This window comes from Dasypus novemcinctus, chromosome 22, assembly GCF_030445035.2.
Source record: "Dasypus novemcinctus isolate mDasNov1 chromosome 22, mDasNov1.1.hap2, whole genome shotgun sequence".
NCBI lineage: Eukaryota > Metazoa > Chordata > Mammalia > Cingulata > Dasypodidae > Dasypus > Dasypus novemcinctus.
In genome coordinates, this window is record NC_080694.1 from 44,257,124 (window position 1) to 44,318,071 (window position 60,948).

The 60,948-nt window shown below is 40.5% G+C and overlaps 1 pseudogene; it reads left to right on the forward strand.

Annotated features, from left to right (window-relative positions):
• The first annotated feature begins 10,767 nt into the window (after positions 1-10,767).
• LOC101413450 (1-phosphatidylinositol 4,5-bisphosphate phosphodiesterase gamma-1-like) lies at positions 10,768-59,112 on the forward strand (annotated as a pseudogene).
• The last annotated feature ends 1,836 nt before the right edge of the window (positions 59,113-60,948 follow it).

The window sequence follows — 60,948 nt, forward strand, 5'->3', positions numbered from 1 at the left end:
TTGTTTCTTTGTCTGCTTCTGTTGTCGTCAGCGGCACGGGAAGTGTGTGTGGTGTCATTCCTGGGCAGGCTGCTCTTTCCTTCACGCTGGGCGGCTCTCCCTACAGGACGCACTCCTTGCGCGTGGGGCTCCCCTACGCGGGGGACACCCCTGCGTGGCACGGCACTCCTCGCGCGCATCAGCACTGCGCATGGGCCAGTTCCACACGGGTCAAGGAGGCCCGGGGCTGAACCGTGGACCTCCCATGTGGTAGATGGACGCCCTAACCACTGGGCCAAGTCCGTTTCCCTATATCTTGTAAGTTTTGATATGGCATGTTTTCATTCATTCATCATAGAGTATTTTCCAATTCCCCTCATGATTTCTTATTTGATGCACTGGTTGTTTAGAAATGAGGGTTTAATTTCCATATTCTTGTGAATTTCCTAAACTTATTTTTGTTTTTGATTTCTAATTTCATTCCATTATGGTTGAAAAACATACTTTGCATAATTTCAGTACTTTTACATTTACTTTTACATTTACATTTATTTTATGGCCTAGCATATGATTGTATTTCTTTTTTCAGTTCAGTAAGTTTTTGCTTCATATATTTTGGAGCTCTGTTATTATAGGAATATATGATTTGTGTTATATATTCATGATAGATGGACACTTCCATCATTATGAAATGTCCCTCTTAATTTTTCTCCCTCTTATTTTTTTTTAAGTCTATTTTCTGACAGTAGTATGGCCTCTCCAGTTCCTTATGATTGCTATTTACATGATATACATTTTTTTTATCCTTTTGCTTTCAACTTATTTGCATCTTTGAATTTAAAGTGTACCTCCATATAAGGGTCCAGGGTTTTATACCCAGGGCCTCCTATAGAACATGTAGTTAAATATTTGTATCTTGGTGGATTTTTTTTTAATACAGGCTAATAATCTCTTCCTTTGTTGGATTATTTAATTCATTCACATTTGTTTTTATTGATGTGGATGGATTAATACCTCCCATTCTATTTTTTGTTTTCTATATTTCTCATGTTTTCCTTATTCTGTTCCTACTTTACTGCTTTCCTTTGCATTAAATGAATACTTACTTTTGCAACATTTTAACTCTTTTCATAGATTTTCACCATATTTTATGTGATACTTTCTTAGACGCTGCTCTAAGGCTTGCAATATACATATAAACTAGTCAGAATCTACTCATATTTCTACTCCCTTATTCTACTGAGACATAGAATTGCTACTCCTATAAAGCTCTTTTCCCTCTTCCCATTTTTATTTTGCTATCGTTATTATACATATTATATTTATATATGTCCCAAGCCCAACAATAGTTTGTTATAGTTATTATTTTATATAATTTTATGTCACTCAAAGAAGCTGAGAGAAGAAACAAGAGCAAGTTTACATTTATAGAGTTTGTTATAATAACCTTCTTATTTATCATTTCTGGGTTTCTGTAGGTTTGAGTTATCATTTTGTATCATTTCCTTACTCCAGTACATCTTTGTTCCCACCTGACTCCTTTGTGCTGTTATTTCTGAGTATATTACATTTCTCTATGTTAAAGAACCAACAATGCAGTTTTGTAAATATTGTTTTATACAATTGTTTTTTAAATCAATTAAGAGAATAAAGAGGAAGAAATATGCAATTAGACTATCTCTTACATTTACCTCCATAATTACCTTTACCTGTTTTCTTTGTTCCTTTAGAGTGTTTGTGGATTCAAATGACTGTGTGGTGTCACTTTCTTTCTGCCTGAAGGAACTCCTTTGGCATTTCTAGTAAGGCAGAAACACTAGCAACATATCCTTTCAGCTTTTGTTAATATGGGAATGTCTATATTTTGCCTTGACCACTTTTAAACATAGCTTTGCTGGATATGAGATTCTTTTTGACAGTTTTTTCTTTCAGAACTTTGAATGTCAGCCCACTTCTTCCTAGCCTAATTGTTCCTGATGAGAAGTCAGTCACTAATCTTATTGGAGTTCCCATGTATGTGACAAGTCCTTTTTCTCTTGCTGCTATCAAGATTTTCTCTTTCTCTTTGATTTTTAACATTTTTACTATGATATGTCTGGGTGTGGCTCATTTTGCATTTATCCTACTTGGGGTTTTTGAGATTTTTAGATATTTAAATTAATGATTTTCATCAAATTTGGAAGTTTTCAGGAATTTCTTTGAATATTTTTCTGTTCCTTTCTCTTTCGTTAATGGTATAATACATTTCTCTGAGACTTTGGCAATTTTTCTTTTTTTTCCCTCTAGGTTTGCCAAATTGCATAATTGCTAATAACTAAGTTCACTAATTCTTTCTTCTGCCAGCTCAAATCTACTTTTGGACTCCTATAATGAATTTTTTCAACTCTAGAATTTCCATTTCTTCTCTTATGTAACTCCTGTCTCTATTTTTATTCTCTATTCTATGAAATATTGTCATCATACCTTCTTTAACATCTTTAATCATGGTTTGCTTTGGGTCTTTAAACATACTTATAATACCTGCTTTTGAAGTCTTTGTCTGCTAAGTTCAATATCTTAGCCCTTTCAAAAACAGTTTGTTTGCTTTTTTCTCAGTATATGGAATACACTAGCCTGTTTCTTTGCATGTCTCACAAATTTTTGTTAAAAACAGTTGAAAAGTCATGACTTGCCTAGACTATTTCAGTATTTCCCCTGCAGGGATCAGCCTCTGATGCTGCTCCTTGGAGGTGATAGCCTTGGGTATACCCTCAGTCACCCTGGGATGACAGCGGTTTTAGCAGTACTGTCTTTGACTGTCTTTTTTCTCTGATCTCTCTGTTGACCTTCTCTCTTGCCTGACTTTGTTGGTATCACAACAGTGGTTGCCTCCACTAATTTCTAGTTGATTTCTCTCTTGCTTTCCACAATATCCTGGGACATAAATTGCCCCCACACTCTTATTCAGGTCCCTTTGCAAGGGTAATCTTTGAGGCCAATCTTTGGGACTTGTCTGAACCCAAGAAGGCTCTTTGCTGCCCCTTTCCCTGCTTTTCTCTGTCAAATTTCTAGCTGGTCTGAGGTTTACACAAAATAATATGAGCTGTGGGAGTGGTTGTGACTCAAGCAATTGAGCACCCACCTCCCACATGGGAGGTCCTGGCTTCCATTCCAGGTGCCTTCTAAACAACAAACAAACAGACACTAAGCAAAAACAATGAGCAAACACACGAGGGAGTCATTTTGGGGAGGGGGAAATAATATAAATTGGATGGTATCCTTCTTTTGAGCCATGAAACCAATACAGAAAGCCTAAAAGAATTAAAAGTCTATGATTATAATAGGGGATATGGAAAAAGGGTACCAAAGTTACACTGGGGACCGTGGTTGGTGGTAATAGTCTGATTATATTATCTCATAATCTCAAACAAATATCCCACCACAGTGTGGTGGGTTGGTGAGGGGGTGTTGTATGGGAATTCTACACATATGCATGATTGTTTTGTAAGTTCACAACCTCTGTAATAAGAACATACTTAAAAAATAGTAGGGTGGGTTGGGGGAAAAATACATCAAATGTAAGATATGGACTATAGTTAGTAGCAATATTTTGAAGATGCTCTTGCAAAGTTCGTAACAAATATTTCACAACAATACAAGGTGTTGGTGGAGGGGTGATGTATGGGACCCCTCTATGATATTATGCATGTTTATTTTGTAAGTTCAAAACTTTTACTATACACTTATCCTTGATGTATGTTCATGTATGAATGATATACTTCAATAAAAATATATGTATACATATTTTTTAAAAAGCAAACAGAGCCTAAGAGATCTGTGGGACACCATCAAGCTTACCAATATATGCATTAGGGGATGCAGAAGGCAGTGCTGAGAGCAGAAATTACAGTGTTAAATGCTTACATTAAAAAAGAAGAAACATCTCAGATCAGACACCTCACTTTACAACTAGGATGATGAAGAAAAGCTAAACCCAAAGTGAGCAGAAGAACAGAAATGAAAAGATTAGAGCAGAGATAAATGAAATAGAAAATTTAAAACAATAGAGAGAATCAACAAAGTAAAAAGCTGGTTCTTTGAAAATTTGCACGAAATGGACAAACCTTTACCTAGACTGACAAAGGGAAAAAGTAAGACGATGCAAAAAACTAAAATCAGAAGTGTAAGGGGGGCGGGAGGGAAGGGGAGAAAAAATTATAGCATTTTCATGTTGTGAAAGATTTTGTGCATATTTGGTATTTCATATTGCTATAATTTTTAAGAGAATTTGATCTAATAGAATGATAATCTTGTAACTGTAATTTAAAATATATAATTAAGTGAATGAGTTAGACTTCTGATTTTCAAGATAAAATTTTACTAAGTTTAGTTTAGTATTGGAAATTCTATGATGTAACAATTCAGTGCTCAGAAAGGACTAATTTTTTGGCTTGGGGACTATAGAAATACATGTTCTTTAAAACAGAATTAAACATGTCCAATTTATAAGTGCAATCTAAAATGTCTGAAGATTTCAATGTTTTAGTTAAATTTGTAAACAAAACCAAACTGAATTCAAATGGCTCTTAAAAGTAAAATCTGATAAAGTTTGCTAAATTTACAGACAGAAAAAGATTCATAAACTGAATTAAAGGCTAGAAATTGCATAACAAACTCCCTTCAAGTTTACCAAAAAATTCATCTCAGTGGAGAGAAGGTTGACTCCCAAAATATTTTTCAAAGACTCTTTTGGCTCACAGAGCTAAGGTGAAGGAATGAGGTAGGGTGGCTAGCTTTCCAACAGACTTTTCAAATTTCATAGAAGATATAAACCCAATCCTCAATCAGAGGATTTTTTAAGTACCTAGGTCTATATTTAATAAGCAAGATATTCCAGTATATACATATGAAAAGCTTAACAGTAAAACTAACCTAAAAATCACTGCTACTTAATACTATTAAAAGTTCAGGGAAAGAAATAATATTTACTGGGGGTTGTCTGAGATATCAACTGTCCATCCATTCCAGTAAGTAACCTAAAACTTCTCTAGGATTAAGCCAGACTATTTAAAGGCTAAATCCTGTACTCCATTTTTCTCTCCCTTCCCATTTAGCCTCATAGAACTTCTTTTAACAGCCTCTTTTATAGATATAATTGCGTCAACAGGCATGCATGTGCACTGGGAGAAACGAATCTATAAAACTTGGTGTTGGACATTTTTCATATAGCCAAAGACCCCATACACTGCATCACACAGTTCTTTCAGGACATCATACCAGGAAAAGTCACGTCTTTTCCTTAAGAGGCTTATGAATCAGGTAAGTCATCACATCTCTTCTTCTGTGTTGGCTGCTGGAAAGCCCAGAGACACCCAGAGCCTTCTGATCCACGTGTGGGTCTTCCTGGCCCACATTTCATAAACTGTTCTCTCTTTGACTTCATTTTACTCTCCCAAGGCTTGTTTAAATTTCAACAGATCACGTCTACTCATTTTATCTTGGTGTGTTTAAATGTATTAATAAGCATAAGCAAATAAGTATTGCATAAATCTCTTAAAACCATTCTTAGACTAAGTAATAGAATGCTTCCTGTAAAGAATTAACTGTAATTAATCTGAAAAAGGAAACTTAAAAGCCAAAGAGAAGCAATGGAGACAAGGAGTAAAGACAGAGCCTGAAATGACACGTTAAAGTGGAAGAATAACTATAAAAATGTGCTGATTTTGGGTTTTAGTCACTTTTAAAAAATGATTCATTGAAATAAATAAGGAGGCTGTATTATTTTGAATCGTCGCCTGGAAACAGTTCAGAAGGTGGGAGTGAGATAGATAGAGCCCGGGCAATCAGGAATTCTATAAACCTCTCCCCTTTTCATTGTTCTGTGCACATTTCACATTTCAAAATAGCTACGGGAACACCCATTTATATTTTCTGGGGTTTTAACTACAGGAAAACTTTAGTTATGGTAAGTCACATCTTGTTATATTTAAATTAATCCCACATTTGCTCAGGGAAGTCAAAACCAAGTTACAATGATGAGGGCCAGCCCATGGCCATCCCCTGCCGTCCTCACTCTTTTTGTGCAGGAAAATTCTTAAGGTAGTTCTTGTTCTTTAAATTCTCCAAGATGTCTCAACTAATGCACAATTATTGCCATGGGGCAAAAAATTGTTTTTGGCGAGCATTACTTCTAGTGACCAGTCAAGTTTTCTCAGTCACTGGAGAGACTTTTCCTCAGAAAAACCCCTTCCTTCCCTCATTCAGTGCACGGTGCTTCCAGATGGAGTTGATCCCTCTCCCAGTTCTAACCAGGGGATCTTCTTGATCTTTAAGTTAATTAGCAAACCGCATATGCCTGACCATAATGATAGGTTCGTATTACACAGCGTCAAGGAGACAATTTGGAGAGACTTCTGGGAAAGAAAGAAAGCCAAACATGGCAGCAGATGTAGCTCAAGCAGTTGAGCACCTGCTTCCCACATATGAGATCCCGGGTTCAATTCCTGGCCCTGGTACTTGAAAAAACAAACAAACAAACAAAAAAAACAAGCTTTCTCTCTCTTCCACTAGACGTGATGGTGTAAAGATTTAACAGCTGTGGCTGCTCTAATTGTCTCGAGAATGCCAGTATCTAATGGAAATACCACATCCAGCATGATTTAGGACTAACCCAAAGGAAGGAGAGCCTTGGGGCTAGCAGAGTGAATCAGGTGGGACACGAAACAACTCTTGCCCATAAACCTTTCAGTTAATTGAGTTAATATACTTATTTTTGCTTTTGTCAATTGCATCACTTATGCTACCTAAAACTATCCAGAGTTCTACTTAATTTTGCCTTCCTGCCTGCCATCGGCAAATTTTTCTGAAATTGTTTTCTGTTTCTCTGTATCTCTTCTAACCAATTTATATGCACCGTACTTATTTGCATTATTTCCTTCATTCTTGTATCCCCTTTCCTTTCAAAAATTTATGCTGTAACTAGGTGAATTTTTTCCTTCTCTTGCTCTAATTCTTTGACAGTGAGCTTCAGACAGTTACCTGAAGCCTGCTAGGGACAGGCGAGGAATTCTGTAGAAACCTGCTTGTTGAAAATAAAAGAGGGCATGCTGACGTCCTTTTCACATGTTCTGTATTGCTCTTCCCAACTCTACAGAAAGTCCTCCAAAGGGGAGAATACACAATCCAGTTTTTAGGGCATCTATGCCTCCATATCAGAATCCCCGGGGATGCATGTTACAAAGCAGCATGCTGGGTGTTTTCCTAGCCTTTAAATCGTAATCGCTAGCCTGGTCATCTCTGTTTTAACAAACTCCCCGTGGGATTTATACGCACAGGAAATCTTGTAAACTCCTACCCTAGGTTTACATTGTCAGTGGGGAAATTACCCAGGTAATGGTTTTCTATCCTTGTGAAAAATTCCATTCCCCCAATTTAAAGATTATGTATCTGCTTTCAAATGTAAGAAGATGAATAATTACAGTCATGGGGGGATGCCACCTAATTGGAGTTGGAGGAGGTATACAGAAAACTGAAAGCGTTTTTAAAATGCCAAAAGCATTCATTTCGAAGGTCTTTCTTTGTCTTCATCAATTGTTCATAATCTCGGCTTCATGTTAGTTTTATGAAATGCTGATGTCTAGAACACACTCTAAAAGGGTGAATTCAGAATCTCATTGCAGGGCAGTGTTGGATAGGAGCTAGTTAGACAAAGACTATAGAGAAGATTATTTTCAAGATTTTGGAGGCAAAGCTAATTATTAAGAAACCATTAGAGCTGAAAATAACACAAAAGAAGTAAAAAAAAAACTGTATTGAACTGGAGATCCTATTATATTTCTCTTACTATAATCCCTATTAGCATCTCCAAAATACCTCTTGCCTCCTACACTCTTAAGGCATATTTCGTAGTACACTAATTAATATATCCTAATTTCTTGAAGGCATAATCACACCAGAAACAAGTTTTATATTTTTGATGAATACTCTCATCCAATGACATTCGTGTCACTGAAATGTATCTTTAATTCACTATACCCATGTTAGCTGGCAGAGGCAAAGAGTCACCCTCTCTCAAATCCTTCGCAGAAGTCTGAGGGTGTTAGATGGATAGAATTTCTGCCAAGGACCTAATGACCTTAATGAGTTCATCAATGTAGGCAAAGAAACCGCACAGAATTCGCAAGTTTTTCCTGTCTCCTGGTGTCAGAATGTCACAGCATTGCAGCTGAGCCGTGGCTCGATTAATTGATTCAGAATGATTCCTGTTGAGTAATTGTCTTCTCTCAGGGAATGCCAAAGCTATCTGCAAGTACCTGTCACTTTATATCAAGAATGAATTATGCTTTATAATGGGTTCAGGTGCACATGTAAATTGGCTGTCAGAAAATCCTTGTGTGTGCTAATTCAGTGAAATCATGTCATTCAGATGATGGAAACAAAGGAGCAGGGGAGTGACGAGAGAGACACTGCTGATGAGGAAAACAATGTCAAATAACTGCCACGGATTTATCGTTCCTCCAGAGGGGTAATTAGCAGCCCCCCGGAAATATTCTGGGACTTGGGAATGATGTTATGATGGAAAGACAAGCTAGAAAACCCTCGTGTACTATTGGTGTGAACTGATTACAGCCAATTGTCAGGACATGTACCGAGAGGTAATCTTTTGTGGGACCTTTGACCCAGCAATTTCCACTTCTAAGAATTTCCTCCGAGGAGGTAGTAGTACAAGCCTAAAAAGCCAATGCACACAGGTGTTCACTATGATAATGTTCAGACTAGTAAAAACTGAGAAACAACATGAATATTTAGAGCAGAGGACTATGGATAGAACATGGAGGTATAACGATATTATGGAAACAGTAAAAATGATGATGTGGATTTATATGTAGGTGTCGACATGGAAAGATGTCCAATGTATGTAATTGATTGCAAAAAAACAATTTTGTAGAGTGGTATATAAAGTTATGCTACATATCTATAAAATTATAGGCATGTAACTGTATGTATAAAAAACATAGAAATGTCTGAAAGTATTCATTGGAATTTTATTAATAGTTTTCTCTGAATGGGGAGGTCTGGGGGAGATTTTCAATTTCTTCATTGTACTTTTCCATGTTTCTTGAATTTTTACAATGAATATCCAGTATTTGAAAAAAATAATACAGCTATTGTAAAAGAGAAATCGTAGGAAATTTTATGTGAGTACAGATAAGGCTGAGGAATTTGAAAAGGTGTCTTATGATTACACCTTCATTTCAGAGATGATGCTAATGGTGATGATGGAGGAAGCGCACAATAATCATGTACGAGAGCAAAAACACTAATTTACAATTTATTGGGAGTAGCAATAGGCACCGTGAGTTGCAGGAACAATAGACAACCCTCCCTGAGGAGCGGACTGGAAACTGAAATTCAACAAAACAAGCACAGATGCATTTGTAAGCGGATCACTTTGGGGAGATTAAGGCCACTTTTGTGAAGGAAATAGTCCATGGCAACCGAGAAACGTGATGTTAGAGGAACAAACAGGGTTGATCACCATTCAGGAGAGTTTATCTTGGCCGGGAAAAGAGCTTTCCAGAGGAAATGAATGTGAGAGGTGAGTTTAAAAGTGTGAGGTAGACAGCTTGTTGGAGGGGAGGCCAAATCGAATATTTCACAGAGCCCGAAGGAAGAATATTTTTGCCTCAGGATTTCCAAAGAATAAATGTGAAATGTATCTCTATTACATGGTGACTGCCAAAGTCAGCAGCTTAGCTCTGTCAGGCAGTCATACTTTCTTTAAAATGCTTTGGCAGGTACATTATGTAGAAACTACTGTTAAGAGAGATCACCCCCGGAAAAATCACATAAGCAAACCCTTTGGGAAGCCGGCGTTGTCTCTTTCAGATCACAGAGATAGTTCTGAATGCAGAGCCGGAGCAGTAGGGTACACCCATCTTACAGGTAGGCCAGATTTTAGCTACTTAACGTGATATTATTTTGAGGTTGAAAAGAAGGCTATTCTCTTCCCCAAACTATTCCCCATCGGTCCTCTGCTTGAGTTAAATTCCTTTAAATAATCATCTCTTTAGAGCTCTGTTGTTGCATCTCTAAACAAGGGTCAACAAAATCGCTATCTATCAGCCAGGAATGACTTAGCACAGATCCTTTTATCAGAGAATAAAATACCAAAGGACTGGAATACAATATCGATATTTTGGTGGAATTGTCTGGTACTGGCCAGTGCTTTGGGTGATGTGTGGCCAGGCCTGTAGGGCATACCATCATGGGAAGTAGGTGCAGGCAAGACCACTTTTACCTGCTTTTACCAATAAAATGCTGCAGAAGGGGGAGACGATGCAGCTCCGTGGTTGGCACCTGCCTCCTATGTGCAAGGTCCTGGGTTCAAACCCTGGTATCTTTTTTTTTCTATCTGGTGGTGTCATTGTCTTTTCAGTACGTCACCTCGCCACTCAGGGGCCTGCACCTCTGCATGATGCAAAGGAGTGTGTGCCTCATCGTGCAGGTCTGATAAATCTTTTTTCTTTTTTTAACCAGGAGGTCCCTGGGATCAAACCCAGGTCCTCCATATGGTGAACGGGAGCTCAATTGCTTGAGCCACAGCCACTTCCTCCTGGTATCGTCTTTGAAAAAGAAAATGCAGCCAAAGTGATGTCATGCTACTTCTGAGCTTGGAAGAAACTGAGAAGCTTCCCCTTTTGTACTCCCTGGGGAAGCCAGCTGCCATCCTGAAAAGGATACTAAATGATGAGACACCGTGTGGAGAGAAAGAGGCCACACGGATTAGCACCAAAGTCCAGACACGAGATGGAAGCCTTCTGGGGCCTTCCAGCCATGAGCTGCCGGTTGAATACAATGGAGCAGGTGGCCCCAGGTCCCAGGAAACTGGAGAACACCCAGCTGGGTGTGCGGATTTCTGACCTATGGAATGGTGAGAAACAGGAAGGGTTTGTTGCACAAAGCCAACGGGGCAGTTCCTTAGGCAGCATAGATACCCGATACATGCAGCCGCTCTGACCTGCTTTGCAGGTGGGCAAAGCAAGCCTCAATGCCCAGAGAAAGCCTGTAGCAGAGAAATGCAGGTTCCAGCAGATGGAGGTCGTGCTAGTGTGTACAGCCTGGCAAGGCAGGGGGCTGCAGCAGGGTGGTGATGTCTCTCGTGTCTGGATACCCTTCCTTCGTCCCAAGCCTCCCTGCCCACACCTGTGGACAAATGCACCTCCGACCCTTTCCTCTTAGTCCAGGGGCCTTAGTCGATCTCCACTGCTCTGTCGTCCAAACTTAATTCTTCTGCCTGGCCAGCTCGGGTCTCAGTGTTCCTGGGCAAAGTCCTGCTTCCCTAGAGCGTAAAATCTGTTTTCTCCTCATGTCTGATCCCGAGAAGCTTCTAAATTGCCCACTTCTTTCCTAAAACATTTGACATTTCTATGCCAACACATAGAAGGAAGAGTGAGTACTTATATGAAGTACCGTATTGAGAAATGTGGACTGTGAGCGCATGGGTGTGCGAGTGTGTAAGCATGTGGGAGTGTTGAGAGTATGTGTGACTGCACACATGAGTGTGTAAGTTCAAGTGTGTGTGAGCAAGGATGTCTGGGTGAGAGAAAGCGGGTGTGTGTGAGTGTGACTGTGTGTGTGAGAGTGTTTGTGTGTGTTGTCAGAACAGAGGATTCCAAAGAAAAGAAGCCATTCCCTTTTCTCACGAGGTTCAAAGTCCACAAAGAGAGAGCCAGCAGCCAACCGAGACACAGCAACCACCCGGCAACATCACCAAGGTGAAATCGTCCTGTAAATGTGCTGTCGTGATGTGTAAAAAGTCGCATTTCTCCATCTAAGACGGAACATCTGCGAGCTTCTTGTTTTCCTCTCGGTGGTGATGAGGTCATCTGGAGAACCAGGTCGCCCTGGTGAGCAAACACGCGTCAGTGAAAGCTGGCTGGAGAGAGCAAGGACGGTGATTCTGTGACCCAAGAACAGTTTTCTCTTGAGCAGAGCTCATTCGACCACATTACGTTCACAATGGTTTTAAATTTACAAAGTGCACTCACTGGCGTGATCCTAAGCACAGCATTCGAACCAGAGATTTCCCTAAGGGAAATGGGAGCCTGAGATGTGTGGCGAGTGTCAGGGAAAAGGCCTGGAGGGGGTTTACATGCAAAGGATTTCAGCCAGGAGACTTCTGCCGGATTCATCTCCTTCCATAGCATGAGAACCTGTGAGGGTATGAGGCCCGAGGTTCGATCCCTGGTACCTCTAAAAACAAAACAAACGAACGAAAAATCCAACTCTCCTTGGGGAGCAGATGTAGCTAAGGGTTGAGTGCCTGCTTCCCATGTGCAATATCCTGGGTTTGATTCCCAATACCTCTGATAGATAGATAGATAGATAGATAGATAGATAGATAGATAGATAGATAGATAGATAGATAGATAGATAGATAGATATAGACAGATAGATGATTCTGTGACTTTTTGGGCACTGGTATAGTTCAATGGTTGAGACCAGCTTCCCATTTTTGAGGTCCTGGGTTCAATCCCTGGTCCCAGTTCCTAAAAACAAACAAACAAATAAACAAAAAACCTATGTGGCTGGGGAGCAGATGTAGCTCAAGTGAATGGGCGACTGCTTCTCATGTATGAGGTCCTGGGTTTGATCCCTGGTACCTCCTAAAAACAAAAACAAATGAGAAAACTAATTCTCATTGGAGAGTGAATTTAGCTCAGTGGTTGAGCACTTGCTTCCCATGTATGAGGTCCTGGGTTCAATTCCTGGTATCTTAAAAAAAACACTAAGAGGCTGGGTTGGAAATTAACTATTACTGGATCATCGTCTTGATTAGATGATCAAGCTCTGTCACAGTCAATTTAGTATTCTTTATCAGGTCATTGGGCAAAATTATAAGATTTATGTAAATTTTAAAAAAAAAAAACAGTTCTGATAAAATGTGGAAACAACCCTAGCAGCCATCAACAGTTAAACAGATGAACAAAATGTAATATAAACACACTATGGCAGGAGTTCTTAACCTTTTTTGTTCCATGAACCCCTTTGCCAGTCAGGTTGTTACCGGATTTTATTTAGATTCTTGGCTATCCTGTAGAAATGAATTTCAAGAACATGCCAGGTGAGTTAGGTCAGTAATTTATCCAGGTAGGGAGGGAAGAGAATTGGGAGACAATAACAGATCAGGGGTCCCAGGTAGAGAGGAAGGGGGTGAAAAGTGATAAAGAGGGCTGATTGACAAGCTGCAGTTCCCCATTATAGGTTATAAATCCCCAGGTTTACTTGTGTGGCCACATGGCAGAGGAAAAATGGCGAGAATGGCACGCAGAGGGCAGGAACGGGTCCAGAGGCAAGAGAGCAGGGCGAGAGCACTCAGGCCTTGCAGTCTGCTTTACAAACTATTAATTATTCCACCCCTTTGCTAATGGCAGGGGAGGGGTTCCAGCTGCTTGCTCTTTTGACTGATCTCCCCACCTATCAATCCCCCAATGAGGGCCCAATGATAAAGTCCTTGGGGAATATCCAGGGCTTCTCCTTGCTCCTAGAAGAAGTCTTTGTTCCGGAGAGCAGCATCCTGTGGGTGGGGTCTTCCAGCAGCCACCTTGGGGTTACTGATGTCCACGTGGACTCTCTGCCAGGTTCCAGATCTGTCTATTAATTCCTTGTCTTACTAACCTGCTTCACGCCCCCCTCAGAGAGTTTACACCTTTAATCTTAAAGGGTTGCTGAAGGAAGATGATCTTTCTTCTGTAGCTACTTTCTGCTGGTTAGGGGTCATAGGCCCTACTGACAAGGTGTAAAACCCTGCTATTCTATCTCTATTGGAGGAAGACACATCTGGCATCCTGTGTGAAGCTGGATGAGTCCCCACATGGCTAAGAAGATGTTGATTCTGGAAGAAATAAACTTAGTTAGACTTTTGAGACTATATGGTTTTACTAAGAGGACACAGGAACACAGAAGTAGAAAAGGCTAGGTGACTGCAAAGGCTGCATTTTCCCAAAGTTGATGGGAAAAAGTATTTTTCCTTCAGTAGAATGGGAAGAAGCATTTCCCTTTTTAGTTAAGCTATAGGAGATGAAAACAGACAAGGATTTTTAAAGGGATGTCTGGTTTTCCCTCCCTCTAGAAATAGGCAATTGGGCTGGAGTTAGAGGGAATGGCTGACTTTGACACAGACACTACTTAGCTTTTTCTCTTGAAGTGGTATTTCAGGCCGTCCAATGACTGACATTCGTATATCCCATCAGGTGCTTCTGGTGATCTGGCACTTCCTTGGGTATCTGGCTTCTTTCAGGATTAGTGCACCAATGTGGACATTCCTTTAACTTTAATAAGTGCTAGGAGGGAGACTTGGGCTAAGCACCTTCTTTAATTACTTAGAAAGTGAAGTTTACCAGAACTTTTAACATGTTTAATATTCTCCTGCATGTGATTTAGAATAGAAAATATAGGTACAGTACTTAATACTAATTAATGTACTACTCAATGCATAAGTTTCTCTTTGAACTGCAATTAATAGATTTAAGTGTTAGGTTTGCAATACCTTACATGTTATCTCTCCATGGGAGCAAGCTATAATGCCAATTGTGTTTAAGATCTACTCACAGTACTCTGTTGATCATGGCTCCACTCGGTATGTCCTTTACACAGTGAGCAAGCTGCAACACTGTTGACCCTAGAGAGAAGCTAGGAAAGTAGTTTCCAGTATTGCACAGGCCTGGTGCATAGCACTCTTTGGCACTATGAAACAGTGCCAGTCTGGAGGTGATATCCATTGTACATTTGGCTGTACCAAGCCATTGGTGGCTGCTGCAGGGGTTTGAAACTGCAACATAGTTTCCATTGACTTCAGGAGTACAACCAGAGATGTAGTAGATACTTTTATTGTTTAGGGGTCAGTGACCAACCTAGCCAATAACACACATGGAGAGGCAACCTGCAATGTATTGAAGACTTGGTTTGAATGCACAAGAGAGTTTGACAATGCTGAAGTCTATTTCTTGAAAAACTGTGCAAAGTTTCTCTGCTTTTCTAGCAATTAAATAAATTCTACTTGTGAATTATACATTAAATTCACTAGCAAGAAAGTATTGACTTTTAAAGACTCATTTTCAGGTTAACTTTCACCATCATCAATTTGTAACAGGTGAACCCCAAATCTGATTTTCTAGGCACAAGCAAGCTGACAAAGTTAAACACAGATTTTAAAGTTGAACACAAAGTTACGCACAGATTAATACAGAAGAATTTTATACCTTTAGCATTTCTAGAAACTCTTTGACCTTAATTGATAGCACATGAGATGTTTTTACTTTGAACACTATTCACACTTTTTATAGGCATGACTGAGTTTAAACTGAGAAGTTTGAGGTTTATTTCCTCATTTCTTTGAGGAGACATGACATGAAGTTTTTGAGCCTCAGATCTATCTCTTCTCTTTTTTTACACTGGTCTAACTGGAATCCAGAGTTTTATACAGAGGCTGCTCTTGGCTGTACCATGGCCATGTAGACCAGCAGTAGGCAGAATTTCCTCATTCCTGAGAAGATACTCCTGCAGGGAGTTTACTGGTGGGCTAGAGACTGCGCCCATTATTCTAGGAAGAATGAAGAAGCACCCTTTAGTCGATTGTTCTGGTGTCCCAGAGTCACAGTCTGACTAGAGTTCACCACTCCCTATAATTTGGAGCTGAGGCTCTGTCTCAGCACCCTGAGAAGTTTTATTGAGAGCCCGCCTGGCCCGCAGGCATCCCTGTGGGTGGACTAGGTCCTGGGCGATGTCTGATGCTTCCTCCGATCAATGTGCCCAAGCCAGATTGGTGGAAGGCTGAACAGTGGCCCCAAATCGAAGTGCCTGCGATGTCTGTCTCTCAGGGGATATTTGGCTGCTCTCTGAATGGATGGGCCCAAGGAATGGGAGCCATTCCATTTCCTGCTCTGGCACTCGGCACCCCTGACCATTACAGGGTCTGAGACCAACTGACCCAAACAGACATTCCTGAGTTAAATCTCAGGAAACATTTGGCTGCTCTCTGATTCCCGCCAGCCCAGGGAATCATGGAACCCCTACCACCGGGTGTTCCTGGGGCCGCCTGGACTTGGGAGACAGGCTAACTAGATTTCAACCCGAAGCTGCCAAGCCGAATTGTGCTTCTTTCTCCTATCCTTCCAGAAGTTTTAGATGCAGTCTTAGTTCTATGACTTTATTGTCTGATAGTTTCCCAGTTAAACCAGTCATCAAAAGGCCATTAAGTGATTAGAAGTTAATTGCTCTAGCTAACAGGCTTTGGGATCCTGAGGCAACAGCTTCCTTGCTAGACAAAGGCACTTTCCCAGTTTTACAGTTTTTTAAATATTCCAAAGCATCCTAACACAAACCTCAAAAAGAAATTCAGCAGCAATAAGAAGGGAAGGTAAAACATGGGTAAAGGTTAGAAATTGCAATGGTATCCTGGCCTGTGACCACCCTGGGGACAGGAACTCCCACAGCATCTATCCTGGCTCTGCCTGCCGCCTTCCTACTTCATTCCCCCGGGTAGCTGGATGTGGTCAGATAGGAAAGCTGCTTGCAAAGGCATGGACCCCAGAAGCCCTTGGCTCTCAGGCTCTTCATCACTGCTGTGCAACCCCTAGGGGACAGGTGGTAAAGGGCTATGGTTGCCAGCCCTGAGGGCAGAGCCTCCAGCTGCTAAAAGGTCTTGAAAGAGTGGTGCAGTGAGCTCCTGTCCTGTGCCCCAGCCCTCCCGACTGGGGTTAGATCTAACAAGGTGGGGCATGTGGTGCAGACACAGAGATTTTCTGAGCCCTAGCCCCTTCCCTCCTGGGATTACAAACTTTGGGGACTCATAGGCAAACCTGTTTAAAATAGAGAACCAAAGGAAAGCATTAAACAGGCTGTAGGCCAATAGTTTCATTCACCAATAAACTCCTGCCTGGCTCACCAAATATGTTACCAGATTTTATTTAGGTTCTTGGCTATGCTGTAGAAATGAATTTCAAGAGCACACCGGGTGAGTTAGGCCAGTAATTTATTCAGGTAGGGAGGGAAAAGAATTGGGAGAAAATAACAGACCAGGGGACCCAGGTAGAGAGGAAGGGGGTGAAAAGTGATAAAGAGGGCTGATTGACAAGCTGCAGTTCCCCGTTATAGGTTATAAATCCCCAGGTTTACTTGTGTAGCCATGTGGCAGAGGAAAAATGGTGAGAACGGCGCACAGGGGGCAGGAACGGGTTCAGAGGCAAGAGAGCAGGACGAGAGCGCACTCAGGCCTCGCGGTTTGCTTTACAAACTATTAATTATTCCACCCCTTTGCTAATGGCAGGGGAGGGGCTCCAGCTGTTTGCTGTTTTGACTGATCACCCCACCCATCAACCCCCTAGTGAGGGCCCAATGATAAAGTCCCTAGGGAAAGGGCTTTTCCTGGCTCCCAGAAGAAGTCTTTGTTCTGGAGAGCAGAATCCTGGGGTGGGGTCCTCCAGCAGCCCTCTTGGGGGTTACTGATGTCCACGTGGACTCTCTGCCAGGTTCCAGATCCATCTATTAATTCCCTATCTTACTAGCCTGTTTTAAGGTGAAAACCACAGACCCCTTCTCAGAATATAGCCGCAGATATTTATGACACTCACATCAGCAGTCTTTAAGTTTTAGGAATATTCAAGTTAATGTTTTATAAATTTCTCATCATTTCAATTCCTGATAGCCTAACACAGTTCAACATCTGATCAAATAGTAATTTTTGGCAAACATTTAGAAATCCAAATTTTCCCACAGCATCAAAAGAACTCTCTCTGCCACCCCTACCAACCTTTCTGCAGGCAGTTATCCACTGCACTCAAAAGAAGCTACATCAAAATCAAAGTCATACCAAGTCCATACTAGACTGTGTATTACTTAATACATATATCACACCCTCACCAACACGTCCCCACAAGAATAATGTTTTTTTGAATTTTCAATTCAAGCTCATGGACCCCTGGTTAAGAACCCCTGCACTATGGGATATTGTTCGGTCATAAAAAGAAGTGATGTTCTGATAGATGCTACAACCTGGATGAGCCTTGAAGACTAGTTATGCTGAAGAAGCCAGACCAAAAGGACAGATATTATAGGATTCTACTTAGATGAAATACCAAGAATCGGTTAATTCATAGAGACAGAACGGAGATAAGAGGTTGCCAGGAGCTGGGGGAGGGGAGAATGGGGAGTTTTTGCTAAATGGATATAGAGTTTCTATATCCAAAATATTTTGGTATTGGATAGTGACGATGACAGTATAACATTGGAAATGTAATTAATGCCACGGCATTGTGCACCAGGAATAGTTAAAATGGTGAGTTTTGTTATATACACATTACCCCAATTTTAGAAAATGGCTCTGAAAAGCAGGTCTTTTTTTTTTTTTAAGATAGTTATAAGGGAGAAAGAAGCTGTGTGAATTTCACATGTCTTTTAAGAAATGAATTCTAACTCTTCTGTATTAATCAGACTTTGGAGTCTTCCTGATGCCCCTTAAATGCTGAGGGTACCAAAGCCCTCAAGCAGCCACTGGCTTTTTCCCCTCACCAGATGTTTGCCTGGAAAGGAGGCTGGGGCTCGAGCAGAGCAGATATTGCAGCCTGCTCTGTCTAACACTGAGAGCTGTGACTAAGCTTTCCAAGGCATTATGGAAGATTCCTCAGAGCTAGGCGAAGAAACCTGGCTCAGGGCCATCTCGGGACGGCAGCGCACTTCCTTTGTAGAGCTGCATGATTTTGAGCCGGTCATGGGACTCTAAGCCTCCATTTCTCTCACCTGAGTAAAGGGGACAGCCATCGTGCCACCCTCTCAGAGGCGGTGCCCTGTGATCTTCTTAACACGGTGCCTGAGCCGTCGCCGCCCGCATTTAACAGCCACCGCTTTTGTCATCACCATAGTCTGCACAAGTAGGGAACCATCAGTGCCATCATGTGCTTTAAGAGGTCCTGGGAAGTTTCCCCACAGGGAGCGATTTCCCCAATCAGTCGGCTGTGGTTGCCCAAAGTCCCTCACTAGAGAACTTCTTTGGGTTCTTAAGAACTGTCCTTGGGAAGCGGATGTGGCTCAATGGATGGAGTGTCCACCTACCATATGGAGGGTCCAGGGTTCGATACCCAGGGCCTCCTGACCTGTATGGTAAGCTGGTCCATGAACAGTGCTGCCACGCAAGGAGTGCCATTCCATGCAGGGGTGCCCCCCCATGGGGAACCCCACACGCAAGGAGTGTGCCCCCCAAGGAGATCCACCCTGTGTGAAAAGGTGCAGCCTGCCCAGGAGAGTCACTGCACACACAGACAGCTGATGCAGCAAGATGACGCAACAAACAGAAACACAGATTCCCAGTGCTATCTGACAAGAATGCAAGCAGACACAGAAGAACACACAGCAAATGGACACAGAGAGCAGACTATGGGGGGGGTTGGGAAGGGGAGAGAAATAAATAAATCTTAAAAAAAAAAAAAGAATTGTCCTTGATGGAAATTACAACACGGCATTGAAGCGGATTGGTTTAGGGAATGAGAAGACGAATCTGGGACCTGGCAGAAAATCACGTCTGTGAGACACGTGGCTGTGAGACACGTGGCCGTGGAATGCACCTGGAACCCCACCCCTCAGGGAAAGACCCCCACAACAAAGGCTGCTGGAGGAAGGGGCCTTGTCATGGGTAACCAGTCAAAACTGCAAACAGCTGGGGCTCCTCTACCAAATATTAACTAGGGAAGGAGTAGTTAGTTAATGGTTTAAAAAACAACTGCACAAGTTCTTTCTGCCTACACCAGCCCGCAAGTACACCTGGGACTAATACTCTGTAATTCTCTCCTACGTCTATGCTCTTCTCTCATTTCCTTAATAAACTACTGGCTTAACTGAACTGGCATGTTCTGAAATCCTTTTATGTAACAGAGCCAAGAACCTAGAGGAATCCAGCTACGGCATCTCCAGAAGGATCCTGTCCTGCCCCGTACCCCAGAGGTGATGGATTGGCCTCCGAACCACGCGCCACTCTGGTCTGCGGTCCTGGGCTCTCCGTGGCACACACACGTGACTCTTAGGGTGTGTCGTGTGCATGGGCATTGTGGTGGGGCACAGCCTTCCTGGATAAACAGATGCATAGCACCGTGTCATTCAGGGATGTCTAACCTGTGCATCCAAAAACGGGGCTTCGGGAGCTCCGAAAGTCCCTCGGAATTAGATGCAAAATTGCCTTGTGCAGCGGTACCTGTTTGGAGCCAGAAGATGCATAGCGTTTGCTGGACTCTCCAAAGGCTCTGTGCTTAAAGGGACAGCAACCTGGAGCCACCCTCCACACCCTCTTTCCAGCATAGTGGGTTCGCCCCGGGTGGTTTCCGCCCTGGGACCTGGGACAGCCCTAAGGAGAAGCAAAACATGGATCAGTAGTAGAAAACGCCGAGTCCTGGGTGCCCTGAAATCTCAGTGAGTGAGAAGAGCCAAATCAAACCCTGCTGACTCAACAACTGGCTTCTGGAAGCTGCCCTGGGGCGCATGCAGACAGAGGGAAAACAATAACTTGGAGGTGGTGGCGGGGGTGAGAGGGAGGCGCCAGGGGACCCTGTCCTGGGCAGCAGGGGGCTGCTCAGTAGGCCCAGCTATCTTTACGTCACAGGGGTTCTTGACCAGGGGTCCATGGGCCCCCAAGGGGTCTGTGGAAAGATTTCAGGGGGTCCATGAGCTTGAATTGAAAATGGAAAAAAACAGTATTCTTGTGGGAATGTGTTGGTGCGGTATCATATAGTTATCAAATAATACACAGTATAGCGTGGACTTAATAAGGGGTCCATGGTTTTCACCTGACGGGCAAAGGGGTCCGTGGAAGAAAAAAGGTTAGGAACCCCTGCTTTATGATCTTACAGCAATTCCTTCATCTACAAATGAGATCAGAGATTCCTCCCATCTGTAGGAACTAGAGGTTCCTTAAAGTTTCTTCCAATTCGAAAATGAAATGATTTCTCAAGTTTTCCTCACTCAGTAGTACTTGCCCAAGAGGAAAACCTGGTGGGGCCAGTTTTTGGGGGGCTTGAAGTTTATGTGTTTTGCAGGCAGTGTGGCCAGATGATAAAATACGGGATGCCGCATTGAATTTGAATTTCAGAGGAACGACGCATAATTTTTTAGCGTTAAGTATGTCTCAAAAATCTCATGGGTAGAGGTGGAGGCGTCTTCGGGACATGGAGCTGCCCTGGATGGTGCTTCAGAGGTAATCACCAGACATTGTAAATCCTCACAGGGCCTACATGATGGAATAGAGGAGAGTATGGGCCATGATGTGAACCAATGTATATGAGGTGCAGAGGTGCCCAAAGATGTACTTACCAAATCCAATGGATGTGTCATGATGATGGGAACGAGTGTTGTTGGGGGGGGGGGAGAGGGGGGGTGGGGGGGTGGGGTTGAATGGGACCTCACATATATATTTTTAATGTAATATTATTACAAAGTCAATAAAAAAAAAATTAAATTAAAAAAAAAAAAATAAAAGTGATGGAAAGGGGAGCGGATGTAAAAAAAAAAAAAAAAAAAAAAAAAAAATCTCATGGGAGATACTTATACCAAATTTGACTTTAAGTAGTACTCGGATTTAACTGAGAGTCCTGGATTTTGATTCACTGAATCTGGCAACCCTATTTGAAGAGCACTCCACGTAAAAGAACAAAAAATTAAGTAAAAATGTGAGGATTTGTTAGGATAAGAAAAGAAATCAGAGCAAATTACCAGAACCCTGAAGATTTATATCCCTCTCTTCAGAGTCGTATTTGTGCAATGAACCCCTACACCTCCTGCTACTCAGTGATGTGGGCATTAAATTCGTGAGGTCCTGGCATCATGGCAAATCCAGATCTGCTAGGATGTTCACATTTTTTCTGAGGCTCTCTCTCTTGCTTTCCCTTGCTTCACTTGGTTTTCAAGGCATTTTTCAAATTATACAATTGGGCATTTTTGTAACTCAGTCTCTTCATCCTTTGATTTTTTTAAAACTCTCTTTTCTCCGTTCTGGGGGTTGGTTTTTTAGCACTTCAATTTCACATCAAAACAGACCTCAAATAATGTTTATAGAACAGTATAAGCTTTCCAGATTAATACTATTTTAGAAACATATTGTTCTCTTAACAATATGGGTAACTGGTACCTTTCTAGCTTCCATATATCATTACGCCTGAAAGGAGAAACAAGGAAAACATATTTTTCTTTCAAATAAGGAAAGCTTTTATAGAAATGTTTGATTTTGACTGTAGCCTATAATATATAAAAATGTGCATATATACACACATATCTGTATATATGTAATATACTTTTGAATGCTGTGCAGAATTATCTTAAAAGCACAACCATTTTGCCAAATTGGATGACTAGCAGTAAATCAATCAATATAGGAAAAAAGTGTTCTGTCATAAACATGCATACAAAATTTCTGTGTGACAATTCTGTGATGAAAATGAGAGCCACTGAATGTACATGTTGAATGGATTGTACAAAGCATGGGACTGATAACACAGGGAGTCCAGTGGTGGAAAATGGACTGGGATTAACAGAACAATTATGAGAATGTTCTCTTATGAACAATAGCAAATATATAATACTTTTACAGGATGTTAATAATTGGGTGGGGGAGGCAGATTTGGCTCAGCTGATGGAGCATCTGCCTACCATATAGGAGGTTCAGGGTTCAAACCCATGGCCTCTTGACCCGTGTGGTGAGCTGGCCCATGCGTAGTGCTGATGCACACAAGGAGTGCCATGCCATGTAGGGGTGTCCCCTGCATAGGGGAGCCCCACACACAAGGAGTGTGCCCCAAGAAGAGCTGCCCAACGCGAAAAAAGTGCAGCCTGCCTAGGAGTGAGGCTGCATACACAGAGAGCTGACGCAGCAAGATGACACAACAAAAAGAGACACAGATTCCCAGTGCCGCTGACAAGCAGACACAGAAGAACACACAGCGAATGGACACAAAGAACAGACAAAGGGGGATGGGGGGCAGAAAAATAAATTAAAAACAATAATAATAATCGGGTGGGTTAGGGGAAAATACCAAATGTTAGATATGGGCTATAGTTAATAGTATTATTTTGATAATGCTATTTCATAGTTTGTAGTAAATGTTTCATAACACAGCAAGGTGTGGGTGGTGGTGAGATAGATGGGAGCCCTGTATGATGATATGCATGTTTGTTTTGTCAGTTCACAACTTTTACTATACATACTTATTGTTTATGTGTGTTCATGTATGAATGATGTACTTCAATACAAAATTTGTAAATGAAACAATTTCCATGCACTGAAATCTATGTATATTTAAAATATTGTATATGATCATGCATGGAACATATTTCATTGTTCTTCATTTTGAACTTAAATCATTAGATTCAGTTTTTTAAACTGAAAGAAGATATTTTTGAGGGTTAATATGAGCAATGAGGGGGACACAGTAGGAGAATGTAGGACAAGTAAAGTGGAGCATGGATTAAGCATCAAGAAATGAAATCTTCCAAGGGTTGCTAAATTTGGATTGAAGTGCGCTAGCCAAATGTGTCCATCTATTTAACCATTTTTGAAAAATGGTTTAAAATGAGCTGTGCATTGTATTAATGGATGCACAGTGGCCATTGAATCAAGTAATTCGCCATTCTGGAGATACCAATCCCATAATGTCATAATTTGTGTAGCCATTTACTTTCTTTTTCCAAAATATTTGAGATACGACATTGACACGTGTGTGTGTAAATGTGTAATGATGGCGGTGGTACCGCCAGTCTATGTGTGTGAGTCTGTGGTGATAGTGGTTGTAGTATTGTGTGTGTGTGTGTGTGTGTGTGTAAGCAGGTGGTGTATGGATACATGTCATGTCTGTGGTGATGTGTGGTAGTGCCGGGTGTGTGTGTGTGTGTGAAGTGATAGTGGTTGTAGTATTGTGTGTGTGTGTGTGAGAAGTGACAGTGGTAGGGTAGGTGGTGAATACCACATAATTGCTGTAACTACCTTCAGAAGATGTGTCTTGCTTTTTATTGTATAAATCAACAATTACAGTTATGAATTACTAGTACTTTCTTTTACTGAAATATTTAACAAGGAGTAGAATTATATTAGTTTAATCTTCAATTCTCCTTTTCTTTTTGAAAATGCAATTAATTAAATGCCCAGTAGTTATTTATACTATTTTAAGGTTCTTACTTCTTTTTACTTTAAATTGGCTCATTTCTGTACAGAAATTATGCAGGTATCTTCTTTGTGTGTACATGTAATACCTGTGATTTTTTTCTTGGAATTGAATATGCAACTGCAAATGGAATTGTTATCCACAGGTATAGCTTTAGCTAGGGGAAGAAGAAAATAAATTTTGCATTACCAATGATTCTTTTCCTTATTGTCTGATACAAAGATTATAAGATTACTTAGAATACCCTCCTTTTCTTTTAGGAATATTCTCTCTTCTCTTGCTATGTTGCTGATAGATTTGTTCTTTCTTTGAAGGTAACTGTCCCAAGTTTGACTGGTTATTATTCAGTAGCCATTTGTTGTGGTTTAAGGTCATTGTATTTTCAAAACTCTTCTTCATTACAGTTATTCAGCCTTCCGTATAGCATATTCCCACTTTTTTCTCCAACTTTGCACAATGTATCCTAGCTTAAATTAGTTGTAGTGAATGATGCTTCACAGAAAGGCTTAGCCACATATTTAGCTGAAGACAGGAATGGCAGAATAAATTTTCCCCATCATTTGGAAGTATACAAAAGTCTAATTTGAAAGTAACTATTTGCACCCACAGAGATTTGTTATTTCAGTAATTGGTTTATTTAAAAATGCATTATATAGCAGGTGAACACTAAAATGAACACTACATTTAGCAATAACAGAAAGTGTCTATCCATCTTGAAAACGTGCAAGCTGCATCTTTTGTTTGTTTTCAGAGGCAGAGAAATTCAGAAATTTATAAATGGATCAAACTGTTTGAAGGGGTAGGAAAAAATAGTTAAAGAATCTGACAAATTTCACAGTCCTCAAATCGGAAAAAATGTTAAAGTTTGGTCATTCTAAGTTTAAGAGGACCTTCATCCATTTTTGATGTATTACTAAAACAATTTCTCTAGAGATAATCTGACAACTGAGTCATACTAAAGACACTCATATGCTAAGTCCCAGGCATATTACTGCTGGAGTGACTCCCTAGAGAAATTCAAGACAGTATGCACAAAGAGATATGTACCAGAATGTTCATGACAGCATTGAAAAAAAACATAAAAAATTGGAATGGCAACTGAACATAGATGTATAAAAACATTAAGGTAAATTCATGTAATGGAATATTATACAGAAAATATCCACAAACCAAATGGGTAAATATAACTCAATATCAGAACTATAATATTGAGGAGAAAAGCAAGTTACAGATAGTTATGCTCAATGTGATGCCAATTATATAAAGTTTAAAACAAGAAAAAAGCATTATTGCATACATATGCACATAAAGACTTGTAGTTAATGTGTAAAAAATGGGTGGGAAACCAAATTAAGGATAGTGGTTGTTCCTGAGGAGGAAGAGGGGAAAACAGGATCAGGTACATAGGCTGTGTTACCTGCATCTGTGAGATAGATAGATAGATAGATAGATAGATAGATAGATAGATAGATAGATAGATAGATAGATTTTTTTTTTTTAAATAAAAGAATAGCTGAGCAAGGCAGCTGACCAAAGAAAAATTGAAAAACAAAGTGGCGGTCTTATTACAAATGAATAAAAAATGAATAAATTAAAAATAATTGTTAAAGCGGATGCCATTGATAATAACAAGAAACTTAATTCTCATACACGTGATACAGTTGAGTTGAAGAAGATGACAGGACCCGTTTGTTGTCAAAAGAGAAGGAAAACTGCCAGGGACAGTGTTGACCCAGAGTGACGGAGAGATCCTGCAGCCATTTGGGTTAGAGAACGAATTTCCCAGCTGAGGTGGCTCTTTGTGTGTAAGGGAAATTCCGAAGTTAATATTCTTATTTGAGAGTGTTTAAAATTTTTGAGTTTTTTTAAGGTATTGAAGTTAGAGTTGTGATATTTGGTACTTTTGTTTAAAAATAATTGTCTAAGTATAAAATAACTGGAAATAGTTTTCTAAATTGTTAAAAATCAAAGGAATTTCTTTTCAACTTAAGCTTTAAAATTACAGTGGGCATATGTGGTCATCAACTATAAAGATATGAAGAAATGATCAAAATTTCCAAGGATGGGAAGCCAGTTTGGCTCAATGGATAGAGCATCCACCTACCACATGGGAGGTCCAAGGCTCAAATCTAGGGCCTCCTTGACCCATGTGAAATGCTGATCCGCTCAAGGAGTGCTGTGCCACGCAGGCGTGTCCCCACATAGGGGAGCCCCACACGCAAGGAGTGTGCACCTCAAGGAAAGCCGCCCCGCATGAAAAAAGTGCAGCCTGCCCAGGAGTGGTGCCACACACACGGAGAGCTGACACAGCAAGATGTCGCAACAAAAAGAACACAGATTCCCAGTGCTGCTAGCAAGAATACAAGCAGACACAGAAGAACACACAGCGAATGGACACAGAGAGCAGACAACTTGGGGGGGAGGGGAGAGAAATAAATAAATCTTTAAAAAAAAATTTCCAAGGATAAGGAAAATACCTTCGCATTCAAGATGTTAGAATATACATATTTTGAAGAGTTTGTCTCCACAACAAAGTGAACTTGTTTTTAAATGTCCAGAGAGTTGCAATTAGAAGGTGAGCGACACCACTGGAGAAGGGCAGGCCTCATCCAGGGTCAGGATGTTTGACCAGCCACATTCACAATTAGGTTGAGGTCGCCAGCAGCATTGACCCGGGGGCAACTGCGATTAGTCCAAGGGCTCAGGTTCCCTGGAATTCCAAGAGGAGTCACCGCGCTGACGTGGCCTGATTATCACAAGTCACCTTAAATCAGAGGACAAGCAGTAGACTGGCCTCACACAGAGAAACTTTAAAAAAAAAAATTTAACATGCAAACATTTGCAAAAGAAGACTCTCCATCTGCATGGAGCATCAACAGCATGCTTCTTTTTTTTATAACTCAGTAGAGTAGTATTCAGAGCCACTATTCATTAAGTTTTGTCCACAAAGGACAATGCTCCATTACACTTACACCTAAAATCTTGTCCACATGAGAACCAGAAAACAAGATGAGCTGTTCTCAAAGGTAGTCTGCCAAGGACCCCATGGCCTTTTCAGTGGGTCCACAAGGTCAAAACTATTTTGCTAATAATACCAAGAAGTTATCTGACTTTTCACTTTCATTGTCTCGTGAGTATACAGTGACGTTTCCCAAAGGCATGTGGTATGGCAACAGACTGAACAGACAAAATGCAGAAGCAGATATGAGAATCTAGCTGTCTTCTATTAAGCCAGACATTAAAGAGATTTGTAAAAATTCAATACAATGCTACTCTTCTCATTCATTATTCTTGTCTTGGAAAATACAAGTATTTTAGCTAAAGGACACTATGTTAATGTAATGGTTTATTGTTGTCCTTTTAAGCAAATTAATAAATAAATAAATTTTAAAAATTTCTCCGTATTAATTTCCAAGACAGAAAATATTGATAGATATAGTATACCTGAAAAAATGATTTTGGGGATCTTCAATCATTTTTTTTCCCCCGAGATGGATCCTTTGTCTGTTTGCTCATTGTTTTCAATTGTTGCCTGTGTATTGTTTTTTGCTCATTGTCTGCCTGTTGTTGTTGTTTTGCTCATTGTTCTGATCGTTTTTTCTCTAGGAGGCACTGGGAACCAAACCTGGGACCTCCCATGTGGGAGGCAGAAGCTCAACCACTTGAGCCACATCTGCTCCCTTCAATCATCTTTAAGATCATAGGCTTCCCAAGATCAAAACTTCTGAGGACTCACCAAACTACACAAATGTGTAAGTGCTTTATGGTCAGCTAGGAAATATTTTCACCTAAAAAAGTTTTTCTTCAAGACATTGTCTCACAAAGATGGCTTCCATGCCTGGGAAGGGAGTTTTCCAAATAGAAGCCTCTTGACTGCCTCTCAGTTGGTTGTACCTGAGTTAGTTTCCACCAACCCCAACTTCAGCATCTTCTCTAATGCCCTTTCTGCAAACTGGGAGGGCCTTCATGCCCAACAATATATTCTTCTTGGAAAAGTCTTGTTCCCCAGTCACCTCGAAGTGTAGCAATTTAAGCAACTGCATCCAAACATCTCTCTTCTGCCTGCTGATCTAAAATTCATCATATTTGCGTTCTCCTTGGAGTCAGAGCAGCCATTCCAAATACGTGTCTGATTTCTAATTGCACAAAAATTACCAGGGACCATTTATTAACATAAAAGTTCCCAGGCCTCACCCAAGACCCAAGGAACATGAGCGTGCAAGGCTGAGTAGAGGATGTCCACTGCGAATTCCAATGCACACTGTCTCCAGAAGGCCACTGTTGGCGTGCAGGTCACTTGGAAGAGAAAGGAGGCCTGGAGGTGCATCTCCTTCCACACAAGAGCACAGATTAGCCAATCTATGCCTGAGTGCAGGGAAGTGAGTTGCTGGAGCACCACCAAACACCTACAGGTGAAGTCAGTCCTGGGTGGGGACCCCGTGGAGCCCAAGCATATGGGGATCAGGGCAAGGCCAGGGGGCCAGGTGACATAGCCTTTGATTAGGAATAGTGACTGGTGGAAGGGAAGAGAAAGGAATGGGTGATAAAGTAGAAGAAATACTGTGCCAAAAGGAGCTTGCAGAAGTGCTGAACTATCAACATTTCCCAGGTACAATTTTGCTTACAGCCAGCCCTCCTTGTGCAGTCAAGAGCCAATGCAGACTTTTTACTACCTAAAAGTCTGGCTTTGATCAAGACTCTCAGAAAACAGAGAGATTATTCTAAATATCAGAAAGAGTAATCCCATAGATCAGACCTAGAAAGAGCACATAAATAAGCCATGAAGGCGAGCATGGAAAAAAATCGGGTAAAAGATCCAAAGTTGGGAGCGGATGTGGCTCAGTGGTTGAGCGCTGGCTTCCCACATATGAAGGTCCAGCTTCAAACCCCAGCCCCAGAACCTAAAATTTAAAAATTGAAAATTAAAAGTAAAACCGGAAGTCAACTACATTGTCACCTACAGGGTATATTTGGGAGAAGAAACCTTGTGTTTTCCTATTCTCCTGGCCTGATGGTACAGGGAGCTGGGAGCCAGAGAAGGAAGGCTGGTAACTCCACCATTACCCATTGTTAGGGACTTTATTTAAAAAAAAAAAAAAAAAAACTCTATCGGAAATAATACCAATAGTATTTATAGGCCTTATTAATCTTTTCTGGGATGTTGACGCCAGACTTAGAAGTCATTAGAGATTTAATGCAAAATAGTTGAAGGCACAGCTTGTAGCAAAATCCTAACCCTCTCCCAATCTTTTGAATTATCCTCAATTTTAAGTTCTTTCAAAGAGTGGGTTGACCTAGTTTCTCTTTCCTTGGTTCCCTCTCTTCCTGAGCACCCTATAAACGTGTAGATCATTCACAAATTGATGGTTTTTAAACTAAAACTATTGCATTTCAGCAAAGGACTAATGAACTTGGGAAAGATGGCAAATGGACCAAAATCTGCCTAATTGAGGTGATTTGTAATTGCCAGACATTTTCAACCTTCTCTTCTTTGTATTGCACAAGCAAGATCGAATGGCTCTAGCAAGTCTCACTCAGGTTTTGCAACACATTTACAAGTTGAATTCGGTGTGACAAACATCGCTTTTTGTACCCTGGGCATCTAGGATAATGAGCAGAGGTAGGAGGGACTCAATTTAGTCCCAGCTGTAGTGCCTTTAAAAAGCCTTGCTCTCCGCCTTAACCATCCTCATTTTCAAGATAAGATAGGAAAGGAAAGGAAAAGGAAAGCATATTTACCATATATGGGCCTTTCAAAAGATGGTTTGCATATCTAATAAGATGAGCAATTTTCTTCTCACTGACTTGCCTCCAGGAAGGAACACCACTGCTCATTTTTGGAAGCATATAAGATGCTTTCAAACTCACCGCATCTATTTGAGAATGACCTTTCCGATGTTTCTAGCAGTAGATGCTCTGAAAGCATTCTGAGATGTCTTTAATGTATTTTTCTCCAAATCAATTATTAATGTGCCTTACATATTTGTCAAACATCACTAGTTTCATAAAAGTATGCAACATCAGTGATACCGTTAGACCCATCAATAAATAGGTCACTTTAGGCTGACTTATTTCTTATCCTTCTCAGATATATCAAAGGATCTTTCATGTGGTAGGTACTCATTGAATAGCAGAAGAAGGAATGTTTACCAGTGCTCAATATATCTACTATTGGACTTGACCTGGAAATGAAGTCTTTCAAGCTCTTCAGTGAGCTCTCTCCAGGTTTCACTTCAGGTACTCAAGGAATCAGGTATCCCAAAGCATGGTGAAATGGAATGCACCCCACAACTACTTAGTCCAATGGCATTGTGGTACAGAGTTCCAGGGGAGAACCTGAGAAATAGATGTCTGTTCTTCTTCAGATTGCTAGACTTAATTACATCTTTTCCCAGACTTTTAAAATTAACTCAAAATAATTATTTATTTTCAATTATGGTGAAATATACATACCATAAAAATCATTTTAACCATTTTAAGTGGACCATTCTTTGACATTAAATTCATTGACAATACTATGTAACTTTCATCACTATTTCCAGATGATTTTCCTCATCCCAAACCAAAATACATATTCATTTAGCAATAATTCCCCATTTTCCTCTCCTTTCACCTCTGGTAGACACCATTCTGCTTTCTGTCTCTCTGAGTTTTCTGATTCTCAGTATTTCATACAGGAGAAATCATATAGTATTTGTCCTTTTGTGTCTGGCTTATTTCATTCAACATGATGTCATCAAGGTTCGCCCATGCTGAAGCACGTACCAGGACTCCACTTCTTGCTAGATTCTAAAATTCTGCTCTCTGAAATTTCATTTATTTTTATTATTTATATTTTATTATTTTTCCAGCCAGGCATTCATTTGTTCTTTCACTCAATAAACATCTATTTAGTATGAGCTCAATTAATGGGAACGCTCTTAATTTCTTAACAACTGAAATATGTGATTGATTTGTGTGGGACTCTGGACCTTATGTTGTATCTACATATGTGCTTACTTACTTATTTACTTACTTACTTATTTACTTATTTGCAGGTTTGGTTAGTTAGTTGTGAATCGTAATTTGTTTGAGGGCAGTAGCTATGTTTTACTTTACCCATAGTCTAGTACAGATCTTGTATACAGGAGGTGCTTAATAAATGTTGAAATAACGTTAAACAAATCACACCAGCTTCCATGGTAGAATTGAGACAAATTATAATTAAAATATATATCCCATCAGTGTAGAATTCAAAGTGATGGGGAAATTCTTATAGGAGAAATTGGGAAGGACCTTAACATAGAGTTAGTACAAATTAAATTGTAAATTATGGTCCAAGCTTCCTGACAGCCAGGGTAAAAGGAACAGTTGCCAAGATATTTTGGAAATAACAATTATTGATTCAGAGATGTCGGGGTCTGAATTTTAACAAATGTCAGCTATTACATAATATTTTATTATTATTTATTATATTACAGATCTTTTCCTATTACAATTATACATTTTTCTTAAGATAATTAATATTGATTCCAAAGAAAAATTACTTCCTTGTTTTTATATACACTGGGTACATGGTAGAAAGTGGAAAACAGTAAATAACATTATGAAAGAAAGTTAATTTTTTTCAAAGTGAAAATTTCTTATATTTTTTTCATTTAGAAACGATAAGATGACTTATTTCACTGCGTTTGAGATTATAAAATCTACACATAAAATATGTCCCCAAACAAACAAAAAGCCTACCGAATGGCTTTTGGTTTGTTTACTCAAATACCTAAGAAGAAGAGCAAAATGCCTTGGAGTAGGCAGGTTGACTGAACCCTAGAGCAGACATGCACATTAGGTGTGTGAAACCCGCCACAAGCGGTGCTATAGAATGATTCCTGGGTAAGTAGAGCCGTTAGTGGACACTCAAAAGGGAACATATCTAAACATTTCAATGAAATTGGAGCTCTGATGGCTAACCAAGAACTGAAAGCAGAGTTGCTTTTATTTCTTTGACCCTCTTGAACACTTCCTTGGAGTAGAAAACCTGGGCTCCAAGATGGTCAAGTGATCCCAGGGAAGTGACTAACCCTCCCTAAGACTCAGTTACTTCTCCTGCAAAATGAGGATCATAATAATACCTACCTCAGGAGATGGTCATAGAACCGATGCAAATAAATGACACCACGGATGTGGACAAATTCTGTGCAAACAATAAAGACACAATTTTGGCCCTGAAGATTCCAGCACTGACGTCAGTTAATTTTTGAACTGGGAAGTGGGTTGATTTCTTATAACCACACAGGAGTGATTAGCCAAATTCATGTAAGTGCAACTAATTTTACCTGCTGCTGAAATCCACTTAATATTTTTTTGCTTTGTATATGTGTGCCACATTTTTAAAGTCCATTGTATTCAGTGGCTCAAATAATCTGGATTGTAGAATCTATTACAGAAATTGATCTTATATTTTAAAAGCTCTCTTATGAGTGGCAGTTTGTCAGTTCCTCAGAAAGTTAGGTAATGAATTACCATGTGACCCAGCAATCCTGAAATAGGTAAATACCCCAAAGAATTCAAAGTAGGGACTTGAATAGATACTGGCACACCAATGTTCAAAGGAGGCAATATTCACAATTACTCTACTTACTAAGAAAGCAACCCAAATATCCATCAAATGATGAATGGATAATAAAATGTGGTCTATACACACAATGTAATGTTATTCAGAGTAAAAAGGAATGAAGTTCTGATGCATATGACATGGATGAAATTTGAATACATCCTGTTGAATGAAATAAACCAGACTCAAAAGGATAAATATTGTTATGATCTCACTGATATGCAATAATTAGAATAAGCAAACTCATAGAGTTAGAATTTAAAAGAGGCCAGATGTGGGTAGGGAACGGGGAGTTAACGCTTGAATTATACAGAGTTTCTATATGCATTGATTGTAAAGTTTGGTAATGGATGGTAGTGATGGTAGCACAAAATTGTGAAGGTAATTAACAGCACTGAATTATATATATGAATGTGGTTAAAAGGGGAAATTTTTAGGTTGTATATATTCTATTAAAATAAAGTTTTTTTCTGAAAAAAAGCTCTCATGAGAAAAATGAATTCACAGTATCTACTTATAGATTTAATACACATTTATGTTATCATTAGGCAGGATAATTCTATGTGTGATGAAGTTCTACTTTTCTCCCTGAATATTCTTTTCTTGGCTTTATTATCCTTTGCCTGTTTAAGTATATTTCCATAGTTTAATGGTTCGAATGATGATATCACACTTCTGAGGGTTTATGAGGAAAACAGGTTATATAATTATAATTTTATGTTAACTGTTTAACCACCCTCAAAACTAAACAATCCCAAAACCCAGAGGCTCAATAATTTTTTAACAGCATGTCTAGAAGCTATCAATCAGCAACAATCACATTTCAGATAAACCTCAAGACTAAAATGCCACCAAGGTAATTGGAAAAAAATAATCAGCCTCAGTGGACATGCAAAAGCAAACATTTTAAGTGAAGGCAAAGATCACAGAGCGGCCCATCCATTTCTTCAGGCTACATAGCAAAGACATGCCAGTAAGAGTGGGTGAAATATTGCATGCAGGACCCAGGTTTCCATTCCAGGTTGGCCATGCTGGCACTCATAGTAGGCAAAGGAGCAGTCGCCTGCAGGACAGAGGTATACATTGTGATAGGATGCAGGGGATGGAGAGGGTGCCCATTGACAAGAAGCCAGCGCAATGAAGAATTGCCTTAGCTTGATGAGTTCTACCTGGACACCACATGACAGGGGGAACAGCACAGCAGATGTGGCTACAAACCTTGTCTGTGGCTCTTTCCCTCCAGTGCACCCCTTGATCTCTTCTTTTGAAAACCCTTCTACAGGGCAGTGGGAAGATGGCCCCGCCCTCTACCAAGCCCTCATTTTACTCCTCGGTTCTCTTCCAATGAGGGAGTAATAGCTTGGATTGGAAAGACATGTTTTTTGTGGCATCTGTTTTTCTTTAATCTACCTTTTGTGTTCAACGTATATGAAAAAGCCTACACATAATATCTCTTGTAGTGTATATGTGTGACTTCTTAAGTTGGCTCTACTCACATGTATAAAGAAGGCAGAGATTAATAATTGTGCTTAAATATCTTACAGCCTGGTGCCAGGGTGTGTGTTCAGATTTAACTTGCACAAAGTTTTTCTTTGGCAATAGCAAAAGAAAAAAATGTTTATGGTGTTTCACAAAATCTCAATCCCACCACTTACAAGGATCACAAATTCATGAATGGCCATAGAGTTTACTAAGAAATTATTTAATCAGTAGAACTTATCCCTGACTCTTCAATAATATTGATGATAAGAGTACATATTTTTGGTACCAGAAATTAAGAAAGATCTGGTCTCAAGGGACTAAAGTATTATCAAAGTTTTAGTGTGACCAAGATATTCATGCTTATAAATATTGTTTCATCTCATATGTTTTCAGCTTCCTTGAAGTTAAGGAGGACCATGTAACAGTTTCTGGTTAATGCATGTGAGAAAAAATGTAGTGTGTCAGTTTCAGGAAGAAGCATACAAGGGTCGTAAGCAATACCCCAGTCTCTCTAAATCTTCAAAGTTGAAGAGAAGTGTAAGACATGTGGAGCCTTGAGATTGAAACAGCCTACACTGCAAATTACCATGCTGAGCAGAGCCTTTCAGACCCATAGTGGGAATGATATGTGGGAGAAATCACCCTTTGTTGTGTTAAAACTCTGAGATTTGGGAGATGCTTATTACTGCAGCATAACCTAGTTTGCCCTGACTAATATAGATAGTAAGAACGGATTTTAGTCTTGAAAACTAAATAAAAATCTATAGGTACACCGTTATACATTTTTGTCCTTTTAATAAAACTCTTAGTAGACTATAGTAAGGATTGGCAAACTTTTTCTGTAAAGGTCCAGACAGTAACTGTTTTAAGCTTCGTGGGCCACATAACCTCCACCAAAACTACTCAGCTTTGCTTTTGTAGTGCAAAAGCAGCTACAGACAATTTGTAAATGAATGAACATGGCCGTGTTACAATCGTACTTTATTTATAAAAACAGGTGACCAACAGGTTTTGGTCCACAGGCTATAGTTTGCTGATCCCTCTGACATATTATGTGCTGTTAAAGGTAGTAATGTTGAATACTTGGTTTCTTAAAGAACACATTTTTTTTTTTTAGGTACGGGGATTGAACCCAGGACCTCATACATGTGAAATGCACGCTCAGCCACTAAATAAAACATTTCACTGGTTAATTGATGATGACTTTTTAATAAGCTCATAGACTTAGAGAGGTCAATTTGTCAATTTCCTTTACAAGACTGAAATTTTAGGCATTGACGAGACCAATTAAATGGAAAACTATGCTCATAATTAAAATAATAAGTAGACCTTTGTAATGCACATTTACACTTCAGTATTATTGTTCAGCTTTCTACCTTTTCAGAATTACTGATTAAAGCTTAAGATGAGAAAATTAGATTTGATTTGCATGCTTTAAGTTATTTCTTAAAACTGTGTTTAAATCTCAGGCTTGATGAAATGATTATTTCTTAGAGTCTGAATCCAGACGCCTATAAGAATTACTGGAGAAAAAAACAAAATTTCTTGGTTGGGTATTGGAACTCTAAAATGTAAAAAAGGTATTGAAACCCTAAAATGTGAAACCGTACACAGGTAAGCAGTCAGATCAGTTCAGAGGAAGAAGGGAGCACCAAGACCTAATAAGGGTGGCCTTGGAAGAGAAGGTACCTGAGCTGGGCTCAAAGGGCGTCCAGGGTTGCAGAGAATAGTAGGAGAGCATCTGACAGGAGCAGTGGTAGGGGATGTTGCATGTTTGGGGGTGGGGGAAGACCAGCCTGATTTGAGGAAGAGGAAGAATGTAGGGGCATAACAGGAGTTATAATTGCAGAGAGTAGTTGGAGCTGATATGAAGCACCCTTGACTATAAGCCTAAAAAGAGCACATTACATTCAGGAACCATAGGTTTCAGAGCAAATAACACAATCAAAGCTGTGTGGAGTGGTATATGAGATAAATAAAGCAGTGGATTGATAGGAAATTATCACAATAGTCTAAACATCGAAGATAAGAGGTGGTGGACGGTGTGGAAGGTTGGTGGGGTAGTTAGACAGTCAGGAATGGTTCAAATCGATTTGGAATGGTCTTGATGATTGGAATTATGAGGCAAAAGAAACAACGAAGGAGAAAACAACAACAATGCAATGTAAAGAATGAAGGAAAAGAAGAAAAGAAGTAGGAGGCTGGCAAAAATACAATGAAGGAAGGAGGAAAGGAAGAAAGGAAGTAGGGAAGGAAGTAGGGAAGGAAGGAAGGGAAGGAGGGAGAAAAGGGAAGGAGGGAGGGAGTTCAAAATGCTAGCTAATTACAGTTACAATGAAGAAGAATTCATTAGTTCTACTTGAATTCGTCAGGATAGGATATATCTGTGGTTACAAATAACCAAATTTCAGTAGCTTAGCACAACAAAAACATATTTCTTACTCATGCTGCATTTCCAGTGCTTACTGAAGGGAAGCTCTGTCCCATGGTATCGTTCAGGTGATTCAGCTAATGGATCTACCATCTTATGATACTGCCATCTCAATAGGGGAGCCTCCACAGGGGAAGAAAGAGTGTGAAGAATCAAAACTCTAAACTGTCTCCAGCCCATTTGCCAGAACTAGCCACACAGCCCCAACCCAATTGCAAGGGAGATTGGAAAAGGTACGGAAGCCCATGGAATATCTGTTGTGTATTATTATCTCTACTGCACTACTGTTTTTCCTTCAGTTTCAAAAACAAATTATCCATTAGTTTCTGTCCTCATTTTGTCCCGTTGTAAGTTGAATCTATGGTTTTCCACATGTTTCCACCAAATGGAAATGTTCATATATTCTCAACCATAACCATGACAGAGTTTTACCTCCGTAATCATCTGGACTACAGAAATGTAGACAAAAACAGAATGCCTAAATTAGCCAGTGGTGTTTCCTTGCTGCCCACACTGGTTATGTGAGTTTTAGCTATAATATGCATTTGCCATTTCTGCTTTCCCAACACCGCTGATTGTGTAATCATTCATAAGGGCAGGTGAGACTGAAAATACCAACAGGTAACCAGAAAGACATGTATATGTAGCAAGACATTAAAGGTAACTTTTCCTGTCTTGAGTTTAAACAAGACTCCAAAGGCAGAGAATGAGGCTATCGTTGCCCAGAAAAGGTGCTGGGTCACATGTGCAGCTAAATCAAGAGACTATGAAACTGGCTTTCCCAGAGTTAGTACACCAACCACATCCAGGCTACAAGAGATGGCCAAGAATTCAGCCCCTGGTTGGCAAAGGCCAAGAGTGAGGATTTCCTTGTTGTTGTGCTCTGTGTTTCCTTCCTCCTAATGTGGAAAAGGAGGAGGCTGCTTCCCTTTATTTCAAGCCAGGGGAGGGGAGAGGGCCTTAAGGAGAACCACATGAAGAGCTTGAGGTGGGTCTCCTGGAATAGCATTAGACTCAAGCCCTGAAGAGTCTAAAGCAAAAAGACAAGATGGTTGAAGAGGGAAGGTCTAGGTTGTCAGATCAAAGGGGACTGCAGAAGAGGGGTGTACTCAGTATGTGTGCGTGTGTCCCATAGGTAGATGTGCAGTCGACAAAGGGATTTTTCTTTTTAAAGATTTTTTAAAATTTATTTATCCCCCCCCCCTTGCCCCTTGCAGTCGCTTTCTGCTCTCTGTGTCCATTTGCTGTGCGTTCTTCTGTGTCTGTTTGTCTTCTCTTCTTGTCTTCTCTTTAGGAGGCACTGGGAACCGATCCCAGGACCTTCCAATGTGGAAGAGAGGCACTCAATCGCTTGAGCCATCTCAGCTCCTGGTTTTGTTGTGTCTCTTCCTGTCTCTCCTCTGTGTCTTTTTTATTGCATCATCTTGTTTCATCAGCTCCCCAGGAACTGAACCAGGGACCCTCCATATGGTAGACGGGAGCCCAATTGCTTGAATCACATCCGCTTCCCAGGACTTTAAAAAGACTCTTCCTAAGGGAATGTTTCTTCAGGGACATGGTGACATTAGCATGTAAGAGGCTGGAAGTGAGCCATCAGATGCAGAAGCTGAGGGAAGGAACCAATTAGGGAAGTGGACTTGGCTCAACTGATGGAGCGTCCGTCTACCATATGGAAGGTCCAGGGTTCAAACCCAGGGCCTCTTGGCCCATGTGGTGAGCTGGCCCACGCACAGCGCTGATGCGTGCAAGGAGTGCCGTGCCATACAGGGGTGTCTCCTGCGTAGGGGAGCCCCACACGCAAGGAGTGCACCCCGCATTGAGCCACCCTGCATGAAGAAAGTGCAGCCCACCCAGGAGTGGCACTGCACACACGGAGAGCTGACGCAGCAAGATGACACAACAAAAATAGACACAGATTCCCAGTGCCACCGAGAATGCAAGCAGATGCAGAGCACACAGCAAATGTCCACAGAGAGCAGACAAGGAGGCAGGGAGGGGAAAGGGGAGAGAAATAAATAAAGTAAATCTTAAAAAAAAAAAAAGAAGCCAATCAGGGTGGGGAGTGGATGTAGCTCAAGTGGTTGAGCGCCTACATCCCATGTACAAGATCCTGGGTTCTGGACAGGTGAGTACTCCTTAGAGATGGGTGCCGGGGGTGGGGGGAGAGGGAGAGAATCTCCAATAAACCCCAGAAAACAACTTCTAAAAGAAACAGCCAGCATTTGGAATCTACCTGCCCAGAAGTCACTAACACAGGTTGAAACAGTGCCATGCAAGCACTACTCTCATGTCCCTTCCTCTCCCTGCACCAGCCCTGAAGGGGCCCCAAATAGCCGCCAGGTGGGGAGACAGGAGGAGAAGAGAAAAGAAGAAGAAGCTGACATCTTTCCTCTGTACTACAGCTCTGACTACATTACACCTGAACTGGGAGAGAAAGATACTTCAGACTGGTGGAAACTTGGCATTTTAACTTACACTGAAGGGAATTGCGATCACCTTAAAGAGACAGAAGGCTTGTCATTACCCCAGAGGGACGGTACAAGACCTAGGACTTGCCAATACTTTGCTTGGGAGCAGGACAACAGTCTATAGGCTCAGTATTTGGAAAAAGTCAAATTTCTTTCTCCTTGATCTCTACTAAGTTCATCATGCTTCCATAAACCTGTAGAAACAATCATATCTGTGACGTTAATAAATATTTCAAGGATTAATACATAAATCTCATACTGTAAATATTTCTAATAGTCTAATGAAGCCTTGGAAATTGTTTTCCCTGGTGTTTGATTTGATGGGTGATCATGTGTTTAGGAATTTAAAGAGCGTGTAATCAGTAATCCATTAATTCAAAAATATTTGAGTACCTACCAGTGAGTATCTACAAACTGCAGTAGGATGTACTGGAAGGGCCTCTCTACCTTTTCAAGGCTCTTACATGTTAGTGAAAGAAGTTGACAAATAAATCATCTTAAGGCAGTGTAATAAGTACTGTAAGAGGAAGGTCTTGGGTAATTCAGGAGCAGAGAATAAGGGCACTTTGCCTACTTTAAAGGATCTAGAAATCTTGCCTCAAAGGTGATATTTAATCTGATGTTTGATCTGTTTATTTAACCATTAACCAGGTTGGGTTGAAAAAGAGTGGTGGTTATTCTTGGAGGCAAGCCTAACTTGCTCAGCTGAAAAGTCATCAGCTTGGTTAAATGACTAACCAATATTATTGGAAGGTGGTGGGGAATGAGTTTGTAGATTGCTCAGAGCCCAGATCGGCAATAGGCTTTGTGGGTCACTTGAGGTTATCTTTTAAGCCATGGAGACTGGTTGAAAGATTTTGTTTTTATTTTTATGTTTATATATGTGCTTTGAAAAATACAGACACAATTTTTTTTACCTTTTTAAAAAATTTTTTCTTTTTTTAAAGATACTTAGATTATACAAATGTCACATAAAAAATGCAGGGGATTCCCGGATGCCCTGCTCCCCACACCTCCCACATTTTCCCATGTTAACAACATTCTTCATTAGTGAGGTACAGTCACTGCAATTGATGAACACATTCTGGAGCATTGCCACTAAGCGTGAATTAAAGTTTACATTGTTGTTTACACTCTCTCAAACCCAATTTTGTAGGTTACAGCGAGATTTCTAATGGTCTGCATTGGTCGTTGCACTGTACAGACACAAATTTTTAAGTTATCTATACTTTCACTATCCAGAGACAGCTACTAAATATATTTTGGTGTATTTTCTTCCATCATTTACATAATAATAAATTTTTTTATCCTATGACAATTGTGTATCCTATTTTTTTTAACTTAGTATTATACCATGAGTATCTTCCAAGTCATTACATAAGTTTTGAAAGCATGACTTTTAATCAGTGACTAGTACTATAACAAATAAACCCATCTTTTTTTAAAAGCTATTCCTTTCCTACTGACTCGTGGGCAGTTCTAAATGCTTTGCAATAAACATCCATGTTTATAAACCTTTGAGTGCATTTTTTATGGCTTTAAGATAGTTCCCAATCAACTGAATTGCTAGGTCAAAGAGCAAACTATTTTGAAGACTTTCATACACATTTCTAAATTTATTTTCCACAAAAATTGTGCTAATTTACACCCTCTTGCCTCAGTAGCAGTATAAAACATTCTCTTTCTTTATATGTTCATCAGTATGAAGAATTATTTGCTTTATAAAGAAACTATGATGTGGAACATTGACCATGAGGTGCAGCGGTGCTCGGAGGTGTATTCACCAAGTGCAATGGATGTCTCGTGATGATGGAGGAGGTTATTGTTATGGGGGAAGGAACGGGGTGAGAGGGGTGGGGGGTATATGGGGACCTCATTAAAAAAATAAAGACAAAAATAAAAAATAAAAATAAAAAAGGAAACGTGGCTGGTTTTTAAAAATAAAAGGTAGTTTGGTAGTTTTCAATAAAAATTTGTTAAATCTTTGTTAGATTGTTTTATAAAATAAGGTTTAAATAATATTCTACTCAAGAAAACTTGGAAAATGTAGGAAAGCACAAAGGAAAAAATAACTTTTTAATCTTACTTCCTGCAGCTAAAGACTTGTAGCATCTCAGTATATATTCTTCCAGGTCTTTAAACTCTCTAAATACATTTAATGAAATGGAGACCTTATTTATTTATAAGTGTATAAACTGCCTTTTTAATAAAATACTGTAGTGCAAGATCATTAGTTGGTCTTCAAAGCACAGCTCGTTACAGGGTATTTGTTTATATGAATGGACCATCATAAGTAACCATTCTTATATTCCTGGATAGTTAGGCTGCTTCTGATTTTTCATCTTCACATGAACATTCCTTGTGCATCCTTTGACTTAATTCCTTAAGATAGATTGGTAAAAATAAAGTCGAGTAAGAAGTTTTTGACATTTTTATGACTTTTAATTTACATTGCAAAATTGCTTTCCAAAAGCAAAAGTGCCTTTGAGTAGTGAATCAAGAGTTTGCTTCAGAGTGTTGATGGATTATCAATATTTTCATTTTTCCTAATAGATGGATGAAAAATCTGTACGCTAATTTGCCTTTCTTTGACTATTATAATGGTTAATAGTATTTTATATATTTATTGGCCATGTTTATCTCATCTGTTTTTGAGGATTTGGTGTTATTCTGGTTGATTTTCAAAGACTTTTTGTATACCATTAAGAATATTAACTATTACCTCTACTGTCCCTTCAATCCTTTTGTACGCTGTATTTCCTATTTCTAAGTTAGTAGATTTCATTCATGTCTTCATTGGCTACAACACATCTTTGAATATGTTCCTCAGGAAGGGAACAAGATGTGTCCAAAGCCCTTGCATATCTTAAAAATTCCTTCTATTATCAGCACATGTGCATGACATCTTCTCTGGATTTAGAATGCTTAGACTCCAACCTTCTCTTTCACTCACCTATAGCTATTGCCTTCAGTGTACTGAAGAAAAAGGCTGAAGCTAGCCTTTGTATGTTATCTGCTTCCACACTTACAGAATTTGTCTTCTTTATCTGTGAAATTTTAAAATGTTACCATTATACATTTTGGTGTGGGTCTTTTTCAGTCATTCTGTTTGGAACACAAAACGGCCCAAATGGGTGGAAAGTTGGTGGAAATCCTACCTGATAGCTGTTCTTTCTATGGAGCACAGTGTTAAGAAAGCCATCTAACAGAGAAAGGAGGAAGGTGGTGATGATTCTAAATTCTGTGATTTAGTTCTGTTCCTTGAAAGTCCACATCCCCACTCTCTATGCCCATCAACTCATTCTGAGCCTGAGGGTCCAAGCCATGTTGATTACACAACTTCTACCCTCCCTGCTTTGTTGCAGATGTGAAATAGGTCCAGCTCCTCCATCCAAACTCCTGACCTTTGCAAATAGAAATTATTTATTGCTCTTCTTTCACATATTTATTCTTCTTTTCCTGGACTTGAGCACAAAAATTATCTTATGTGTACCTTTACTGAACAGACTTTTGATGATATTCATTCTCTGATTTAAATAGAAAAGATCAACAAATATGATTCACACTGCCAAAATACACCATTGACTGTACTTAAAACTTTTACCTTCTCCAGACCACTGGTGGTAATAATCAAAATAAACTCTTACTTTAGACCAACCATCAGTCTTTGTCCTTAAGGAAAAAAGTAAACATAGGAAAGTCTATATATATATGCACATGTATACACAGAAGCTTTAGATGTGTTGTAGACAAGGAAACCAGAAACATAAAAATTTTATTGGAAGATGTGCCTTTTCTAATGTAAATGCTTTCCAAGAGATTCCATTAGGGATATAGGGGATCATATACTTAGTTCTTTGCTGGTAAAATTCCACAGTTGAACATTTCTACATGATTGCTTACTTACAATTTGACTCAATGAAAAGTATTTAATAAGACCTACTATGTGCCAGGTATGTTAAACTTGTCAATAGTGGTATCCACATAGATTTTTAAGTCATTACACAAAACTAAACTACCTATACAATGCATAATATGAACCACATCTTCATGAATTTAATGCTGTGTTCTGTCGGTTAAAATAACATCACTACCTTGCATAAATGGCAAAATGCTTTATGATTATTACTAGATGCTATGGGACTGCAATTAATAAAACTCTTACTCATCCAAACCACGTTTTATACTTTATCTCTTCTCATTTTGTTAGTGTTGGGTTTTTTTTGTATATTCATTTCTCTCATATTACATACAGTTAAGCCATGGGTAGATGTGTGCACATACCTACACATAGCCATACTTCCTTAAAAAAAATCAAAGTCCTACAAAATTCTATAGCAATCAGAATTCTGGACTCTCTTGTTCAACCACAATGCTTTATGTCCCAGGGATGTGAAACACATACAGGATTCCCACATGTTGCCCCGCCACCAACACCTTACATTGTTGTGACACATATGAAAGAACATTTTCATAATATTACTGCAATGTTCATAGTTTATATTTCCACCCACTTAATTTTACCCCATCATGTGTTCAGTTAGTCACTCAACCAGTCAACAAATATTTTCCACATATCATGAACCAGTGCACCGGGCTTAGAGAAACCAATAAGACTTCGTCTTTTCTCTCAGGAACATCGCAATTTAGTACAATCCAGGACAGGACAGCTATTTTCCAGTGTCTTGGAAACCAATGGGTTCAAGGGAATGGCTGATCTGATACCTGAAAAATTACCTCTGGCAATTACAGCAATAACTTCATGCCATGAAGAGAGAAAAGCATGATCAGAGAGGAGTAAATAATGGGTTTTAAATCCCTGGAATCAGAATCTCAAAAGGGGGAAGGAATGAGTGGAAAAAGAAGTTGGCTTGCCCTGTACTTGGGAGAAAGGTGAAAAGGTAGGGGAAAAAATGGCTATACTGGAAGATTCCTCAAGGTAAGGCAGTTGGAATCCTGAGGCTGGAACTAGAAAACAAACAATATGGGGAACGGGTGCTCAGCAACCCAGCCCTTCCTGTTCACAGGCCTTTGATAAACCCAGCTGGACCAGCTTCTAGGTTATTCTTCCAGAGAAATCAACGGTAGAGCTGGATACAGAAGTAAGCGCCATTTCTTCGATACCCCAGTCTGACACTCATTTAGTTTTTGAAGTCTTCTGATATAAGCAGGAGTGGTTTGGTTCCAGGGATAACAAATGATGAAACAACCCAGCTGTTGCTGTTTGTCAGGGCTGCTGTTACAAATACCGTTCAATGTGTTGCCTTAACAGGAATTTGTCTCACAGTTATGGAAGCTGGAAGTCCAAAATCAAGGTCTGCACAGGCCATGCTTTTCCCGGGAGTCTTTGGAGCTCCTTGACTTGTACCCCTGCCTCTGCCAGTAGCTTCTTGTCCTCCTGCCCGGTGTGTCTATCTGGGTTTCCTCTCCATTAAACGACTTCAGCCATTGGATTAGGCCCACCCTGATTCAATTTGGCGCCATCTAAGTAGGATCTTTGAAGATTCTATTCACAAATGAGGCCACACCTTAACTGATAATAGCTTCTCCACATGGGTTCACACCCACGGGAATGTGGACCAAGACTTGAACCCATCTTTGGCCGGGGGGGGGGGGGGGGGGGGGCCGGCATGTCTCGGTCCCCAACCTCAGCCTCAAAATATTCCATCCGGTCTTTTGCTAGCCTACAGTTATTTTACCAGGGAGCAAATCTTTCATTACAAAATTGGAATCAAGAGCTTTAAAGCAGGAACAAGATGGGCAGGCTACTTGTAACTTTTTGGCCTCAGAGCCTTCCTTGTTTTTATGGGATGTAAGGACAGGCTTCTTGATGCCAGTGGGACATACGGAAAGCACAAGGTCAAAGAGCTGGGCCCAAAAGCAAACTCTGCCTCTGCCTTACAGTTTGGGCCCTACACTGTTAACTCTGAATGGTGTCTGGAGATATAGAAGGTGAGTATTTACATTTCCTAGGGCTGCAGCAACAAATTGCCACAAAATAGGTGGCTTAAAACAACAGAAACCTTTCCATACATGCCTCTTCTGTTACTTTTACTGGACCTGTGATTGGCACTGGGGTTGGTGTATACTCAGGAGACCTGAATCTCTGGACTGTCCTTGTGGCAGCCAGGCCCTGAACCTCAGCAGACTTGCAACGCCTAACATCTGGTTTATTGGACTTACCCTGGCCAGCTAACACAGAGATGAAGAAAGTCAACCACCACACCAGGTAGCCAAGAGTTCCTACAACTGCAAGCAGGAGAATTGCCTCCATCATCCATGTGGAATCTAAGCCCCCTCTTGATGTAGAGGGGGAATGGACATCACCATCCCAGGGTCCACAGGATGGAGGAATAAAATATGGATTAGAGTAGACTTACTAATATTCTACTATGGAACTATTGTGACTAGTAATAGAAGAAATTGTTAGTATTGATGTGGAGAAAGTGGCCACGGTAGCTGCTGAGGGTAGGGAGAGGGAAGAAGAGATGTGATGTGGGGGTATTTTCAGGACTTGGAGTTGTCCTGGGTGGTGCTGCAGGGACAGATGCTGGACACTGTATGTCCTGCCATGGCCCACTGGGTGGACAGGGGGAGAGTGTAAACTACAATGTAAACCACTATCCATGTGGTGCAGCCATGCTCCAAAATGTATTCACCAAATGCAATGAATATCCCACGATGATGAAAGAGGTCGTTGATGTGGATGGAGTGGGGTGAAGGGGGTGGGGGGTATATGGGGACCTCATATATTTTGAATGTAACATTTTTTTTTTAAATTAAGAAGGGAAAAATAAATAAATAAAATTTAAAATTTAAAAAATAAAGAAGGAAATATAAATAAATAAATAAATAAATAAATAAATAAATAAATAAATAAATAAAATTTTATGAAAAACAACAGAAACCTTTCCTCTCACAGTTTTGGAGGCCAGAAGTGTGCAATCAAGACGTGGGGGACCACGGCTCCCTCTGACAACTGGAGGGGCGAGCCCTTCCTTGCCTCTTCCTAGTGTCTAGGGGCCCACGGCGATCCCGGGGTTCCCTGGTCTGAAGCGGCCTCACCCTGCTCTCGGCCTCCATCTTCGCACGGCCTCCTCTGCTCCGCTGCCTCTTGGGCTCTGCAGCCAATTCTCCCCGCTCCTTCCTCACATAAAGACAGCAGTGCTTAGAGTTAGGCTCCTCCTACATCCAGGATGACCTCGTCTAAACTTTATTACCTCTGCAAAAATGTCCAGAAAAGTCACATCCACAGAACCTCAACACACCTTTTTGGGGGACACAATTCAACCCATTTCATTGGGTTAGAAATATTTTAGAGCATGTCTAGCTCTGGACATTTTCTTGGAAATATGGTTAAAGAGGGTTATCTAATTCCTCACCAAAATTTAGTTTCTATCCCTAGATTACTCTCAGTTTTCTTAAAGAAACTTCAAGTTCGCAGGAGAATGCATGTATGGCTGTTTTACTAGTGCCCGGCAGTCAAAATAACCCGACGTATCTTAAGCTCTCCACCTCACAGATAAATTTACTGAGCAGCCTGCCTTTACCCTGATTCACTGAAATCCCAAATGTAAAAATACGCCTCACTTTCTGAAGCTAATTTGCAAGGATCTCGGTACGATTTTATAGATCTTTTTCTTTGAAAAGGCTTTTGATGAAGTTTCCACTGCCATTTTTGATGGATATAAAAATTTAAAACTATAGCTCTACTTGCTACATATTCTCCAATATCTACTTATACATTAGGGAGCGAGAACACCCTGAGATATAAGCTGTTTATTTTCCTCCCTCCTCCCACCAGTGAGAGAAGTGTAGCACAGTGGAGAGGGCTTAGTGGCTCCCCAGGTTGGAATGTCTGTTGAGGGTCTTTAGGAAAAGTCGAATGAAGAATGCATGTGCACTCTGACCTCTTGTTCAAAGTCAAGCCATTTCTTTTTGTTTGTTTTTTTTAATATGCCCACTTTTTCTCTCTCTCCCCTTTCCCCCCACCCCACCCCAGCTGTCTGCTCTCTGTGTCCATTCACTGTGTGTTCTTCTTGTCTGCTCGCATTCTTGTCAGCAGCACTGGGAATCTGTGTCCCTTTTTTGTTGCATTATCTGGATGTGTCAGCTCTCCGTGTGTGCGGCGCCACTCCTGGGAAATCTGGACTCTATTTCACGCTGGGCAGCTTTCCTTACAGGGCACACTCCTTGCACATGGGGCTCCCCTATGTGGCAGGGCACTACCTGCGCACATCAGCACTGCGCATGGGCCAGCTCCACACGGGTCAAGGAGGCCCTGGGTTTGAACCCTGGACCTCCCATGTGGTAGGCGGACGCTCCATCTGTTGAGCCAAATCCGCTTCCCTCAAGTCGTTTCTTGAATCAACATATCCTATGGGAGGTCAATCCACGTTAGGTGTTCTAAAAGACTCTCCTTGTTATCTCTTGTGTACTTTTGTGATTCATGGTCTAGGGTCCTTTCCCATAACAGAGACTGGGAATCGCCAAAGGTAACTTATTTAATAAAGAATTGTGCTGTGACCCGTGGCTCAGTTCAGTTAGGAGTAGTAGCTGTTCTGTTCTATTACATGAGAGAAGGTGCAGTTCAGCTTAGTGGGTCAAAATGGCTGGGAAACCAAGTGAAACAAAACCGAGTGAGCTCAAATTATCAGGTTGCCCACGTAAGGCAAACTTGATATGGCAAACTCCTTTAAAAATAGTCTCACACATCAATATATACTTAAATTCTTTTCATAAAGCTATTTAAATATGTACAGACTTAAATGCAGAAATAAACCTTCAGGTTTATTTCTTGATGCCATCTATGTCAAACCAGAAAAATTATTAAATACAAACAAAAATACAAAATCCGTAAAATAAAACTTTTTAAAAATTTTTTGAGATATTGGGGCCAGGGATTGAACCCAAGACCTCATATGTAGGAAGTTGGCGCTCAACCATTGAGCCTTGTCTGTTCCCCAAAATTGGTGTTTTGTTTGTTTGTTGTTTGCTTGTTTGTTTTTAAGGGGCACCAGGAACCGCATCGGGGACCTCCCATGTGGGAAGCAGGCACTCAACTGCTTAAGCCACATCCATTCTCTAAAAATATTTTTGCCAGTTTGCTTGTTCTGTTAATTCACTACTTGCAACATGATTATATGGCCAACTACTATGACACAGGTTTGCTTTTATTTCCTGATGATGAAGACTTTGATAACTTCATATTTTGTAATTGTTTATTTGATAAATGATTGCATTATATGTGTAATAAATACATATAAATTACACATTATGTAATAAATTATATGTTAGACAATAAAATGACATAATCTATTTCTATTTTATTATATAAATTAAATTTTAATTTATATCATAAATGCATATTTTTTTAATTTAAATTTTTAAGAATTACGAAATACCAAAGGGCAAAGAATGAGCTAAAATCTTCCAAACATCTAATACGTGGAGCTCAGCACAGATAAGCACTTTTCTTTCTTCTCTTTTTGCATGCAAAACGACTGTGGGGGAAGGAGATAGGGGAAGCAGGTTAATCTGTCCATGAACTTTTACGTAGCACCTGTGCTTTCAGCCACTTGACCAACTGTCCTGTTTTGCCTGGGATTGAGGGGTTTCTGGAGATGTGGAACTTTCAAGGCTGAAAGCAAACTGACATGGTTGATCATCCTACATCTTATAACCAGCCTTCTCCATACTTAATCTACAAGTACCTTTTTTTTTTAAACTTTTTGTTGTAGTAACATACATACAACTCAAAATTTCCCATTTTAACCACTTTCAAGAGGATAATTCAGTGGTGTTAATTGCATTCACAATATTATGCTACCCTCACCAACTAAGTCATAACGTCTTTTAATTTCCTTCATTCATCAACACTTGTCATCCAATTTCCCAAAATATGTTGGAATATCGTAATCGTCAGTGTTGTCCCTTTTGTTCTCTTTACTGTTGAGCATAGAATCTTGGCAAGTCTTTTTTACTATAAATTGTATAAGGTTTAGTCAGCTCTGTTTCAGAGAACAGTTTTCCAAGAAATGTTCTAAACAAGATCATATGATTAAAAAAAAAAAGTAGAATTTTCACCTGACATCTCATCCCCAGGATCTTAATTCCTAGGTCAAAATATTTTCCCTTTTAGGATTTGAAATATTATCCATGTTAACTTCTTGAATATTTTCAACAAATTTTAACAATTTGAATACTTACATCTATCGGGTAATTTTTTTCAATGGTTTTTGCTTACCATTGACTGCTTTTACCATGACAATTTCTTTTTTCAAATGCAAAATGGATAAAAAATGAGAAGATTAGTAATGCAGTACAATTTATAGGATCCATTTCAGCATGTCATTTAGACATACTCTGGGGACTATTCTTTTCTCACTATGAGGTCGTCTGATTTTAATAGAGTTATGGGAACAATGTAAGCAGTCTGAGGCCCTGTAAATTCAAAGAGAAACTTCCTCATTATGACAGATTTGAAAAGGGCACACAAATAAAAATGTAATCTATTTGGAGGATAATTTTCTGCTCATTCCGTTATTATTGTAAATGTGTGTGTCGGAATCAATTCTTCACCCCCTCACAATTCCTCTCGGTTGATTCTTCAGAATAATGGGATCTGTTTTTCTTTCAAAGTGATTTATTTTTTTTATAAACTATTTTACTTTGTTGGATTGAAAGAAAGAAAAGAAGTGCTGCGAGAAAAAATTGTTTGCCCTGGATAAGTAAGAAAAGGTTTCAGAAAATTCCAACCATAAAAAATTAATATGTTGTCTGAAAAAGATTTACTGTAATGTCTTACGTAATATGAACCACCTTTTTCAGAAGGTCACTACTTATTCAGAGGTGAGAATTTTTATTTCATGATTACTCAAGCCATAAACCTTTCAATGCTTCATGAGATGCCAATTTCATAGCTTTCTCTTCAATCAAATAACTTGGAAATAATTTCCAGTTCCTTAAATAATACAAGGCAAGAGCACATTTCCCACATCTCTTAATTTTAATGTCCCTAAATTTCTTGAATCAAGATAAAGATGTGTGACCAACTCATATCTCTAGTGGGTGGTTTTGATTACAATCATTCTAAATACACATCCCCGTTCAAATATTTGATTATAGATGGCATGAAGTTGAAATATCCATCCAAGTGCAAATGGAAGGACAAAAAAAAAAATCAAACACAGCTGCGCACTTCAACTAGGGAGTAGCCACAACTCTTTGCTTTGAAGATAATGAGGGAGAATTGGGAAATTACTGCAGATGTGTCAGCCTTAAGTCTTTTTAACTTCACTTGGGTTAACTATGTTCTTTGCCCCACAGAAGGAGAAACAAGAGCTAGTCACCAGCTTTGCAGAACTCATCAAAGTCCAAAGCGATGACATATTTGGCCATTTCCTAAGGCTAGTTCCTGTCAAGGCAAGGATGAAATCTGTTGAAAGTATGAATTAATACTTAAGAATTCATAAATCACAGCTCTCATCAATTCTATCCTACTGTGCACACAAGAATTCAACAGGTATCACCAATTTAAAAATGAGTTGAGTTCAAAATTATGTGGGTAAGTTAATTGCTTGGAAAGATTCCCATATAATCGTGGAATGAACAAAAGCAGACTTCAGGGTTTCAAAAGAGCTCTTTAACCTAAAACATGCACACACTGTATTGCTAACGTACTCAGACCCTGACCATCATTTGTCAGAATGTTTCACAGGAAAAGAAACACTGTATTTCAATTTCCCGATGCCGAGGGCACATCTTTTCTCATTGCCACCTTGACAATAAAAGTGAAAACTCCTCTAGCCTGGAATCACAGGAAGAAAATCAGGATCTTGAGGCATCATGAAAACAAGGATTCTAATGTCCACAGCACAGAAGAGACAAACCCTGAAGGGGGGTTAACAATTAGGTTTCCCGTTATGTGACATAAAATAATCAATTTTCAGGCTCAAAAATTAAGTGGATTTCCAGGAGCCTTAATATTCTGTTTATCTCAACTTTAGTAATTTCAAGACTAGTCACAAAAGACAGGATGTTGATGCTATTTGTAAGAGAATGAAGAAATAAAATCCTTCCTTTGCTTCTACTTCATTTAACAAGTTCTATAAACTTTAATGACCTCTGTGGATTTACAGTATTCATAATTGTGGAAGTCAGACGTGATTATGAAGCACTTGGGTCCTTCCATCTTCCGGAAGCTGTCTTAACACCACACGAATAGTATGTCCAACTTTTCTGGCCTTTGGCCATATTATATGCATAAATGATGCTAACCAAATGCTTTAATTTTAGCCAGAATGGTCCCACTTATATAACAATAGTGATGAAAATATGAACTAATGCCTCTTCGTAGCAGTGACCTGACATCACATTTCCTGTCCTTTCTAAACCCTCCTATGAAATATATACAATATTGAAATTTAAAATCCTGACATTTATAATTCTTTTCTTCCAGTAATTTGCTTCTTCCCTTTGGCAACTTAATCACCATGGGCCTGGATTTTCTCATTTGTAAAATGAGAGAATTATACCAAATATAGCCAAGGCTTTTCCAGCTGAAAGAGTCTCTATGTATGTTTATGCTAGGATTGAACAAGTTAAGTAAATACATTGTGGATATTGAGAGCCAAGGATTTCACTTTTGGAGGGGATATGTTACAAATCAGGAAAGGGACGAGAATAGAATGAACCTCGTGGCGTTGGATTGAAATTGAAGGTCTTAGTATGAATTCATGGTTTTTTATCTACATGCACACAGGTAGACTCAGAAACAAAGATATGTGTTTATGCATGGGCTAATAAACAAAAATTTCATAGCTCTGTCTGCTGAGATGGCCTGGAAGCAACAACAGCCCAGTAGAAATGATCACATCTAGAAATTGGTTCTTAATGCTGTTTTCTGACAAAAGGAACCAAATCTCCTCGGAGAAAGTAGTGATTCCAGCGTTGGGGTCATGGACACACAAGATGATTCCAGAATACCTGGTGGTGCCAGAAAGTAAAGACATGTTTGAAAAATGATGGAGCCATGTCAAAAGAATGCAGGAGTCAATTCAGAGGAGCTCCCCATGGCCAAAGAGGTAACAGTTTAAGCAATAAAATAAAAATTGGGGAAACGGATTTGGCCCAGTGGTTAGGGCGTCCGTCTGCCACTTGGGAGGTCCACGGTTCAAACCCCGGGCCTCCTTGACCCGTGTGGAGCTGGCCCATGTGCAGCGCTGATGCGTGCAAGGAGTGCCCTGCCATGCAGGGGTGTCCCCCGCGTAGGGGAGCCCCACACGCAGACACGCCCGTAAGGAGAGCCGCCCAGCGCGAAAGAAAGTGCAGCCTGCCCAGGAATGGCGCCACCCACACTTCCCGTGCTACTGACGACAACAGAAGCAGACAAAGAAACAAGACGCAGCAAATAGACACAGAGAACAGACAACCGGGGGAGGGGAGGGGGGATTAAATAAATAAATAAATCTTTTTAAAAAATAAAAAATAAAAATAAATAAAAATAAAAATTGGTAGTGTGGAGCGGGTGGAGCTCAGTGGTTGAGCACCTGCCTGGCAAGTATGAGGTCCCGGGTTTAATTCCCAATATGTGTCCAAAAAAACCACAACAAAACCCATAGAATAAAATCCATGAGCCTATATTAATACAACAAAATAATTAATTAAATAACTAACCAACCAAATAAATAAATAAGAAGGGACTCCTTACAACACACTGATGTTAGGATTCCAATTTACAAATGTAAAATTGATGAGAGAGTTAGAAAATCCCCATTAGGCCAGCACTACAGTAATACTAACCATCGAAGAATTCTGAAATTAATGAAAAAAGCCATGATAAGACCCCAGAATATTTGCATGGTCTTAAGTACCCCTCCACAAAATACTTAGATGACAAAAGAAAAAGGGTATTGTTACAGTGGAGAAACCCAGGCAGACATCACCTTAACCAAGTGGTCACGATAAATGTCGACAGTAACAAGACATACTGACTTTGTCTACCCTTGGCTGTGACGGAGTGAGAAGGACACAATGCCATTTCTGCATGAATAAAATTTAAAAATGCATGATCTGAGTTTAATCACGAGAAAATATCAGAGAGCTGTAAATTGAGGCATTCTACAAAATAATGGATCAGTATTCCTCAGAAGGCTCAAGGTCATGAAAACAAAGAGAGACTGAGGGATTGTCATGGACTGAAGGAGATTAGGGCGACATGACAACTAAATGCAATATGGGTTCCAGGATTTGATTCCAGGCCCTGAAAAAAACAGTAGGTGGAAAACTGGTGAAATTTGAATGAGGTTTGTAAAGTTAGTAAATAGTATGGCATTTGCCATTGATTGGTCTTTCAATAATTGTATTATAATTATGAAAGATGTATGTAATAGAAGCTGTATGAAAGTAAACAGGGAGTCTCTGAACTATTTTTCAACTAAGTCTAAAATTAACTTCAATATTAAAAGCTACAATAGGCTGATTCTGTGATTATTTTTATATTTTCAATTATAATGACATTCATTTAACAAATACTTCTTGAATAATTTCTCTTTGACAGGCAACTTGCCAAGAAGAATCTATGGAGTCACAAACACACACTCACACAGACATTTCCAGTTGTTTTAAGTTTTAATCACTGATGTCAAGTGAGAATTTTATTTTCTGGAAAGGAGGACCAAACATCTCTAATTTTAATGGTGGCATTATGAAAAAAGTAAATAAAGAATAAGCATATTTCAAGTTAGTCTATAAATTCTAGGTATTTTCAATTTTAAAAATATCCCAATAGGAATTCTCTGGAGCTCATAAGCTAACTCTAAAGTTCATTCAGAAGATAAAATATACGAGAATATCCAAGGAAATTTTAATAACTGGCCCTAACAAATATACACACATACTATAAATCTATAGTGATTAAAGTGGGGTGATAAGAACATAAGAGGATGGGAAACGGACTTGGCCCAGTGGTTAGGGCATCCGTCTACCACATGGGAGGTCCGCGGTTCAAACCCCGGGCACTCCTTGTGCTGATGCGCGCAAGGAGTGCCCTGCCATGCAGGGGTGTCCCCGCGTAGGGGAGCCCCACGTGCAAGGAGCGCGCCCCGTCAGGAGAGCCACCCAGCACGAAAGAAAGTACACCCTGCCCAGGAATGGCGCCACCCACACAGAGAGCTGACACAACAACGCAACAAAAAGAGATACAGATTCCCGTGCCGCTGACAACAACAGAAGTGGACAAAGAAACAAGACACAGCAAATAGACACAGAGAACAGACAACTGGGGTGGGGTGGGGTAGGGCAGGGGGGAAGGGGAGAGAAATAAATAAATCTTTAAATTAAAAAAAAAAAACATAAGAGGAGATCAAGGAGGGGTCCAAGATGGAGAAGTAGAGAACAGCAGGCTGCAATCCTCCTCCAAAAGCTGCGGGAAGCACTATACCAGTTACATATGTGTCCCAGAGATTTAAATCTTCTGGCTGCTCATATGCTGGGTCAGCCCTGAATCTCAGCAGAGTTGCAGCCAACACCTGCTCTCCAGTTCATCGGACTAACCCAGGACAACTAACAAAAGGATGATGATAGACAATGCCCATCCCAAAACACAGTATCTACAGCTGCAAGCAAGACAGTTGCATTCATCTGCCCCATGGGATCTAAGGCCCCTCTCAAATGGAAGCAGAGTGGGCATCACCATCCCCAAATCCTCAAGAGTGAGGAATGAACATGCATAAGGGCAAAATGCAACTATGGACCAAAGAAGACTTATTATTATTCTAGTAATAACATTGATATAAAGACAGTGGTCACCAGAGGTTCTGAGGGCAGGGAGAGGGAAGTATAGGTGTAACATGGGACATTTTAGGGACATTAGAATTGTTCTGCATGACATTACAATGATGGATACAGGCCTTTATACATTTTATCAAAACCTATAAAATTGTGTGGTGCAAAGTGAAAACCATAATGTAAACTATAGACCATGGTTAGTAGCAGTGCTTCAATACGTGTTCATCAATTCTAATAAATGCACCACACTAATCAAAGACGTTATTAATGGGGGAAAGCGTGGGAGGGGGAGGGGGATATATGGGAATTCCCTATATTTTTTATGTAACTTTTATGTAATATAAAGCTTCTTTAAAAATAAGGAGAAAGAGAAGAGATCAAGGAATATAATAAAGGGCCAGAAACAGAATCATCTATACATGAGAATTTAGTATAAATTATAGAGATTTTACTGTAGTAAAGAAAAGGTTAGCTATTCAATAAATGGCTTATTGTTGCCAACTTTATTTTCTGGTTCAAATGGACTTCGGAATGAAGAAATGTGACCTCAGTACAATCAAACTTTATTTAATCACAGCTCAGTATTAAACTCAAACTTGGTCAGGGTGATGATGGAAATGCTCCCTGGCATTGACATGCACAAGCCTAACCAAGGCACAAGCCTGTGTGAGGGACCAGTAGAAATGCCTTCAGTGTTACAGCTCAACATGAGCCAAGGTACAAGCATGGCCAAGGTGCCATGGAAGCTCAAGTCTGGGCCAAGGCACAAGCCTGGCTGAGGCAGTGATGGAAATGCACAGCTCAGCTTTGCAGCTCGATTCAGTGTTTGGAGTTCAGCTCGGCTGGCTCAGCTCGGTGTTGCATCTTGTAGCTCGGCATTCATTGTCGCTTCTCAGCTCAGCGGCTCAATTCTGCCCCACAGCTTGACTCAGTGTTCTCAGCTTTATGTTCCTCTGGCCAAGGCAAAGACAGAATGCACACTCAGAGCTTTGAGATGCTCTTGATATAGTCCAGCTGTGTGACCACCCCTGGGGGTGGAGCCCCAGTTGCGATGTTCTGATTGGTCAATCACTGGTTCTGAGCAAGGGTATTGGTAAGGGTTTGAAAACCAGATTATTATATTATGTAAACAGGGTATCCAAACTGGGAGATGCTGATTGAGTGACTACGAGAGGTGCTGATTGGCTGTTAATTAAAGCAATGGATTCTATTGGTTGGAAACTCTCTTACCCTATTGGTTGACCCAGGATCCCTCTTCCTATTGGTTAGTTCAGGATCCCTCTGCCTTACCTGCTTGTCCTTCATTCCCCACTTTTTCTCTTATGGGAGACGGGACAGTTCCTTTGTTCAGCTTCCTGCTGTATGGGACCATTGTTAAAAGGGAGGGGGTTTTGGAGCAAGGTTGCCAAAGGGTCTGGAAGCCTAATCCAGTTTCCTCAAGACAGGATGGAGTACAAGTTGAGCTTTAAGGGCATTCACTGAGAGAATAGGTGAGTGTGGAGTGGCTCCAAAAGCCATTTTCAGCACGAATAGGCAGAAGCAAGAGAGGCAAAATATAACTGCACTTAAAGAAAGAGCCATATACATCAGAGGAACATACATACACAGAACACACTTCAAAGAAAGGTCAGGCAAGGAGGAGGTCAGGGATTTCCAACATCAAGCAGACTTTTTCTGGAACATGAACTTGAGATCTTTGATGACCTCCCAGGAATAGGTGGAGGCCTCCAGAATTTCAGTAGCAAGGCCCTGGAATCTTTGGAAGAGTGCATTTCTGGATTCAGCAAATCTAGTATTGAGTTGAAGCATCTCTGTCTGAAATAGATGACCATAAATGAGAAACAGAGGTACCCATAGATCCAAGCAAAATTATGGGGAGTCCTGGACAGATCACAGACCCACTTGATGCTGTAGTAGACAGCCTCATCAAAACCAGTGCAACAGGTGGCCTGGGACCAATAAATGCTGAGGTGATAGCAGACACTGCTGCAGTCCTGGCCCCCAGAAATTGGTTTCAAGCAAAGTCATTGGAAGGATGTACAAAATCATTGACAAGACATGCCCATCTCTAACTCCTGCTCCAGAATAACATCCCACATGGGATGACTCTGTATGACAGAGTTCTCACCACCCAAATTTTACTTGCTGTTTGGCACTAGCTAAGTCAACCATAGTCATTGCCCTCAAATCCAGTCACTGGAACAGGTCACCCTCTCCTAGCTTCCATGAGAGGGAGATCCCCACTTTGACGTCTCAAAACCAGGTTCTCAGATGTTCTGCACACCATCAAGGCACATGCCTTGGTGGTCTCAGAGCACCCAGTCATTCTATCCATCAAGGACCTCTGCAGCATCACCTGGCAGAGGAACATGGCCCAGCACTTCAGGAAGGTAGTCAGGGACAAACTCCTTACCAAGCCCGTGGATATCACTGCCTATGGGCTCCCTTTACTCAACCAGCACAAGAGGAAGCTCCTCACTGAGCACAAGGAGCTGGCTGAGGGCAGGGCCCATGAGAAGGTTCCCACTTCAGTGATGTACTTTGAGAACAAAATCAGCAGTGCCACCAAGAATGGCATCCTCTACCTGGTTGATTCTGCCAGTAGCATATGCTTGTTTCAGAGACTAAGCCATGCATGGCCAGGACAGTGAACCATGAATGGTAGCCCCACTGCTTTGTTCTGACCATCAGCAAGACTTACTTAGCTGAGGAGACCAGCAGCACCCAGGGCAATGAGGATGAGGAAGAGCCCCAGGAGGCCAGTGACAGCACAGAGCTGCACTCCAAGGAGAAGTGGTTCCACTTCAAGCTCAGGGCAGGATGGGACAGGCGGGTCATCACCGAGCATTGGCTCACCAAGTAATGCATTGAGATCAATGCTCTGGCCAGCTCCGTCCTCATTTGCAAGAGTGAGACCTTTGTGGGTGACTACACGCTTTCTTTCTGGCAGAACAGGAAAGTCTGGCACTGCCATATTCACTCCCGGCAGGATGTCGGGACTCTCAAGTTCTTCCCAACAGACAACCTTAATTTTGATTTACTCTATGACCTCACACACACTACCAGCAGGTGCCTCTATGCTGCAACAAGTTCACAATGTGCCTTTTTCAGAGCCTGTCCCTCAGACCATCACTCACAAGAGCAAGCCTGACCAGAACTCCCCTTGGGTAGCTGTGGCTGTGCTGCAGCCTGATGAGGTCAGCTTGCACTCAGCAGGCACTGCACTTCTTGAACAAAACCTGCACACCTTGAACAGTCTCCATTCAATGACAAGAGTCCTGAGAAAGTATTTATGGCAATACAGTATCCTCTGGAATGGCATTGCAAGCAAATGGATCATTTCATTGGACTCAATTTCAACTCTAACTAACTTTGCACTGGTTGGGCACCTCTGCACCTCTTAAAAGGGTATAGGCATCCTTCACCTGCTATTATTACAAGAATAGTCAGAATTTTGCATACATTGCTAACTCTGGCTAATAGGTGAATACTCAGAGCATGGCTCATTTAGCAGACTTACTCATAGTGTCAAAGGAGACTCAAAGTCACTGCAGGCTAAAACATAGAAAAGTCTCTGCTTCTTACTGATATTTCAATGGAAAATATTCTTATGGATATCTATTCCACTCACCATGGTGACCCAAGCTATAGGGTACTCAAAGAGAATCAGCCATGGTCCTCTCCCAAAGTTTCAGAAGAGTTCCTTGCAGCCACTCATCCAACCATGGGTCAAACCAGTCCCCAAGCAAGGAAATCCATGAGACTGGACATGGGACAGCCCATGCAGGACAACACCAAGAAGTTGCTTGGAAGAAGGAAAAGTTCTGATCACTTGATATCAGACACAAAAGCTCCCAAAGGCAAGAAATGGAATCGGGGATCACAACACCCCTGGTTTTTCTGCCAGGTTCCAGATCTATTTATTACTAATTAGCCAACCAGTTCCTTCAACAAAGAGAAGACTGGCACAGAACATGCCCACCATTGGGAAATGCCATCCCTCCCGGAAACTAAGGCTGAGAAATATGTGAATAAGAAAAGGACAAGAAGTTCCTCCAGTACACTCGGCTGCAGCTCTCCTACATCAATCCCAAGGGTCAGTGGCCAGACTCCTCCAATTATGATCCCTTGTCCATGTGGATCTGTGGCAGCCAGCCCATGGCCCACAACCTCCAGACCTCAGCCAAGCTGAAGCAGTGAACTAGGCACTCTTCTTGTCCAGTGGGCACTGGTATGATGTCAGAGTGCCAATTCTGGACAGTGTCCAATAAGTGAGAAGCACCCACTGTCTATAGCAGCGTCATCCTGGGGATTAAAGACAATTTAACAAGAGATTTAGTTTACATTCTTATGGCAAAAGTTTGCATTACAGTGCTGCCAAAGACTAAACCACCATTTACTGCTTGTTTGGAGTTGGCAACAGAGTTCTCACCAAAACTTCATCAGGTCATGCTGCATGAGATGCTGCTCTTGGATATTAACACACATGAAGCTGGAACCGGGCAATCTGGAGGGAGACTGCCTTCCAACTTTCTTAGTGGGGTTGGAGGATATCTAGAAACAAGACTTCCCAATTTTCCTCCTTGCCAAGCTACAACTGAGGAATTAAACCAGACAGGAAATGAATACCTTACACTGCAAGGTCCTGCACTTCTGCTTCAGAGCAATCCATACATAAAGCCTGAACAGACTCCAGCAGCTGCACACACACAAAAAAACCCCTCCAGGCCTGAAAGAAAGCAGGCAGACTGAACACTGTGTGTGGCTAGCCGAGACCTTTCGCTGCCAGATCAGTAACACTGAGTTGCCTTCTTGTGCTTCACAGTGTATGAGGAAGACAGGTTTAGTGACCAGATCTTCTTGGCTCAGGTCGCACTCGCAGCCAAAGGCCTAAAGACAGGGTTACAGAGCTGTGCCTTTGAAGAACAGCTCCAGCAAGGACCTGGAGTTGGCTTCCCTGCTCATCCAAATCCTAGTCTCACAGCATGGAGCCTCTATTCCAGCAGTAAATTCTAGACAAAAATCCAAGCCCTTTTTCTCACTGTTCTAGCTACCCTGGTAAAATATACCACAGATGAATTGACCAACAAATTCCCTACGAATGCCTAGCAAAAGCCAGTGCTGTCCTCCCCACAGTCCTCCCTGCTGTGCACAGCCTGCGGGATGATGATTCTCTCAAGGTGCTTCCAGCAGCCACCTTGTGGGGTATCCATTGCCAAACTGCAGTGGTTTTTCTCCAGGTTGCCAAGTCGTCTCTTTTTCCCCTAATCTAGCCTGACTCAACACCCCCTGAGAGTTTACACCTTCATTCTTAAAAGGGTGCTGAAGGATAATGGTCATTCTTCTGTAACTGCTTCCTGTTGGTTAGGGACAGTAAGACCTACCTGGCAAGGTGTAAAACCTTCCTGCTATTCTATCATGGTTGGAAGAAGACAAATCTGGCACTCTGGATGAAAACCCTGTATAGTTAGCAAAACATTGATTCTGGAAGAAATAAACTTAATTAGAATTTTGAGGATACAGGGTTCCATAAAAATAGAAAAGGCCAGGCGTCTGTAAAGGCTGCATCTTCCCAAAGTTGACGGGCTTTATGTTGCAGGTTTTCATCAGAACCTGTTTTCTAGGTCCTGGGTGAGGAAAGATTACCCACAGACTATCTAGAAGGGGTCCGGCTGAAGTGGATCCTAGCCACCTTATTGGCTGCTTGCTTTGTGGTGGGTAAATGCTTAGCCTTGGCAGGATGTCATGTGGGTTTGCCAGTCCTCCCCAGGACATGAGTGGGAAAGGTTTTGGAATAAGGGCTGGGAGGGAGACTTGGATTAAGCATGTTAAACACTTCCAATGCAAGGTATAATATATCAAATGAACATTATTTTATGAAAACTGAAGATTCCCAATGGAGTTAAGATTTTCTCCCTTTACCATCACTTTAATATGCAAATTGAGGCAGTCTCTGACAGTTTTTCCTGTTATGAAGCTACTTTTTGTTATGAGCATCAATTCAGTTTCTGTTTAATAATGACTTACTGGAATTCA